General features: G+C 33.4%; 2 protein-coding genes across 2 annotated transcripts in view; one reads left to right on the top strand and one right to left on the bottom strand.

Annotated features, from left to right (window-relative positions):
- LOC127154104 (leucine-rich repeat and immunoglobulin-like domain-containing nogo receptor-interacting protein 3) overlaps positions 1–15392 on the top strand; it is a 61486-nt gene extending 46094 nt beyond the window's left edge. The window contains exons 2-4 of the mRNA XM_051095511.1: positions 9404–9905; positions 11658–12073; positions 13978–15392. Coding sequence (XP_050951468.1) covers positions 9432–9905; positions 11658–12073; positions 13978–14905 — 1818 coding nt within the window. The 5' untranslated portion in view covers positions 9404–9431 and the 3' untranslated portion in view covers positions 14906–15392. The remainder of the gene's footprint in view (positions 1–9403; positions 9906–11657; positions 12074–13977) is intronic.
- An 18557-nt stretch (positions 15393–33949) lies between these two features.
- Positions 33950–61653, bottom strand: onecut3b (one cut homeobox 3b). The gene is made up of 2 exons (XM_051092211.1): positions 60457–61653; positions 33950–34242 (listed from the first exon to the last, which is right to left on the bottom strand). Exons 1-2 carry the CDS (start codon positions 61487–61489, stop codon positions 33950–33952), a joined length of 1326 nt encoding a protein of 441 aa, XP_050948168.1. The 5' UTR covers positions 61490–61653.
- Positions 61654–72089: the final 10436 nt, after the last annotated feature.

Below are 72089 nucleotides of genomic sequence, written 5' to 3'. Positions count from 1 at the left end.
TTTGCATTTATGGTTTTATTATTATGTGTGTATATTAATCTTTTTACTTTCATTGTATTTTTATTCTAATATTTATTTAGTATAATATTTTTAATAATTTTATTATTTTAATTTAATTTTTAATTTAATATTTAATTTATTATTAACTTATTTTAATATTATTTTTATTTGTTTTTCATTTTATATTTTCTTTTTGTTATTATTTATTGTATTTTTAAAGAATCTTTGCAGCATCATTGACTCCAGTCTCTTTTTTCAATATTTGTATTTTATTTTATTTTATTTATGGCTGTAAACTTTATCCTTGGCCTTCACTCACTTTTTTAATAATTTTTTTTTTTGAAGTGTATATTATTTTTATTTTTAATTAAAATTATTTTTATTTTTATTATTGTTTTATTTTATTTTATTTTTAAAGAATCTTTGCAATCTTGGACTCACTTTTTCAAAAATTGTTTTCCAAAGTGTACATTATTTTTATTTTTTATCGAAATGAATTGAATTTTATTTATATTTTGTTTTATTTTTTATTTTAAATTATTATTATTTTATTTATGTTTGTAAACTTTATCCTTGGCCTTCACTCACTTTTTCAATATTAATATTAAATAAAATGCAAATTATTTTTATTTTATTTTATTTTATTTTATTTTATTTTATTTTATTTTATTTTATTTTATTTATTTTTGTTTGTAAGCTTTATCCCTGGCCTTCACTCACTTTTTTGATATTTTTTAAAAATGCATATTATTTTTTATTCTTTTATTTTATTTTAATTTATCATATTTTTAAAGAATCTTTGCAATCTTTATCTTTGGACTCAACTCATTTTTTCAATATTTTTTTACAAAGTGTTTATTATTTTAATTAAATTAATAAATTATTTTATTTTATTTTATTTTATTTTATTTTATTTTATTTTATTTTTGAAGAATCATTGCAGTCTTTATCCTTGGACCACCATTCACTTTTCAATTTTTTTTTTTTTTATATATTTTATTCTTATTTTTAATTTAATTTAATTTTTATTTTATTTATATTATTTTATATTTTTATTTTATTTTTGAATAATCTTTGCAGGCTTTTACTCTTGGACTCCGCTCCACTTTTTTTTTTTTTTTTTAGGTTAAACTTTGTCTGAATGTAGAAACAAAATTGTTTCAGGTTTTCACCATTTTGCATTTAAAATAGTCCTGTGGTGTGATAGTTATTCATAATATTTAAAAATACGCATGTGACAAATATTTACAAATGCACAAATAATCCATATGTAAAGTCAAGAAAATAATAGATGTATTATTTTCAATGAATATGCATGTAAAATAATTCTGGAACTTGCTATGTGTTTGCTGATGATGACATGTTGCTATGGAGTTGCTAGGAAGTTCTGGTTGGCTGTCAGGGTGTTTCCATGCAGTTGCTAAAGATGTTCTGTATAAATGCTAGTCTATTTTTCACCCGTTTTATTGTCCGCTAAGTGAAAGGCATCAGATGGATTGGTAGTTTAGCATGTCACTTCCATCATGTGATCTGTGTGTTTTAAAAGCCCAGACTGTAGCCGTGTTTCATGTTCAGTACTGCAGTGTAATGTTCTCCAGGCCTGCTGAGTCGGCTCTAGTCCAGGCTTTTAGAAGAAAGGTCATAAATTACAAGACGGACAGATAGAAACGCCCCGTGCTGAATGTCAGTGAAATAAATCCTTGCTTTCTCTGTCTGACATGTTTGTGTTTGGCCATTTTTATTTCTGAATGTTAAAACATGATGGCATTAGCATTACACACACAGTTTGATGCTCTTTCTATAAATCAGACCGCTGATACACAATAAATCAGAAGGCTGCGTTTGCTGCCGGCGCTTCACGTCCTCCCACACGCGTGTCTGACATCACGCGTGAGATCTGCATATGTGTCATTGATAAAAGCACCATCAGCTGCTCCGCGTGTGTGCGTGCATTTGTTTGAAAGACATTTCTTTATAACCCTGCATTGATTTTGTGCATAATTCTTGTGGAAAGCATAAAATCAAGCGCACTGCAGTATTGCATCCCACAATGCAGCCAGTCTGACCTTCTGTTCCAGTGTGACAAATGAACTGTGAGTAATGACAGCAGTGCTTTTTAACATTTTCACTCTGGTAAATTTATTTGATCAGGATGCTGACGTTCAAAATAACCTAAATGATTTCTCAAATATTAGCTGGATTGAATTATACATGCATCAGTGGTTACTGTTTATATATGCATGATGCTTAATGTTTCACATCCTTCTGTCAGTTATTGAATGTAAACAAAGCTGATGTTACATAACAAAAAAGGTGGTACAGAAGCGCTTCTGAAGTGGCATTTATGTGTCTTTACACAGACTGTTTAAGGTAGTCTGTTCAGAGGTAGTATAAATGCAACAATTTAGTCTGGCTTTTACACTAATTTTGCATGCTTTTACATGTCTTTATGTTGAATTTTGAGCAGGCGCATCACAATAAATTAGAATGTCGTGGAAAAGTTTAAGTCTTTGGTTCCTTTAATCGTGATGATTTTGGCTCACATTTAAAGGGGTCATCGGATGCTAAGTTCACTTTTTCATGTTGTTTGAACATGAATGTGTGTTGTCAGTGTATGTACAAATCTACCCTATAATGATAAAAATCCATGCAGTGGTTTTTAATTAATCTGTAAAAATAATATCCCCTTTTTCAAATCGAGCCGTTCTCAGATGCCTGTCGTTGTTGAGTCACACCCACAGAGGACACTCCCACCATAGTTGACTGACATGTGCGTCTTACCTAAGATCAGCTGTAACAGTCCGATCTCTTTTGTTTTGATGCCGAAGCAGGGATGTAAGTTAGACAAGAATATCTCTGATTGAGCGACTGAGGTGTTGTGTTGCTGGATGTAATAATGAACATAGTGGTCGTCATTTACTCCAGACATCTGAGCTGCTGAAGATGCAGTAGATTACGTTTGTTTGTGAAGTGAATGCGCCTCCCGATCTACATATATCCGTCTATATTTGCGCAAATCGTTCATGATCCAGCTTCACTTACAGCAGAAGTGAGTATAAGGTTTTTTTTATGAATCTTTGTGATCACCTTTCCTAATAAAGTGCCAGTTAGCAAGTTTAGCAGCTAAAAGAGGCTAAATGCGACTAAAGGCGGCTAAAGTAAACAGGCTCGTCACTCCACAGAGAGAAGAGAGGGGCGGGGCGAACAGAGCTCATTTGCATTTAAAGCAGCCTCGACCAGAGTGAGATGATTTTTGCAGAGCTGATTTTGGGTGTTGTTTTACACAACCATTGAGAATTTTTAACCAAAGTATATTATAGTCTTTTCATTAAGACCCTAAAGAATCATATCAACTTGTGGAAAATGGGCATCTGATGACCCCTTTAACAAAAACCCACCAATTCACTATGTCAACAAATTAGAATACTTCATAAGACCAATAACAAAAACATTTTTAGTGAATTGTTGGCCTTCTGGAAAGTATGTTCATTTACTGTATATGTACTCAATACTTGGTTAGGGGCTCCTTTTGCTTTAATTACTGCTTCAATTCGGCTTGACATGGAGGTGATCAGTCTGTGGCACTGCTGAGGTGGTTTGGAAGCCCAAGGTTTCTTTGACATTGGCCTTCAGCTCATCTGCATTTTTTGGTCTCTTGTTTCTCATTTTCCTCTTGATGATACCCTATAGATTCTCTATGGGGTTCAGGTCTGGTGAGTTTACTGGCCAGTCAAGCACACCAACACCATGGTCATTTAACCAACTTTTGGTGCTTTTGGCAGTGTGGGCAGGTGCCAAATCCTGCTGGAAAATGAAATCAGCATCTTTAAAAAGCTGGTCAGCAGAAGGAAGCATGAAGTGCTCTAAAATGTCTTGGTAAACGGGTGCAGTGACTTTGGTTTTCAAAAAACACAGTGGACCAACACCAGCAGATGACATTGTACCACAAATCATCACAGACTGTGGAAACTTAACACTGGACTTCAAGCAACTTGGGCTATGAGCTTCTCTACCCTTCCTCCAGACTCTAGGACCTTGGTTTCCAAATGAAATACAAAACTTGTTCTCATCTGAAAAGAGGACTTTGGACCACTGGGCAACAGTCCATTTCTTCTTCACCTTAGCCCAGGTAAGATGCCTCTGACATTGTCTGTGATTCAGGAGTGGCTTAACACGAGGGATACGACAACTGTAGCCAAATTCCTTGACTCGTCTGTGTGCGGTGACTCTTGATGCCTTGACCCCAGCCTCAGTCCATTCCTTATGAAATTCCCCCAAATTCTTGAATCAATTTTGCTCGACAAGCCTCTCAAGGCTGCGGTTCTCTTGGTTGGTTGTGCATCTTTTTCTTCCACTCAACTTTCTGTTAACATGCTTGGATGCAGCACTCTGTGAACAGCCAGCTTCTTTGGTAATGAATGTTTGTGTCTTACCCTCCTTGTGAAGGGTGTCGATGATTGTCTTCTGGACAACTGTCAGATCAGCAGTCTTCACCATGATTGTGTAGCCTAGTGAACCAAACTGAGAGACCATTTTGAAGGCTCAGGAAACCTTTGCAGGTGTTTTGAGTTGATCAGCTGATTGGCATGTCACCATATTCTAATTTGTTGAGATTTGGTGGGTTTTGTTAAATGTGAGGCAAAATCATCACAATTAAAAGAACCAAAGACTTAAACTACTTCGGTCTGTGTGCATTGAATTTATTTAATACATGAGGTTCACAATTTGAGTAGAATTACTGAAATAAATTAACTTTTCCACAGCATTCTAATTTATTGAGATGCACCTGTAGAGCAGCCGTAACTCAGCTGTGTAAAGATGCAAAGGCAAATTTATTGAACTTGGATCCATGAGTAAAAAAGAAATATTAGTATTATGTTCACTGAAAGCACAGATTTGAATTAAGTTCATACAACAGTATTTGCATAAAAAGTCCCATTTTTGAGTTTTCTCAATTCATTTTTAGTGTACATTTTACACTATATACTCTGTAGTATTCTGTAAGTTCTAAGACGGTATTTCATTCCAAACAGCCAATCACTCAAAATACTGTTTTTCTTTTTCTTTTTTATTGTTTGATTTATGATTTTGTTAGCATACATCTATTATGTCATCACAGGAATATCCTGCTCCGCCCTGTAACCTCTACAAGTGCATCAGATGGAGGTTTAATGCGATTCAAAGACCTGCTGTGCTCCTTCCAGACCCACACACTGTTTGACTTTGGCCGGCGTGAAGATGAGACGCTCTTGGCTGAAATCCTCACTCCGATATCCAAGCGCAGTGGCTCGACGCCCGGTGACTCAACCTTTAACTGCTCGCCAGTGCAGGAAAAAACAGAAAAACAAACAGCAGCCGTGTAATTTATTAGCACCCACTCCTGCTGATACCAAATAACCTGATTAAATCTGCCCGTTACAGCCAGACGATATATTTACCTTGTTCAGTCTGGAATTTATCTCACTTACAGCAAAATCAATCACTTCACTAGAGTATTAATACAAGTGCTTTAGGAGTAACGGGTTAAATAAACCAACGATAATTACTGAGCTGTGCATCAAGTCAACATGACAACATAACAGTGTCACACTGCAAAAAAATACTTTTCTTACCTAGATTTTTTGTCTTGTTTCGAGCCAAAATATCTAAAAATTCAAAAAATCAAGAAGGACAAATAAAGTCAAAATTAAGTTTTGAAACAAGCAAAATAATTTGCCAACGGGGTAAACTAAATAATCTTGTTTTCTGCTTGAAATAAGATTATTTTGCTTACCCCATTGGCAGATTATTTAGCTTGTTCTAAGCAAAAACTCACTAAATTTATAATTTATAAATAATAATTTTACTTGTCTAGATTTATTTTGTTGTTTTTATATATTTTGACTGGAAACAAGACTAAAAATCTAAATAAGAAAAGCATTTTTTTTTTTGCATTTTTGAGATACTGTTATAGTTTTTATTAATATTTTGAATAAATAATAATATTTTTTACAAGTTTTATTTCAACATTTTCTGTTTTGATTTTAATTATAGTTGTTTGTTTTTGTCAATTTAAGTAGTTAATGCAGATGTGTGTGGGGCCCCCATTCATTTTTATTTCATAAAATTATACAATTAAAATGATAAATGTTGAAAAAAAACTAACTGAAATAAAACTTTTTTATTATATTTTATTTTTAAATTAACATTTATTTCATATAACAAATGTTTTTCTATGGTTTTAGTTAACTATAATAACTGCGCAACAAAATCCATTTTACTTATATAAAACAGTGACATTTTTAATATGCAACATGATTTTCAACAAGAAAAAGAAATAGGATGAGACTTGATTTTATAAATTGTTTTGTCTTGTTTTTCATTACAAATAATCATTTAATTAAGAAGCAAAATAAATTAAAATATTAAGGCTTGCTTAGTTAAAAAATATACACAGATTAAATAAGTTCATGATTAAAACGAGGGAAAAAATGTTCAAATTAAGCTTATTTTTCGAACCCCATTGATATATATATTTATTTCTTATATATATATATATATATATATATATATTTTAAGCATGAACTCACTTTTTTGTGACTCAAATTTTGATACATTTTTTGAAATATTTAATGTCATTTTGCTGTCAATTTTTATGTAAAGTGAGTTTATTTTTCTGACCCCATTGATGTTTTTTTCCCCCTTTTTTTAAGTATAAACTCACTTAGTTATGATCAGTTTTTGGTAAATAAGATATCAGATATAATACTTAAAATCATTTTGCTCAAGTAAAAATTTTAGGAATTTTCTGTATTGGAAAACAAGACAAAAATTATCATTATTATTATTTTTTGCACTGTAGATGCAATCATGAAAAAAGGTCTTTTTATTCTAGAATTGCTAGTAGAGTCTTATTTTTGAAAACTAAAAGGTTTTGATGATTTCAGCTGAAAAGGAAGGTTATTTTAGAGATGAACTATGAAAACAAACATATGAGTGAATCATCGTGAATAAGAGCAGAAAGTAAATGGTAAAATGATTTTAAGGCCTGTGAGTGAAATGCTGAAACTCAGACACTGTGTGACCTAGAAAATACACACTCAAGAAATATGTTGCAGACTGTGTTGTTTATGTGTTGTATTGGATTCTGAGTGACTCAGTTAATACTAGTCTGTGACTCAGTCGTTGCAGTTAATTCACCACCTACATGATGTGTCATGTCTCCTGTTCTGTTGTGATGGAGATCGGTCTGATGTGGCGATAAGCGGCGCGGAGTCTTCACTTACTTCTTGTGGCGTTTTTCAGCCCGGCATTGGTGTTATATAACTAGCCGAGTGCAATTCATCAGCAGTCTGTCCTATTATCAGAACATGTGAGGATGATAAACACTGTATTAGTATGCGCTGTTGGCTTTTCCAGTCAGTGGCGTCGGTTCTTCTCTTACGTGGAGATGAAAAACTGCTGGCACGCCAGATATTAACCCCTTTTATGTAATAGAGGTTATGCATAATCATCCACTTACATTCGGCCGGCGCTCGGCCTCACGGACGCTCAGAGTTTTTACGAGCATTTCAGGGACGGTTTTCCAGGCACATCCTCCGGCCTGCTGCGATTACGTGATCAGATTAGCGAACGAGTGCAGCGAGCCGAGAAATTAGCATGTCATATGCAGAACACAACATGAGGCTAACAACGTTTCTGTGTTTTTAGGTTACCATCACTGGAAATAATTCAGACACTTCAGGCCTACTTTTTAAAAATGTCTGAATGTCATTGCATTAGACAGTACTATGCAACTAGAGGAGTAAATTTTATGAACAAAACTTTGTGAACAAACATGTTGCTAGTGTGTTACATGTTGTTAGCATTATTAACATAATGTTGGCATGTTGTTAATGTGTTTTTTACATGATTAGCATGTTGCTAGCACGTTTTTAACATAATTAGCGTGTTGTTAGGATGTTGTTAACATGATTGGAATGTTGATAGCATCTTTCTAACATGATTAGAATGTTGTTAGTGTGTTTTAGCATGATTAGCATGTGACTAAAACATGTTTTTAGCATGATTACCATATTGTTAGCATTTTTCTATCATGATTAGCATCTTATTAGCATGTTGGTAGCATCTTTCTAACACGATTAAATTGTTGTTAGCATGTTTTAACATGATTAGCATATTGTTAGCATTTTTCTATCATGATTAGCATCTTTTTAGCATGTTTTAGCATGTTTCTAACATGATTTGAATGTTGCTGGCATGTTTTAACATGATTGGCACATTGTTAGCATGTTTTTATCACGATTAGCATGTTAACATGTTTTAAGCATGATTAAGCCTGTGTCTAGCTTGTTTTTAGCATGTTGTTAGCATGATTATCATGTTGGTAGCATATTTTTAACATCATGTTAGCATGTTGCTAACATGTTTTTATCATGATTAGCATATTGTTAACACTTTTTATCATGATAAGCACCTGTTAGCATGTTTTGCATGTTTTTTTTTTTACATTTTTAACATGATTAGCATGTTGTTAGCATGATTAGCATGTTGGTAGCATATTTCTAATATGACTAAAACATTGTTAACGTATTTTACCATGCTATTAACATGTTTTTAGCATGATTGGCATGATTAACATGTTTCTAACATGATTAGAATGTTAGCATGTTTTAAGCATGATTGCCATGTTGCTAGCTTTTTTACAATGTTATTAGCATGTTGGTAGCATCTTTCTAACATCATTAAAATGTTGTTAGCATGTTTTAACATGATTAGCACGTTAGCACATTTCTATCATGAGTGGCATATTAGCATTTATTAGCATGATTTCATTATTCCTAGCATGTTTTACCATGATTGGCATGTTGTTAGCATGATTAACATATTGTTAGCATCTTAGCATGTTTATAACATGTTTTAGCATGTTGTTAGCATGTAGCTAATATGATTAACATGTTGCTAACATCTTTCTAACATCATTAGAATGTTGGCATGTTTTTGATTGACATGTTAACATGTTGCTAGCATGTTTCTAAACATGATTAGCATGTTGCTAACATGATTAGAATATTGCTAACAATATTGTTAGCATGTTTTAACATGATTAGCACATTGTTAACATGTTTCTATCATGATTAGCATGTTGCTAACATGTTTTAACATAATTGGCATGTTGTTAGTATGTTTTAACATGGTTAACATGTTGCTAACATGTTTTAGCATAATTAGCACATTGTTAAATCAGTGCAGCCTTGGTGGGCAGAAGAGACATCAAAAAATTCAAAAAGGCGTCAAAAATTTCGATAATTTCAAACCTTAGTTTTGAGGTCAATATCATGTATATTAGAAATTGCACCTATGTAAAGATGTATTTGTGCATATGATATATAGTAATCTCTCTCTCTCTCTCTGTGGTTGTCAGGTGTGTAGAGTGAAGTGGAGGGAGGCTCATGGCTTCATTATGGGGCCTGGGCCGGCTGGGGTGGCTGGGACTGGTTCTGGCCCTGACGGCCGTGCGGTGCGCGGGCTGCCCTCCTCGCTGTGACTGCGCGGCGCAGCTCCGCTCCGTGTCCTGCCAGCGAAAGCGCCTGTCCGGCGTACCGGAGGGCATCCCGACAGAGACCAGGCTGCTGGACCTCAGCCGGAACCGCTTGCGCTGGGTGGCTCCGGGAGATCTGGCTCCGTACCCGCGTCTGGAGGAACTGGATCTGAGCGAGAACCTCATCAGCACGCTGGAGCCCAACGCCTTCGCCAGCCTGCAGGCCCTGCGGACGCTGAGACTCAGAGGAAACCAGCTGAAGCTCGTGCCCATGGGAGCCTTCGCACGACTGGCCAACCTCACCACGCTGGACCTGAGTGAGAACAAGATCGTCATCCTGCTCGACTACACCTTCCAGGATCTGCGCAGTCTCAAAAACTTGGAGGTCAGTCCCTTTAAGTCACTTGGAAGACAACTTTTCTTCTTTCTAGGACAGTGTTCCCCAAAAACTAAAAGCATGCTCATTCATTTTCAGTATTTAACTGAAATAAAATAAAGCTTAAAAAACTATTTTCCATTTATTTTTATTTCAGCTATTTTCCAGGGAAAGATTTTTCATTTTCTATTTTCATATAGTTATAACTTGTGTACTAAATTAACTAAAACTAAAATTGAAAGTGTTATTTCTGAAAGTAGTCATTTTTCTTTTTTTTTTTTTGTTTGTTTTTATTTAAATTTTTCTTAAAGTTTTTGAAGGGTTTTTTTCGTTCTTTTGTCATTTTTATTATTCTTTTTATTTGTCGTTTTTTTTTTTTGTTGTTGTTTGTTTTGTAATTGTTTTTATATTATTTTAATTGTTAAAATGAGAAATGTTCTCTTGGCAACTGTTTGAATTAAAATAGGTTTAAGTTTTTTATGGTTTATTATATTTCACTTATTTATTTTATTTCAAATAACAAAAAAAAAATGTTTTATTTATTAATTTTTGTTTTAATTTTAGTTAACTAAATAATAACCCTGAGCTGAAATAAAAATATATAAAAACAGAAACTACTAAAAATGACAAAAACACAAAATAAAATTAATTTATATTTTCTGATTTATTTATTTTCTGAACTTATCTATTTAAGTTCTCTAAGGTTTGTTTTGTGCTTTTGTCATTTTTATTAGTTTTTTGTCTATATATATACACATTGTTAAAATGAGAAATATTGTTTTGGCAACTGTTTTTTTAAATATTTATTTATTCATTTATTATTATTTTGGTTTTAATTTTAGTTCATAATTATAATAACCCTGAGCTGAAATAAAAATGAATAAAAACCATATAAGAATAAATAAACAAATAAATTGGATAAATCGGAAACTACTAAAAATGACAAAAACACAAATTAAAATTAGTTTATATTTTTTGTTTTTATTTAAATTTTTTGTCTATTTTATATATATATATATATATATATATATATATATATATATAATTTCCGTTTTAGTTATTTTAGTACATTCTAAACATGAGAAATGTTCTTTTGGCAACTATCTCAATTAAAATAGATTTAATTGATTGATTGAATTTTGTACTTCATTATATTTCGCATTTATTGAAGTAACAAAAAAAAAAGTTTTTTTTTTAATGTTTTTAATTTTAGTTAACTGTAATAACCCTGAGCTGAAATAAAAATGAATAAAAACCATATAAGAATAAATAAATAAATAAATAAATAAATAAATAAATAAATCAGAAACTACTAAAAATGACAAAAACACAAAATTAAATTAGTAAAACTTTAACTGAAATTAAACTGAAAACAGAAAATATACAAATAAACACTAATTCAAAATAGTAATAAAAACTATAATAGTATCTCTGAAATGCTAATAATTAAATTTTAATGTAAAATGTAAAAAATAAAAGAATTAACATGAAGAATTGAGGACGTAAATATTTATTTTTTTAGTATTTATTTTTTTATTTTACAGTGCAATTCTACATTATTACACATTTTAGATAAATATATATTTTTTGTTAATATATACTCACACCAGCTCGTGATATTTTTATTACCAGCTCATGCTCTATTTTTACAGTATAGAGCAACAACAAATATAGACATTGCAAAACATGATGCAATAAAAATCTATGTATATAAATAGCATTAAATGCCGTTATAATAACGATACTGTCCTTATTTTCCAGGTGGGTGACAATGACCTGGTCTACATCTCTCACAAGGCTTTCTCAGGATTGATCGGTCTGGAAGATTTGACCATCGAGAGGTGCAACCTGACGTCCATATCCGGCCAGACTCTGTCTTACCTGCGTAACCTCGTCACCTTGCGACTGCGACACCTCAGCATCTCCGCCCTCGAGGACCAGAACTTCCGCAAACTGTCTGCGCTGAGAGGCCTGGAGATCGACAGCTGGCCGTACCTGGAGTACATCTCGCCGCTGAGCTTCCAGGGCCTCAATCTGTCCTGGCTCTTCATCACCAACACCAACATCAGCTCCGTCCCCTCGGCCTCCTTCAGGAACCTGGCCTACCTGACGGCCCTGAACCTCTCCTACAACCCCATCTCCACGCTCGAGTCCTGGGCCTTTCGAGACCTCATCAGGTCGGTTTACATGTAGTTTATGTGTTTACTTGCATGTCATGTGAATGTGTGAATCTAATGGGTTGAGCTGTAAATTAGTTGTGAATCATGCAAGTATTCAAGCTTCATCTGCTTAAATGGGAAATGAGTTTGCAAAGATTACATAACTTCAATGTGTCAGATTCACAATAAATAAGGTTTCTTAAGATGTTATGCTAACAAACTGTATTTACATTTAGGCATTTAGCAGATGCTTGTATCCAAAGTGACTTACAAAAGAAAAACAAGCAAATAATCAAAAAGCCAACAATACTTCTAATATACAATGCCGGGTTTATTAGGCAACTAGATTAGGAAACCAAGAGGAAAAATGCAGGTAAGAAAAGGTTGCTCTGTTTTTGTCAGTTTTACTGTTTTTGTATTTAATTTTTAACTTAAGATTTTTTTAATTAATTAATTAATTAATTAATTAAAAATATTTATTTTTTATTACACACACACACACACACACACAGTATTTTTCATTTTATTTTAAGTTTAATTTTGTAATATTACTGATTTTCTTGTTTTTAATTTTTTTTTAAATTTTTAGTTTTATTTTTATATTTATTTTATTTTATATTATTTTAAATGTCTGTTTAGTTTTTTTTTTTCAATAATATATATAATTATTATATATATTGATTTTTATTTTTCATTTAATTTTATAGTTTTTGTCAGGGTTTTTTATATTGTTTTATTAGTATTATAATATTTATAAATATTGAACTGAAAAATTGAATAAAATAGTTTTATATTTGTTTTATTTATTTTTTTCTCTGATTTTAATTCTTTTCAGTATGCGTCTTTAAATTTTAAAGTTTAGTTATTTTCAGTCATTTTCAGTTTTAACAGTTATATGTCAGGCTTATAGTTTTTGTCAGGGTTTTTTTTTTTATATTGGTTTTATTACTATTATAATATTTATATGTTGAATTTTTGTCAGTTTATTTATTTACTAGTTGGTTTTATATAGTAATAAAGAGAGAGTAGTTTCATTTTTATTTTAATTTTAGTTAGTAATTTTTTTTTAGGTTTTTGTCAGTTTTATTTATTTATTTCTGAATGTGTATCTATTTTTTCCTTTTTTAAATCTGTATATTTAAATTATTTTTTTAAAGTTTTAGTAGTTGAAGTATTTAATCTAAATACTTAATACTAATCTAATCTATTTGCTTTTTATTTTTGATTTAATTTTTATATTTTCTGCTTTTATTTCAATTTTAGTAATATAAATTTTGTTGTAGGTTTTTGTCAGTTTTATTAATTTGTTTACTAGTTGGTTTTATATTAGTAATAGAGTAGTTGTTTATATGTTTCCATTTTTATTTTAATTTCAGTTAGTGTTTTATTTATTTATTTATTTTTATTTTATTTTCCTTTTTTAAATCTGTATATTTAATTTATTTAGTTTATTGTCAGTTTTAGTAGTTTAAGCGTTTCAGCTGAACAAGAAGTTTTATATTCTGTTTTTATATTGGTTTTATTACTATTATAATATTTATACATGTTGAATTTAAATATTATATTTAAAGACCTTTTATAATATTTTTTTAAATAATTTTATTTTTTATTTTTTTTCCTCAGATTTAAATTTTTTAAGTATGCGTTTTTAATTTTTCATTTTTTTTAGTTATAGTTTAGTTATTTTCACTTTTAACAATTATATGTCAGGCTAGTCAAATGCATGCAACTGATGCTAAAAACAGTATTTTGTGCATCTGTACAGAAAAACAAAAGCAATGGCTCTGTGAAAAAGGCAATTGGTTCTTCCACCTTTCAGTCCTTAGTCAACATATTATGTGTTTATAAACTTGGTCTGTCCCTGTGCTGTGCTTCACCACATTAATTGCACTGACAATAGTGATTCTGTCGATGTTTTGCAGACTGAAGGAGCTACACATGGTCAGCACCAACCTGCTCACCGTGGAGCCTCACGCTCTTGGAGGTTTGCGTCAAATCCGAGTCCTGAATTTGTCCAACAACGATCTGGTGACGCTGGAGGAGAGCTCCTTCCACTCGGTCAACAGTCTGGAGACGCTCCGGGTGGACGGGAACCCGCTGTCCTGCGACTGCCGTCTGCTGTGGATCCTGCAGCGCAGACGCACCTTAAACTTCGACGGGAAGATGCCGGTGTGCGCCGGACCGCCGGAGGTTCAGGGTTACCTGTTGAGCATGTTCACCGATTCGGCATTGTTCGACTACTTCACCTGCCAGAAGCCGAAGATCCGCAACCGGAAGCTGCAGCAGGTGACGGCGCACGAAGGCCAGCCGGTGTCGTTCCTGTGCCGCGCCGAAGGAGAACCGACTCCGGCCATCATCTGGATTTCGCCGCAGAGGAGAAGGATCACTTCCAAAAGCAACGGCAGGATTACGGTTCTCCCCGGCGGGACGCTGGAGATCCGTTACGCGCAGGTCACGGACAGCGGCACGTACATCTGCATCGCCAGCAACGCGGGCGGCAACGACACCTACTTCGCCACGCTGACCGTCAAAGGGCAGCCGGTGGATTCGGCGCTCTTCGTCAACCGCTCGTTGTACGCGGTGGACTTCAACGACACCGGGCTCAACAGCACGCGCGTTTTCCTCAAGTTCACGCTGGATTTAACCACCATCCTCGTGTCCACGGCCATGGGCTGCATCACCTTCCTGGGCGTGGTGCTCTTCTGCTTCCTGCTGCTGTTCGTGTGGAGCCGCGGGCGCGGACAGCGCAAGAACAACTTCACGGTGGAGTACTCGTTCAGGAAGACTGAAGGACCCACCACCACCGGCGGATCCGGAGGAACGCGCAAGTTCAACATGAAGATGATATGAAACAACGCAGCCAGGGGCCCCCTGGGAGAAGCATAAACGCCCAACGCTAACACACACGCGGTGCTGAATCGCAGAAATACACACGCCCCATGATCTGACAAACGTGACCACCTTGCAGTGTTATTACAGTATATAGGTTATATTTATATTCATGATTTTTTTGCTATTTTTTATATTCTTTTTGCTTTTTATTTTTGATTTCATTTTTACATTTTCTGCTTTTTTTATTTATTTCTTAGTCTCAAGTTTATATTAGAGATTTTTGTTTAATTTTTACATTTTTCCAATTTTATTTTAATTTTAGTTAGTTTTTGTAATTTTGTTGTAGGTTTTTGTTATTTTTTTTATTTATGAATGTTTTTTTTTTCTTTTTAAATTTTTCCCCCTTATTTTTTCTTATATTTAATTAGTTTAGTTATTTTCAGTTTTTTCAGTAGTTTGAGTATTTCAACTAAACAGATGTTTTAATTTTGTTTTTAATTTTTTTAAATATATTTTTGGTTTTTATTTTAATTTAAGTTATAGAAATTTTGTTGTATGTTTTTGACAGTTTTATTAATTAATTTATTTATTAGGTCTTATATTAGTAATAAAGAGAGTAGTTTTTAAAATATTTTTCATATTTATTGTAATTTAAGTAATTGTTTGTATGTTTTTGTCAGTTTTATTTGTTTTTTCTTTTTATAAAAAAAGTCTGTACATTTAATTAATTTATTTTTTTTAGTTTTAGTTCAGTTATTTTAACTGAAAAACAAATGTTTTATATTTTGTTTTCATTTTGCTTTTAATTTTGGATTTTATTTTTATATTTTTTGCTTTTTAATTTCAGTTTTAGTAACTTTTTGTAGGTTTTTGTCAATTTTATTTATTTCTTAGCCGGTTTTATATTAGAGAATTGTGTAATGTCTATATTTTTCCTTTTTTTTATTTTAATTTTAGTTAGTTTTTGTCATTTTTGTTGTAGGTTTTTGACAATTTTATTTATTTATATTTTAGTTGGTTTTATAATAAAGAGAGAGTAGGTTTTTTTCATAGTTTTCATTTTTATTTTAATTTTAGTTAGCAATTTTTGTAATTTATGATTTTTTAAAATCTTTTTTCCCCCTTTTTTAAAATCAGTTTTTTGCTTTTATTTTAATTTTACATTAGTAATTTTGTAGTAGATTTTTGTCAGTTTTATTTATTTATTTCTCAATCAGGTTTATATTAGAGAATTGGTTTTAAATTTTTATATTTTTCCTTTTTTATTTAAATTTTAGTTTTTGTAATTTTGTTATAGGCTTTATTTATTTATTTATTATTTGGTTTTATGCTAGTAATAAAGAGATTTTTACACATATATATATATATAAGTTGAAATGCTTAAACTACTAAAACCGAATAGTTTTTTATTTGAAATTCTGTTTTCAGTTTGACTTTAGTTTATTTTTGCTTTGTGTTTCTGTTAGTTTATAAGTATTATTATTATTATGTAGAGAGTACATTTTAGTAATTTTGTATGTTTTATGATAATAACACTGCAACCTTGTCCTCACACCCTTTCTACTGCAGCTGGTGCTTAAACAACACAGTAACAAATAGTGGCTTTTTTGCACTTTTTGTCAATTTAAAGACCTCAGATCTGCATTTAATGAGTTTCCTTTCAACCCTTGTTTAATGCATTGTTAACTGGTAAAGCGCTTTCCCCTTTACAGAGAAAATTACAATTCGAGAAGCAGCCACAGTGTCATCCTCGTGCAGCGATTGGAATGACTTATGAAAAGTAATGGCATGTAAATTAGCTCTTTAGTATTAATTAGCATAGTAATTTAAACACAAATAAGCTGAGGCGATTTCCATAATGCGCTCTAATGCAACGCCCACTTTCGCCAAACCACAGCTGAGACGAGACAAGAAAATAAATTAGACCTGAATTCATAAATTGTAATGGTATGTTTGGTTTGCATTGAACAGACAAACATGCAAACCACCCAAAAAAGTCATTCCACCTTCATTTTGGCGTTCTGCGATGAGCACCTGTGTGAGTTGGGACAAACGCACCGGCCGCGTCCAGCGACCGTCAGCCAGAAACGCTGCGTTTACGAAGCCCAGCTTTGTGTTCTGGCTGCACGGCGCTCGCTCTTAACGAGCCTAGACCGGGCTGACGAGGGGTCGCGTGAGGTCAGGGCTGCCGCTTACCCACAATCCCCCTCGATCAGCCTCGGTCCACGCACACGCCGACAACCCGCTGGCCTTCATGGGGGGAGGCAGCATCGGTGTCGGATCCGCTAGACGTCAGGAACTCAGAAACACACACACACACACACACACACACACAAAAACACTAGAGCCATATATTTACAAGAGGTTTACAGCAATAGTGCACATCTTCTGTTTGCAATAACTGCATATTTTATTTTTCTACTCAGCCTCTGTGGAGTCATTTATGCATTTATGAGTAATAAGTGCATTTATGCACAGTTATTGTTTATTCATTGGCTTCACTGTGAATTCATTTTCAGTTTCACAAGCACTAATTTGCTATACAGTGGAATTGCACAGGATATAGATTTGCATGCATACACAGATACGACGCACGGTTTTCTCTGGTCCTGACGCTCTTTGCATTTTCGGCCGGTGCGTGAACGTCTCTGCTTCTCCTGCCCAGTCCGAACCCCCATGTCATTTCCCATCATCCCCCCCGACTGGGTCTCAATGAGGGAGGGTTCCTGGCTGGTGACCACGGATGTACATGAAATCATGTCACCCATCTAGTCCATGTGTCTTTGACTGTAGAGGGTATTCTGTGTTTATTATATTCAGATCATTTGTTTATAATGTGTTTTTGTACTACTTTCTATTGTTTCTTTTTTTTGTTTTGGTGTTTTCAAAAAAGTCAACTGAAATTGCAACAAAATCTGTTCTCAACACCGCAGCCTTTTGAAAAAAAAAATGCATTGTGTAAATTGAACAATAATAATCAGTTCATTTATTAACCAGTCAAATGAACCGGCAGCTGGTGTTGAAATCAGATTAGTTAACCAATAAGCTATAAGAGCCATAAACGAAGAATGTTCTAACTTAAACTCACCTGTGCTGGAGTGTGTGCAATATGACAAATACAGTCAAACCTGCTGGATATCACCTTCATAAGGACATTAACTAGCAGATTTATACTGTTAAAAAACATTTTTGTTACTTGAAATAAAATGTTTAAGAACTAAAGCATTTTTAACTAGTGGCCAAGGCAACATTTTTCATTTCGATTTAGTCTAAATTGATAAGTAAAACAAAAACTGAAATAAAAATGAATAAAACTACAGATGTTCAAAAAAAGCTAACAAAAAAAACTATAAAAATTACAACAAAATTGCCAAAACTTTTGCTAAAATTAAAATGAAAATATAAAAACTAATTCAAAAAATATTAAAGAATACAATTAGTGTCTCAATGGAAAAAAAAAATACAGGTAAAACACCTGTTAAAAAATCAATAGGAAGAATTACTTCATATTAATACAGTAAATTGCTTTAGTTTTATTTTGTTTTTATATATATATTAATACATATATGTATATACACTACCGCTCAATAGTTTGGGATCAGTAAGACTTCTAATGTTTTTAAAAGAAGTCTCTTATGCTTATCAGGACTGCATTTATTTGATCAAAAATACAGAAAAAAACAATAAAACTGCAAAATGTTATTACAATATAAAATAATGATTTTTATTTTAATCTACTTTAAAATATAATTTATTCCTGTGATGCAATCTGAATTTTCATCAGCTGTTACTCCAGTCTTAAGTGTCACATGATCCTTCAGAAATCACTCCAAAGCTGTGATTCTTTTTTAGAATGATTTCTGAAGGATCATGTGACAAAATTCAGATTTGCATCACAGGAATAAATTATATTTTAAATTACGTTAAAGTAAAAAACATTATTTTATATTGTAATAACATTCTGCAGTACTATTGTTTTTTTTTTTTTGTTTTTTTTATCAAATAAATGCAATCTTGATAAGCATGAGACTTCTTTAAAAACAGCAATGCAGTAGCACATTAAATTAAACCTGTCATTTCTTTCTAATTATTTGTGAAATTTATTAGCAATTTCTGAGTGAAAATTGCACTGTAAAAAAATAAAATAAAATAACATAAAATAAATAAAATAAAAAACGTGCTGAAATTAAAATAAAATATAATAAATGTAAAAAATAATAAAACTATGGCAATTACTGCAAATACTGTATATGAAGTTATGTGTTTTATATACAATTGCAGAAAATTATTTTTACACTATAATCCTCCTAACTACATTTGTAAATGTTACATTTCTTATTATCAGTCAGATATTATGTTCAGGTTGCATTGTTGTGTTCTACTGAAGCACTGTTAGTAATGAAGGTTTATCAGACAGTCAGAGGCTTTGGGCAAAAAGCTGAATGTTTGATGCTCCATTGAGCTTGACTTACATAATAGACTGAGAGCAGAGACTCACACACAGCCCTGGAGTGATGCTTGTTATGCTTTACTAACAGTAGACATAGACTATGCTCTCTTTAACAATCAAGTGAATTAAATAGGCACCTATACTCTTAGACAGCACCTTTCAAAGAATCAGTTTTAAGCAGAAGGTAGTGATTCTGCATTCTAGATTACTTGTTTTGGTCTACTTCCAAAAGTGGACCTCTAAAATAAATAAATAAATATATAAAAAATATATATTTAATTGGACCCATCACAATGTACTATGGTATTGCTTTATAGACAAAAAAATACATATTAATCATGTTATTTTAGTATCATTGTTATACTATTCTGAAACACTTTTAAAAAAATATATTTTCCATTTTCAGTTTTAAAGTTTTACTAATTTTTGTTACATTTTGTGTGTTTTTAAATGTTTATATACACTGTAAAAAATAATTAGTTGAGTCAACTTAAAATTATTTGTAACCCAGCTGCCTTAAAATTTTAAGTTCAGTCAAGTCAAAAGTTTAGTCAACTTGAAATGTTAAGTTGTACTAAGTGACAACTTAGATATTTGAGTTCATTCAACTTAAAATTTTAAGGTAGCTGGGTAACAAGCCCAGCTTTTAAGTTTAACAAACCAATTTTTTGTTCAGTCAACTCAAATATCTAAGTTATCACTAAAGTTGTTTGAGTTGACTGAACTTAAAATTTCAAGGCAGCTAGGCAACAAATTATTTTAAGTTGGCTCAACAAATTGTGATTTTTACAGTGTAGTTTTCATCCATTTTTATTTCAGTTTTAGTTTAACGTAAACAAAGCATAAATTAAAAATGTTGCCTTGGCAAATTAAATATTGTTTTATTATAAATAAGACTTTTTTTATGGGTTTAATTCAGTTAACAAGAATAACCCTCACGATTTCATTCATGTATTGTTCTCTTTGGAGTGCATCGATATTTTGATTTCAATAAAGCATTTCAAATCATCACATGAGGTTCCACATCAGTTGTTCCCTAAGAAGGGAGCTGCCTCTGTAGACAGCAATTTGGCTCACTAGGGTTTGTAACAGAGCTCATCACTTGTTAATTATTTGTGTAATCTGTGAATGACAGTAAGTGGTTAATTTCATCTTGTAAGGACTCGGCATTATGATATTATCTAATTAGTTAAGATACACACTTGTGTTCCCGCACACGTGATAAATGGAGACATCCAGCTGGTTTGACTGCAGTTCATCTTCTGAATCGGGGACAAACGAGAGTCTAATCTCGTCTGGATGAGGTGAAGTAAACATATCAGGTTTTGTGACCCTTCGCTGTTTCGTTCACTGGTTTGAAGCGTAGCTCATTGTTCTCAGACCTCACCGACATCATCCACAGTCCGTAGGCTGGAGTCGTGGTCGTGTGAGTACAGTAGATGTTGTCCATGTGGCCTGTGATTCGATGTTGTTGATGGGTTGAACTGTTTTAGTTTAGCTCTTTCTGTTAGCGTTAGCCTCTAGCTGTGCAGTCAGTCACTGTGTTTAGGTGTGGTGATGATAGAACGAGAGATCGGAGGCTCAGCCGGGATCCATCCCGCGACCGCCCGGCTTCCTCTCAACCCTCAACCCTTCCTTTCCTCCTCACGTCACATTCCTCCCGACGCATTCACCAACCGGACGATGTACTGAAATGACCTGCCGACACTGTTCATGATCTGGATTTTTCTCTGCTGTTTAAATCAGAAAGGATTTGTAAAGTATCCTGGAGCTTATTCAATGTATTTCTTCCCTTTTCTGAATTTAATCAACATTGTTTGCAAAACGCCTGATGCGAGGTGAGCAAAATTCAGAACTTGAAAATTGGGTGTGAATTGCACAACAGGAAAAAAAAAAAAAAAAATAAAAACTAATTAAAATGACAATTTTACACCACAAAATTGCCAATCTTTAAATTTGAAATATAAAATTAAAAATGTTAATAAAAACTATAATAAGTATCTCATTAATACCAAAAACCCCTCTGAAATTTCCATTAACCCAATGCGTTGCAATATGGAAAATTCCTTCTTATTAATAAATTAACAAATAAAAAAAATTCTGGACTTAAGAATTGAGTGTGAATTGCACAACAGGGTGTTGAATTGCAATTTATTTGCTATTTTAATTGCATTTCAAAGAAATTCACCAGTTTTGACTAATTAGGTCTTCTTAATTAGAAATTGTAGGAAAAATGTACAAATTTTTCAACCAAAATGAGAAAATTCTCAAAACAGTTAGCACACATCTAAACCAGTTTAAATCTATTATTTATTTAGTATATAATAGCATCATGTGTTATTTTGAATTAGATTTTTATGTTATAATTTTTGTAATTTTGTTGTGTTTTTGACATTTTAGCATTTTTTAATATGTATTTTTATTATATTTTAGATTTTAATACTCATTTTTAGTTTTGGCAACTAGCTGAAATTAAGTACGTTATATATGTGACCCTGGACCACAAAACCAGTCATAACAGTATTTTTTTTTTATTGATATTGAATTTAAAAAAGCTATGGTTTGTTTTTTGGCTGAGATACAACTATTTGAAAATATGGAATTTGAGGGTGCAAAAAAATCTACATATTGAGAAAATCATTTCCAAATGAAGTTCTTAGCGATGCATATTACTAATCAAATATTTATGGTAGGAAATTTACAAAATATCTTCATGGAACATGATCTTTACTTAATGTCCCAATGATTTTTGGCATATAATTTTGATGCTACTTACCACTTTTTGTGGTCCAGAGTCAAATATTTAAGTATTTTATTTTATTTAAAGTAATGTTTTTAGTTTTTATTTTTAGTTAACAATAACACCCTGTAGTATAATTATTGTAAATTAAGAGAAAAAATTGTTCTATAGGTGGCATTTGAAACTTTAATTATGAAATGTTTTGACAAATGTACCATATGTTATTTATATGATTCTTATGGCAAATACTCAAATACTGAAATTGTTAAAAACATTAAATTCCACATTACAATTTTGCATCCTGTTTGCTACTGCACTTCAAATTGCATGAATTGAATTTGATATTAAAAGCATCTCAATTCAGTTCAGAATGATGCTCAACCCTCCAGGCATTTACATAAGAATCTATGAATGTGTGTGATCATGTTTGAAATGTGCCAGTTCTCTGCACTGAGTCTTTCATGTGCTCTTAATCAGTCTGATGATTCTCAAGCAGTGAGAACAGCAATACGCCAATCACGTTCACCTCTAATAGATTGAGCCGCTGCTCATCAGCGCCCTCTATCGAGCGAGCCGCTGGCTCCTGACCTCCATCCAGTCCTCGCTGTCTGTCTCTCTTCCATCTTGCCTCCCAGAGCTGCATTACAAGCATCAACATCTGCCAACATTCAAGCACCAAGATTAATGAAGACGCTGCAAATGTTTAATGGTCTTCTCAATTACACTGGCTGTGTTCAGAATGGAGTACTAGCATACTGCACTGTATATACTGCATATATTTTTTTAAATAGTATGTGAAAATGTATGCAGTGTGCAATGCTAAATGTTTTAAATGGTGCTACGTTGTCAGTGCATTGCATTGTGGGATGCATTTTTCCACTGTGTGCTTGTTGTGTACTGTACATTTGAGTAAATGCGAGTTTCTTTGCATATGAGAAATAGTGTGAGTAGTATGTTATTCTGAACACAGCCACCCTCAAACGTCCTCTGAGCATCATGTCGTTTCTTCATATCAAAGATAGCATGTCCAATAAAAGCTCTGCTGTCTCATCAGAGGATCTTCTTTGTGATTTCATACATGTTCTGGTGTTCAGCGTGAGAGTCTGTTCTCTCATTAGCCCAGGCGGCAGAGCAGATGCCCCCTCTTCTCCAGAAACTAGGTCTTGCGGTCCCCGGGCCCCTCATCAGTCTGGTCTCCTCCACCGTCTCCTATTGATTCGCTTATCGCCGTACTTTATTTTACAGAAAATCCTCATTCACAACCACCGGACCCCATTATGCTCTAATTTAGAGTGTCTCTTGTGGAAAACGGTCCTTTTAATAAAACATCTGAAGTTCACAAAATGTTTCATGCTCTCATTACAGCAATGGTTCTGACCCACATACATGTTTTCGAATGTGTGTGGATCATTAGTGCATCTGTTACATGACACTCTTGTATTATTTTTTGTAGTTATTTGTACTGTTTGTCATGTAACTACTTGATTAACACTTAAATATTAACGTAAACAACCAACCGGAAACACATAGAACGTCTTAGCATTAGCTAAACATTATAAATTGTCAGCTACTGGTGAAATGATCTGTGTTATGCTAAAGAGAGTTAAAGATATGTTCGTCTGGAATGGAGGTCAGTTCAGTCTTAACATAATTCTCAATCACTTTCCACATGTGAAATGAAAGAACTCCCATAAAACGTGCATGAGAGAGATGTATTGTAATTTTAGGTGATCTATAATGTTACTGGGTATTCTGATTTTGGAAAATATGAAGTTGATGTGCTCAGAGGTGATTTTGTCATGTAACTTTACTGCCATCTAGTTGTGAACCGCCAAACCAGTGAGAATCTCCATCTGCGATTCTCAGGTTCTCAGTTTTGAAGCTCTTCACCTGCCATATGCTCAAGAATAATTTTATGCAGATATATGACTGTTAGTCCCATAATACATGGCAGAAAGTGTCACTGTTGAAAGCAGAAACTGTGTTTTTCTACCTTTCTGGTCATGATATTTATTTCGGTGGCTCTGTTCTCAGATCAGGTTTATCAAAGATATTTGTTGGTACACTGTTGGACGAAACAAAATTAGTGTTAGTGCTGTAGGATGCAGCTTTTTTAGAGTTAAATAGGATAAGATTTGAAAATTTGTGTGAAAAGAAAAAGGGGGTTCCTGTCTTAAACTCAACAATTGTTAATATTTCTACTTGTAATTAGGTTCAGGAATGCTATTCTTCAGAAAGTATCCATTTGGGATCTCTGCATGCCTTGGATTTCTTTACATTTGATGACATTTTGATCCCTAAACGTGCCGAACGCATCTCTGTACTTGTGTGTCTTTATTGCTCGCTGTGAGATTGGATGAAAGCATCGTTTGACTCATGTGAACTCGCTGTCTGAATATGAGCCATAATCTAGTGAGATGTTTCACAGCATTCAGACTGAGTTTGTGAATATTTCAGGTATTACATGGAACGCGTAGAAGCCTAATCGTGCAATGTTTCTTAACGTAAAGCAATATATTCTTGTCTTTTGCTTACTTTTAAGCAAAGCCTATCCATTTATCTATCTATAATTCAGAAAGAGATGTCAGTGGCAGACGAATGTTTGTGCTGAAGATTTGTGGGCATTCAGTGGCATTAATAAAGAGTTATTGAGCTCAGTCCTAGATATCATTGCCATGCCGTTGATATTTCAGGGCAGTGTGCCATTTTCAAGCACATCGCTTTCATTTGCTCATCATATGTTTAACCTTTGCTAAATCATCCAGGAGGGTTTACAGCATACATGATGAACGAAAGTCATCTGAAAACGCAGTTTTTAACTTGATTTGTTTTTCCATCCAATCTCACAGCAGCCTGGTCTCGTCCATTATAATGTGTATGAATGTTGTTTCAAGTGTTTATCTGTTATTTTCTATGCATATGTTTGTTTTATACTGTTTGTCTTGTAAAAAAGAGAAAAGACCTTTTATTCATAAAAGCATGTTGTACCCTGTTCACTGTCTTGGCTGTTTCTTGTCTGTTTGCGTATGTTCCTGCTCATATATCTGTTCAACAGCACTGAAATCATGTGTCAAAGAGGCCAGTTATTCATCTTTAGCCTTCTCTGGTAAGATTTGGCCATATAGCATAGTTTTTTTTTCACTTTTATCTCACTATATTCTAAAATGCATGGATTTTAAAACAGATTTTAAACAAGCCATAATGTGTTTTAAAGCAGCATTACATTTAGATATTCCCCTTCAGAATATTTTTGGTATCAGTCCTACAAAAACGGCACTGACGTACTCAAATGTTTGTGCATTTCTGTTACATTGAATTTTTGATGAGTTAAATATATTAATTTTGTATCACAATGGAATTGAAGTAACGCATTTCATCATTGGAAATGTTCATATCATTGCATGTATTTATTTTGAAGTGTTTATAGTAATACAATTGCATTTATAGTCACACTAAACGTAATCCTGAAAAATAAAATAATTCAGTTTATAAGAGTCATAAACATTGATTTAATTAAAAGATAATTTTAAAAGGCCTTGTTTTTAATTGTGGTACATTGTTCCCCCTTTTCACACTTATTTTTATTTTTTATTTTTTAATAAAAACATACCATATCTAGAACACGACGTTGAGTCCCACACAATATTAGTGTGGTGGTTCCACCGCCAGGTGTCGCTGTAGCATTGAAGTGTTTCTGTTGATTCACTCAAAAGATGAAACAAAGTGGTTTCCCCCAATTTTTTATTTACTTAATTATTCAAAACACACAATTGTATTTACCCATACTGGTCTTTTTAGTTCATTGATGTTCTGTAACAGTTATCACTCAGGTTTAGCCATCTTTAAAAGACTCGACATATGAACATACTGTAAGTAACTGTACAGGCGTTCATAACCATTGAGATCAAGACTGGGAAAGGAAACGCTCAGGGAATGGCGGGAGCAAAGCGCGCCAAAAGCAGTTGCGGTATATGAAACGGCTTCAATGCCACCATTTGAAATTAGGCCTATTTTTGACTAAATCCCTAATGTGGAATATTATTACTTTCGGTTTCCAAGTTGGAATTTGAATGTATTGGAATGACTGGATTTAGCGCGCGAAATGTGACCGCGCCTTTTTCTCACAGCCGAACGTTAGACCTTCCCTCAGTAATAATAAAGTGAAACTCTGGATTGAATTTTCTCTAGATATCAGGATAGAATCAGGATTAACAGGAACAAAAACCAGGGCAGAAGAACACACGTGTGTACTGGTGAGTTGAGCGTAGGCACTTTTTTTGGAGAATATTATATTTGATATGGGATTGGCGTGTGCTGTGTCTCCTCATCAGGCATTCAATCACAATACCCTGAGTCACGTGAGGATGGCGTCGTTTGAAGGGAAGTTGGCGGGAGTATGAGAAGGAAATGGCGGGTTTTGGGAAGGTTCTTGCATAGCTTTCAGTGCAGCGCTCGTCACCAAACGTCTGTCCAGATGGATCTGATTCTTGCAGAAACGACAGGTAAATAACGGCTCATTGTTTCAAAATGGTTTGCCATGTATATATCTAAATACATATCTTAATATAGAATTATATTTTAGAAGAAAAGTTCACCCAAACGGAAGCATTTACCAAGCTAACAAAATATGGTCTAAAACGTTCTCCCTTATGAAAATTAACCATGGTTTTATTATAGTAAAAGCATAGCAACCATGTTTTTGGCACATTGATTACGATTTGTATAACCATAGTTTTACTACAAAATACCATGGTTAAACGGTTAATTTTGGTAAGGGCTGAATCCTTACAGAAAACCCAAATGAATTTCCTGTGTTTTCAACATGTGAAATCAGATGGAAATTTGCATTTTACACCATTAAAAAGTTTCCGAAATTCCAAACTTAATGTTTTACATTTGTTCCACATATTTCACAAGTGATTTTAACATGAGAAATTCATGTGTTTTTTCTGTAAGGGAAAATATTATATCTAAATGTGACCCTGGACAACAAATCCAGTCTTAAGTAGCACGGATATATTTGTAGCAATAGCCAACAATACATCGTATGGGTCAAAATCATTGATTTGTCTTTTATGCCAAAAATCAATTGGATATTAAGTAAAGACCATGTTCCATTAAGATATTTTGTAAATTTCCTACTGTAAATATATCACTTAGTAATTTTTGATTAGTAATATGCATTGCTAAGCACTTTGTTTGGACAACTTTAAAGGCAGGTTTTTCAATATTTAGATTTTTTTGCACCCTATATTGTTTTATCCTAACAAACCATACATCAGTGGAAAGCTTATTTATTCAGTTTCAGATGATGTATAAATCTCAGTTTCAAAAAATTGACCCTTGTGACTGGTGTTGTGGTCCAGGGTCACAAATGTTTTTTGGAATGTTTTAAAAATGTATTTTTTTTCTTGGCTATAAGAATGTTATGGAAACGTTTTTGCAAACACTACTTTTAAATGTAAACATTCTGAAAAAAGAAACTAAAACGTTTCATAAAAAGTTTCATGAACAATGTGCTAATGTTTGGAGAAAATCATAACGTTGAATGAACATTCTGTTAATGTTACCAAAGGAACATTTGTTTATAAATTGCCAGAAAGTTCTGAAAACGTTCCCTGTCAACTGAATACTCATTCTCAAGTCAGTCCACACCTGTTTTGACCTTCTTTCTCTCATGAAACAAGCAAAATGTTCTTTTTCATACAATGAAAGGGATCGTATGCATTTGGAGGGACACAAGGGAGAGTAAATGATGACATTTTGTGGTGAATTAGCCGTTTAAAGCACCTGAAAATGGCCAACATAGGATCTAAATGTTTCGGCCTGAAAGCCTCTCTGGAAAATGACTAAAATCAGAGCTGCTCTGAAATACAGTTACCATGGCAATCTGCTAAAAAATCTATATTATGCCTTCTTGACGGGTGGACGGTTTAAACGCGCAGCTGCACTCATCGCTCACAGCGTTTCTTTCCCAGTCTCGAGTCTTTACAGTGACTAGCTCTCAAGCGTTCTTTCTCGTCTTTTGTTCTTCTCCTTATTGGAAATTGATTGTCTTCTACCATCACAAAGACACATGGTTCTGATTGATTCTCTGGTACCAGAGGAAGGAGGAGGATTCGCCCGCAGGAGGCTCGGATCTGAACGCACGCAAACGCAGAACACACAGACTGGAAACAATGGCTGTTGTTGACGACATGTTGATCAACCACACATGTTAAATCATAGAGGAGCGGATGGATAAAACAGTGCATCTCACAAAAACCTGACAAGAACATGCCCAGCTCATATTTCACTTAAAATCAAAGAAAAGGCAAAATTATTGCATTATGTTAAAATATAAATATTATTAGGCTAAACAAATTATAATGCATAATGTTTTGTTATTCTAATGTACTTGGTAAATAATTGCATATAGCTATATATGCACCCAAGTAATTATTAATTATTAATCATTTAATGTCTAAATGCAAAAAAGGTACATAAAAACATAAAAACTCTTTTCTTAATGCAAAATATAATTTCTTTTTTCCTTGTGATTTTGTTTGAAATATGACCCAGACTTTTCTTTGTGATATTCACCTAATAATTATGCACATACAGAAACAGACAGTCCAGTTAGTCCCCAAAACCTTGATTTAACTTCATTGAAATTTCATTTATAGAAGTAGGACAGAAGGAGAAGACAATATTGTCAAAGCAAATAAATAAATAAACAACACACTTGTAAAATTGAATTGTTCCCCTCCGTTCACCCCGTCGGGCAAATCCACATTCCTCCTGCCTCTCCCTGACCGTGACGTACGAGTCGTCCTGTCTCTGAACAGTTAGATTAATAGCCATGCATAAAAGAATCACCAGCGGTTCCCTAACGACAGAAGAGCTGGTTTTCATTATCTTTTTTTTTTTTCTTTTTTCTTTTTAAATATCAGGATCACTTGAACACGCACAACAAACACTAATTCAACTGAAATGCATTTTCCTATGGACAAAAACATGGGTCAATAAATTAAATAAGAGAGAGAAAAGAAATGAAACATTAAAATGAGAAAAAAAAAGTATACAGCAATTTGCCTCATGATATTACTTTGGTCTCTAAAGCTCATTTCGGTGTTTCTCATAATTCAAAAGAACTAACTACTACACAAGCTTTGGATAATTTCAGGCAATCTTGAATCTCGTGGTCAAAGGTTTCATATGGTGACACCAGAATGTTTTCTAGTTAGCATTGAGCCCAACTTAAAAACAAACAAAACAAAAGTGGTTGATTTTGAGGGAGCATGCCAAATGAACAGGAGAATTACTCAACTCAACAAGACAGTACAGAACAGTAAAAAGCTTCAAGTCACAATATTTCCAAAACTATTATTTAGCAGTATTATCTTCTACTATCATCGTTATTGTTTCATCAGATTACCTTTACATTACAAGTGTTTGAGGTATATCAGAATTCTCATTGTCAACACGTGCCTGCCAGCGTGAAATGACATGATTGGTTGGATTCGATTGGTCTAATGTCTGTGAATATGACCGATGGAGGCATATGATTGGACGACCACTGACAGTGCAGGTATACCTCAGTTTTACACGATTATCACAAGCACACACTTCCAGAATACTGTAAATTACACAAAAATAGCTCTGTCGGAAGTGTGTGCGCATGTGAGTCCAGAGGCGTCGGCGCACGTTTACAGTAACGTCACATGTTAAGCATCACTAACTGCTCGTCTGTGACTCCTGCACACTTCATAGAGAAATAAATACACATAAATAAATGCAGCAAATAGAAAAACAACTACTTTCATAAAAAAATCAAAGTGCTTCTTTATCAGAATGGAAACAGAGTCCCTCGTTTTTATGCAAGATATGCAGCTATGCAAAAAATATGTTTTTAAAAATGTGTGTGTGTGCATGCGTGTGTGTGTGTGTGTTTGCGAGTGTGTCCAGAGCAATTCCACCCGTGGTTGAAGGAAAAAGGCACTCAACTTGTCCTGCATAGTTGCCACTTCCTTCACCGTGGCATAATGCAGTCAGACTACTCTGTGTGTGTGTGTGTGTGTATGTGTCTGTGTTTAGTTTAGTTTGGAGACAAAATTGTGAGTTTGAGTTTTAATTAAAGCATTAGTTCAACCATGTCCAGCTCATATTTCATATAAAATCAACAAAAGACAAAATTATATTATTGCATTGTTAAAATATTATATTATTATGTTTTGAAGGAAAATAGGCAAAACAGATTATAATGCATTATCTAAACTGTTTTGTTATTATTCTAATGTACTTAATTAATTGCAAATAATTGTAAATAATTGCATATACATGTACATTGTACACATATATATATATACATTGTATGTGTGTGTATATATATATATATATATATATATATATATGCACACAAATGCAACTGTCTAAATGCAAAAAAGGTACATAAAAACATAAAAAGTCTCTTTTTTGTAATGCAAATATAATTTCTTTTTTTCTTGCAATTTTGTTTGAAATATGAATCAGACAAAACATTTTCAAAAATGAAAATCTGCTAATAATGTATGCCATCCAAGATTAGGATGAGTTTGTTTCTTTATCATGTTTGTAGAACTGTGTCATTCCATCTCTTGCCCAGCAACGGATGCTTTGCAGTGAATGGGTGCCGTCAGAATGAGAGTCCAAACAGCTGATAAAAACATCACAATAATCCACAAGTAATCCAAACCACTCCAGTCCATCAGTTAATGTCTTATGAAGCCACAAGATGTGTGTATGCAAGAAACAAATCCATCATTAAGACGATTTAACTAAAATACAAGTCCATAATCCATAAAAACACTTTCTCCAGTATAAAAGTCCATTTCATGTACATCAAAATCCACCCTGTTTTTGGACTGTTTTGGCTTGTAAACGATGCTTGATCTGTGCAGATTTCTCTCCCGATTCAGACTTTCCACTTTTTTTACTGGAGGAAGTGTTATTATGGATTATGGACTTGTAATTTAGTTTAAAATGTGAACGTCTTCATGATGGATTTGCTTCTTTTGTCTTCTCAAGATGTTAACTGATGGACTGGAGTGGTGTGGATTACTTGTAGATTATTGTGATGTTTTTATCAGCTGTTTGGACTCTCATTCTGACGGCACCCATTCACATCCATTGGTGAGCAAGTGATGGAATTACACATTTTTTCCAAACCTGATGAGGAAACAAACTAAGGGTGAGCACACTTTCAGTAAATGTTCATTTTTGGGTGAACTATTCCTGTATGTCCCCATTTGGATAGCTACGCAAATGTGTTTGTGTGTTTGAGAGGAAAACGTGTCGCTACACTAAATCACATTGGTGTACGTGTGTGTTTGTGAGCAACAGGCGGGTGATGATGAGGATGAAGAAGATGATGATGGTTAAACTGGCAGGCTGAAGAAGAATCTTTGGTATCAGTGGCTGTATCACACACACCACTGTGTTTCTGTGAGGTAGCCACATTGATTCTCACTACAAACGAGGTGTGTGTTCGCTTTTTTCACATTTTTGCTTCACATCAGAGTTTGCAATGACACCGTTTAAGAAAAAAACTCGCCGTTCGCCTGGTCACGGCTCTGAAATGGTCAATGCTTTCTTTGAAAATGCTACAGACATCTGCTGTCTTACCTGTCTGAGACAGGAAGTAAGCAAAGGATGACCGCCACCTGGCGAACTCGTCGAGAAGGGCCTTTTTTCACCAGCAGGAACCTTTTAGATTGATAGACAAAGAAACAATATCCATCTCTACAGCTCCGAGAGTTCAGAGTTCAGGAGTCCGTTTCTCCGCAAGTGTTCGTTGCACACAACAATCCTTTTTTTCTTTGTTTCTCGTCGTCACAAGGTGCTTCTTTACACTTAGTTTATGCACAACAGAGCACAAAGAGTCCAGACGTTTAATACAAACTTTGTGTCTATGTAACTATTTTTACCCGCATCGTTATTATAGAGGAACAGAGAGAGAGAAAAACAAAGAGGAAAGACAGAGCATAATATTTACAGTTTCATTTCCAGTACGTTTTGGGAAATGGAGCGATTTGGTTTCCAAAACAACGGATGAGTGTTTTTTTCAGCCCCTGTGGGAACGATTTTGCATGATTTGTCGGATTCTCCCGCACAGACTCGTGGGAAAGGAAGGGAGTCTTTGGATTGGGCGGCTCGCAGCCGCTGAACATCCTCTATGATTATCGTTAAGGCATCTGTCGTTGGCACTCAATTATCATACAGTGACATTTTACCTTTAGGTTTGGCCACTAGAAGCTGCAGGTCTCCACAAACAGGAGAAAAATAATCGAACAGCTTTTACTCTCCGCTTGGTTACTGATTGTTTCATCTTTGGTAACGGAAAATACCTTTGGATATAAGACATGAATGCATGGAAAAAAGCTCATGGATGATAAAAATCTTGACATCTGACGACCTGCGCAGGACAGATTCATGATGCCTTCAAGTCCATTTGGGAAATTGCAATCAAAATAAAGGGAAATGCTAAATTCTTATTTGACGTGATGCAGCATTGAAATTGAAAATGACAAAAATACAACAAAATTAAAACTAAAATTAAAGTAAAAAATATAAATATAAATAAAAACTCTAACTGTATGTCGGTGATACTAAAACAACTAAAGCTAAAACTAAATTGACATTGAACAAAACAAAAAATGACGAAAACAGCAACAAAATTTAAACTAAAATTAAAATTTTTAAAAAATTAAATGATAAATGATGCTAAAATAACTAAAGCTAACTAAATTGACATTGAAAAAAAAAAACTACAAATGAAAAAAAAAATACTAAAAGTTTTTTTTAAATTCTAAATATAAATAAAAACTAATTGTATATCAATGATACTACAATAACTAAAGCTAAAGCTAAAATAAAATTAATAAAACACTATATAGACAAAAAAAGACAAAAATGCAACAGAATTTTTTAAAATGAACTAAATTTAACTAAATTTGAAATAAAAACAGGAATAATAAACTAATTCAAAATGTAAATAAAAATTATAATAGTATATCAATGTTACTAAAATAAACTGAAATAACATTAATACAAAAAACTATCTAGACATTTTAAAAAATATAATAAATTACAAATAAATGGAAAATATTAAAATAAAAACTAATAATAAAAATAACTATATAATAGCATATCAGTGATACTAAACAGCTCTGGCTTGAAGGCAGCATGTCCTGCAGCAAACAAAGTGTGAGTTTCTAGAGTTTTCCAGGAGGTGGCGCCGTTGCTCTGTGCAGATGAAGCGCTCTGTAAAACCCCTACGGTAAAATGATTCTTTAGGGGCGAATACAGAGGACTGATTGATTCTTTGCATCCCTTTATCATTGTGCTGAAGCAAGAACAAGGCGCCACACTGGCAGTGAAAGTACTGAGACGGCGAGACACCTGAAATATCTGACGTGATTAGACTGAAACTAAAGCCATATGAATATCTAGATATGTTTTTGAATATCCTGATGTGTCAAAGGTCAAGGAGTTGAGAACCAAGGGTTGTGTGCTAAAATACGTATTGCCTTCTTTTCCTTCTTTCTGCTGCTCTATGAGAGAGAGAAAATTCTGCTTGGCTAATCCAGAGACTGAGATGAGAGATGTTTTAGCTCAAATATCAAGCACAGGTGGGGGAATGACCGAAATATCCACGATGAGAAAAGAAACACACATACTAATAAATTAAAATAATACGTTTGATTTGACAAATGAGATCATCCACATCCGTGTCCGGAAGAGGTTTGTGAGGTTTGATGGGCGCCGTAGATCATCATCAGCTGTTGCCCAGGCGTTTGAGCTGGTACATCCGGCACGGGTCTCTGAGCGCCGGTGCCGTCCGCGTCCGGGACGCTCAAGCCTTGGAGAAAGTGGTCGCCGAGGTGCCGGGCTGCCCGGGACTGGCCGCGTGCTCGTCCTGCCAGCGGTCCACGCAGCGGCGGCGCGCGTTCATGAAGAAGTTGCTGACGGTGGAGAGCTCCAGGCCCAGCTGCTGCGAGATGGTGATCTGCATCTCTTTGCTGGGCCGCTTGTTCTCCTTGAAGATGGCGATGAGCGTTCGACGCTGCAGGTCGGTGAAGACCAGACGCTGCTTCTTGGGCACCATGTTTCTGTCTTTGTGCTGTTCCTGTTCCTTTCTCTTGCAGGCTGCCAGGAGGAGACACAGACAAAGGGACGAGTGAAAATACATGAATTAAACATCCATAAAATCATGCAACCAGTACAAAGCTGATAAAGGAAACCGTGAAACCAGGAGTCATTCAATAGTCTGCTAGTGTTCAAAATTGATTGCAAACTTAGTGAATGAAAAAACTATTTTAAAGCAATATATGCATATAGCTACTCAGAAATAGTATTTAAAAAATCTAACACTCTAACAGCTTCTTTTCACACTATATCAATTTATACCCAGGTAACAAGAATATGTTGTAAAAACGATCACATCTTTTTTTTTTTAATGTTCTCGTTTAAACGTCCAGTATTTAAAGTTTCAAAACCTTTTTTTTTTTTATGCAAACATTTCATTTTATAAACAATATGGGATATATAAACAATGTTGCAAACAATATAGGAATGTTACTTTTGAAAGGACATTTTGAAACAAGCAGTAACATTTAAAAACCTACAAATGATGTATAAATTCTGCGCTTATGTTTTGAGAACATCTTTAAAGATGGAGAACTATGAGCAAACATTCTGTTAATTTAAGGGAATGTTCTGTTTTATAATTTTTGACCTTGGAACACAAAACCAGCCTTAATGAGCATAGGTATATTTGTTGCAATAGCCAAAAAAAAACACTGTATGTGTCAAAATTATACTTTTTTTTATGCCAAAAATCATTAGGATATTAAGTAAAGATCATGTTCCATGAAGATATTTTGTACATTTCCTACCGTAAATATATAAAATCTTAATTTCTGATTAGTAATATGCATTGCTAAGAACATAATTTGGACAACTTTAAAGGCAGTTTTCTCAATATTTTGATTTTTTGCACCCTCAGATTCCAGATTTTCAAACAGTTTTATCTTGGCCAAATATTGTCCTATCCTAACAAACCATACATCAATGATTTCAAATGATGTATAAATCTCAGTCTCCAAAAATTGACCCTTATGAATGGTTTTGTGGTCCATAGCCACATTTTGCAAACATAATGGGAACATTACTTTTGAATGTTACTTACTACTATTATTATTTATGTTATTACTTTTTCTGAACATTCTAAAAAAAGCAAGTATAACAAAACATGTTAGACAACGGTTTAAAAAAATGTTCCAAGAATGATGTGTAAATAATGTTTTCATGTTAACATTTTAAAGACCAGAGAACTTGAACAAACATTATTTTAACGTTACTGGAAGAACATTGTTCATAACATTTGGGTAGTTAATTGGGTATAAATGTTTATATATATTTTTTAAAAAATCACTTTTTTTTCTCTGAACAGTTTATGTCTCTGAGCTAATAAATCCTGAAACAATAAACCTGCCATTTTAGATGACATTACGAAGAGGAAGAGACATAATTTGAGTCTTTCTACTATTTATAGAATACTCATTTGTTCAGAATTGCATGCTAACGTACTACTCTTATCATTTTTTTTTAAGTATATGCATGTAAACTGTCCCCAGATATGTCAAAATGTGCAAACACTGCATGCTACACTCTTAAAAATAAAGCTTCCAAACTATTTTGGTACCTCAAATAACCTTTCAAGTGATCAGTTATAAAAGTAACATTTGTTCATTAGTGTGTTTTTTTTTTTCTTGTTTTTTCTTCAACGGGACAGTGGAGATATGTCAGGAAGTGAATAGGAGAGAGAGAGAGGGTAGGATCGGGAAAGGTCTACGAGGCGGGATTCGAACTCGGGACACCCCAGGTGCAGTTGCACCATATGTCGGCTATCGGCGCCGACATTAGTGTGAATTTTAATAATCTAAAGAACCTTTTCCACCATAAAGAACATTTAGAGTTTCCATAAATGTTAAAAGTTCTTCATGGAACCATTAATGTCAATAAAGATGTTGTATTTTCAAGAGTGCACGCATTTTGCAGGCCTATGAATTTAATGTGCATTTGACATATATTTGACCAATATTTAGTAGTGAAGCACAAACCAATATATTCAACGACTGTGTATGTGTGTGTGTGTGTTTTTTAGTGTGCATCCTGTGGGACTCATGTTTGAGAACCCTCAGGCAAAATCCACTCTGCCTCTGCGAGCTGTTTGGAGCCATCCAGAGGATTTACATTCATGTGTTCGCGCTCACAGCTGACTCTATAAAACACTACCCGACAATACGCCAAAGCCCAAGCACTTTCCGCTTTTAGCAACAACCACCGCGGAGAGCGAGGACAATCTGTCTGTGCAACAAAATCATTATGTCAGCGTTTAACAGTCCTGCCTGTTATCATTCATTAAAACAAACCTAATCGTCCGCTAATGCACAGAACATCCCTCTCTGTTTCATACTGTATAATTCTACGATTCCTTCTCTTGCATACGTCCGTATTTCTCAAAAACGCACACACACACTTGCGGCGAGGGTTCCCCCAGTGAGATTGTGCTGAGGAGGCTGATGCCAGGCCGAGCGCTGTATGTCTAATTACAGAGAGCCATGAGCCAATCGATCTACCCTACACAGTCAAATCTGTTTACTGCTGCCGTCTAAAGCTGCAGCTCACTCATCCATCATATTCATATACCACCGCACACACACGAACATGCAGAATCACTCAAATACTGACTGTACAGCAGTTCATGCATGCATCCATCTATCAATCTAGTTCTATCTAGTCCTATCAAAATATAAAAATAAAGCAGCTGTATTTTAATTCTTAAAAACATCACAGTTGTCTTTGCTGGACATATGTGAGGACAAAACAGATTTGGTTCAACAGCTCCTGGAAAGGTGACTAACGCTCAAATGAATGGAAAATACGATAACGCAGCGTTTGATGAGGACTCTCCCTCCTCTCTGACCCATATTTAGAGCTCTTTTGTCCGATTGTCTCCTGTTTCTGTATCGAGCATCATTTCGGCTCTTTCCCACCATCCGCCTCCCGATGTCACGCGCTCTCGCGCCTCCCCGCAAGTGGGCGCACACTGGGCTCGAGGGATCAATACGGATCGATCGCCCGGGAAGGGGCCCTGATTACTGGACCACGTGCGCAAGAGAAAACAGAGGAAAATCGATCATTGCAGCTTTTAGGGCAACAGCAGAGCGCAGACAGAAAGAAGAAAGACGCACATTCTGCCTGGCGCATTAGACGCACTTTAAGAGAGCGATATTCTAAAACATTCAACCAGCAGATATGTTCAGAACACGGAGTACATTTACTATACAGTCCAGTGGAGAGTAGAATTTCATGCTTGCTTTATTTATTTATGTTAAGACATTCATAATAACGGCCTCACATGTGATTATCCGGATGCACTCAAATGTTGGTCTTAAAGATGAGAAATACAATTTCTAGCCTATTATACTGAACCTGAGTGATTTCAGAATCAGAGATAGTAAACATATCAAAATGCATAATGTAAATGCATAGATATGGTCATAAAAAAATACAAGAAGCATTGCCAGAGCAAGTGTGCGTGCAAAATAATAGGCAAATGATTCTGCGTCGCTTGCGTTTAGATTGCGTCGCCACATGATGCGTAAGGAAAGATGCACGAACCAATAATATTTGATGTTATTGGCGTGTCTAAAGCCGCCATTTTGAATAGCACAGGTGGGATTTCAAGGGGTAAATGTGAAGACTTTCTCTCATATCATCTGGATTCAGGAGGCTTTGGATATTGCGCATAAACCATGCGGATTATTTATAGTGCCTCTCTATGGAAAACAGGAGACTGCAGTGGGCGAGTAGACACAACTTTCCTTTACTTATGTGTAAACACAATGCATATACCTATAACACTGGGAAAACGGCCAACACTCGCTCTGTATAATTTCACGCACAGTTTATTCAGATCTCAAGGGTGAAACATTAGCGAATGAATGCAATGCAATGCATGAATGTGGGCAAATCATAATTACCAGAAACCAGGTTCTACTGATCTATAAGTCTCGAAAAGAGAAATGCGTATTGTACAAGAGTGTTTTAATGTTTACCTGTTAAGGCCGAAGGTAAATTAGCTGTAGCCGACTGAGAAAATTCTTTATTTTAGACATTTATTGGAGAACGATGCATTTCATCTTTCAGGCCAACAGACGAACCAAATAACGTTTCTCTAGTCTAAGTGTACACAATTAACCGAATCTGCTTGCATAAATAATATCTATAAATGCAAAGGAAACTCCTCCCAGCCCTCCTCCAGGTCCGAGTGAGTTACAATATAAACGCTTTTAGACCGTATACAAAGCCTTTTATTGTCACTTATTATGACAACCGCATCTAGTTGCTTCATTTTTAATCCTTTTTTAGACAAATTAATAGTCCAGGAATCGATTGACCTTTGCTTGAAAACCTTTTCATGAAGCATGTATTTAATATATAGGTCACACAGCAGCGCTTGTGCCAGGCTTCATAACGCCGCATCTACAGCTCAATAATAATAATAATAATATACAGTGCAGTGTGTGGGAGTCGCCCTCATACAGACATAATTTGCAAAATATTTTGGGGTTTTAACCAATGCTAGATGCAATAAATCAGATTCTTATTTTAGTCTCAGTTGCATCAGAATTAAGAGCCATTTTTCAAATAATTTCATGTCAGACAGCACATGCACATTGAGGTTTGTCTGTGACATTAATATAAACTCGCATTGATAAAACAAGTGAAATTATTCACATTGACTGTAGCTCATGTGAAAGAAGCCGCATAATCAGAGAAAAGACATTCAATACGGGAAGTGTGTGTGTGATGTTTGCAGATGACATTTTAATGGGCAGCGTCTGTTTAGTTTTGTAATCCAATGGTAAGCGCTGATATTGATATCTTATCACTCAGATGGATGAATATAAACTGCTGCAGTTTAGCTCATTTTATTTCTATTTGCTCTGTTCTGAGTTCATATGGCAGTTTTTATACGAATATGAGAGTTGCCATAATCAATATTCATCAGGGAGAGTCTAATCTATTCATCACAATCTCGTATTCTGTTGCTTAACTATTTAATTTTAAAACACTACAAGCTTTCTAGTGAGTGTAATGACAGGTTCTTGCTTTTTGCGTTTAGACGTGTAAAACTGTGAGGATGCTGGTGTTCAAAAGAATAATGCAAAAAGGTGGTTTGCTTTTTAATGAAACTGGATTGGATTATAATGGATTGGAAAATTATATTAGGCTACATTATACATTTTAATGCATGTGGGCTAAAATTGCCAAAATGCAAAATAGCCTGATAAGAAATGCATCCTTAAATTTCCGTAAAAACCTCGAATAGTTAATTAAATGAACATTGCAGTTATTGTGCATAATGTGAACATGCTGTCTGCTGAGGTGGGTGTGGTCTGTGTGTGCGTGTGGGCGTGGCGGAGAGAGCGGGGGGCGGGATCGATAACTAACCGCACCAGGCCGCTAACAGCTCGGCTCGGGATCGATGGCTTGAGCGGGGCGGTTCTGTTTTTGGGTGCGGTGAAACGAACCCTCTCCCGCGCGGGCCGGGCTACTGCTGGCGAGAAACAGTCATGTCAATCAAAGCCCAGTCAACACAAACCAGATCAACAATACACACCCATTACATGATGCTGCTGCTGCGAGTTTATAGATTAACAATATTCAATCAATGCGGCTCATTTCTGCGTAAAATATCACCGAAACAGTTTTTTTCTCTCCTTGAGCAAAAATGCCTTTTTTTAAAAAAAAAAAAAAAAAAAAAAAAAAAAAAAAAAAAAAAAAACCTAATGGAACCAAGATTCCTCACCACTTAATCAATTTTGAATTAAATTCTAAATTGTAGCCTATGTACAGTATGTACTTCATCTTCACTTATTTGATTTGGTTGCAATTTCTAACAAAATAGGCTAAATAAAATATTAAAATCCTGTAGAATCCCTTGACAAATGTTTTTTTAAGCTAAGGGTTTTTAGTGTGAGCGAAGGTAAAATGAAGCTGTGCTGGTTTGGTGTGAATGTCAATGTTCATCATCGATACACTCAGCGTTTGACAACAATAAAGGTTAAAGCGGATCCTTTAATTCGATTTTTATTTAAGTGTGTGTGTGTGTGTGTGTGTGTGTGTGTGTGTGTGTGTGTGTGTGCGCGAGAGACATCACGTCGTGATACACACGCGCCACAGAAATCTGTTCTTATTTCTGCCAGCAGCACAAATTAAAATATAATTTTTACATTTTTCGTTGTCAAAAAATATTTATAATTATTTTTCATAGTCGTATTAAAACGCTATTTTTTTATACTTATAACTATACATTTGTGAATTGTCCGTTTATTATTAAAGATCTATAATATCAGCACGTACAATGAGCAAATAAGTGTAATTAAATTAAAGCAACAGTTAAAAAACAGGTCTCAGTAAATAAATAAATAAATAAATAAATAAATAAATAAGCGGTTTTCTCTGAAATTCATTTAAGAGTTATCTGACAGCCAGGTGGGCCTATTACAGAAATTACATTCATGTTTAAAAATAGAGTAGGCTATACTATAATATTTTATGTCAACCAGGTAATAAAAAAATATTATATTGTGCAGTTATTAGTTTGATATGCATATTGAGCATCGATTTCTTTTAAATGCGGAATGCCTTAATTAGTCTTAAACATCTCAGAGGAAGTAATATTTGTAATGCTTGTTTTCGATATATTAAATATCACTTTGACCAATGCAGACAGTAGTCAGTATTTGCCTTATGTTTATGTTACTTGCACAATGTTGATTCGTGTCATATTTCTGGCTACATTTATAAAAATCGAGCATCGCTTTTCCCTAATAATATATTCACGGATCTGCTCGAATAATTCAAAGCAACGTATGTCTAGTATTTATTTCTGTGCAGGCATCTCATATGCGACTGAAACGGAGTTTTAACCTCAGTAACTCATCTGTGTGTGTGTGTGTAAGTGTGTGTTTGAGCGACTTTCTTTCTAAATGCGTGTTATTAAAAAAAAAAAAAGTATTTTTTTTTTCAATAACATGTAGAGGCATACTTAAATGCTTCTAATATGGGAAACCTCTGTTAAGTAAATGCATTAGGGCCTATTCCAAAAAGTCTAAAGATATAATGTGATAAATTACATTGACTTAATTAGACTGAGATTTTTCTTAATATTTAGATTTTCTTAATGTTTGCTCTGGGTGACAGGGTGGCAGATTCTTGTTTTATTTTAGCCTTAATGTACTGAAAACAATGTAAAAGTGCACCATGCGTCAGTATAATCACATTCATATTAAAATACATCATTTTCATTACATTAAGACCTCTTTATAAAATCTCACACAGACTAGAAGGCCCTTCATAGCCATTCTGATTATAATCAGATCAGATATACTGAAAAAAATGAACTATGGTAAGATAAGAGCGAGAGAGTTTGGCTTTTCATGCAGGTGTAGCCTAATGTAAGTGAGGTTTTCCCTTCGTCCAGGTCAGGATGAGTTCGTCTTTGTCTTGCGGCTTTCCTAACTGGTCTCCAAAATCAATTTCTCAGTGGACAAACATCTGACAGACCAGATCCATCCCCAGCAGCTCAATTAAACGCCATTCATAGACAGTTTGATTGATCTGAAAGCCAAGAAGTCATTGCAAGAGCAAACCATCACTTGCACATCTTAAATTAACCCTGTGTTTTATGTGCGTGTGTTGTTCTGGAGTGTGTTCTCTGCTTGTTTGTGTTTTGGTGGCTATTTCACACACACATCTAAATGAGCAAACTAAACTTGCATTTTTAGAGTATAAAACATTATTTATAGACTGCTTTTGTAAATGCATATCTGAATGCCCTTGAAGAGACATTTGTCAGATTTATCTTGCATTTGGGGTCACCTTTATTTCCAAACTGTGGAAACACGTATTAAAGGTTTGCATTGTTACTTTGTAATGCATATTTTTATATCTGTTCTGATCCTTGATTTTATGGTTTTAGAAGAATAAATATGAGACAGATACCTGTGAATTTAAAGCGGCATAATTTGTGTCTAGAGTCACTACCTCAAGTCTGTCATTGTACTTTGATGCCTAAAGAGTGAAACACAGATTCTTTCATAACATTGATCCGTTTGTTTGAGTTCCTGTCAATCAGATTTTGGGGGCGGGACTATCTGATTGTCAAGCCAATGGCAGAGCAGTGTTTGTAAAGCCTGTTTTCTTCATTATTCATCTTGATAAATGTGTTTGAGAGCAGGTGACATGAGGAGTATATTCCAGTATTTGCGTGTTTACAATTGATTTCTTTTACAGGATGTGTTATGAAACAGTAAATGTATGCTACGTCACAGTACACACATTTTGGCAGATGCAGTAGGCCATACAGATATTACATTTTAATTTAAAGTATATTATTAGCATAATTATGTTTACATACACTTTCAGAAATGGACACCTTTTAATACCTTATTTTCCCCTAAAGGGTGCATATTAGTACCTTAAAGGTACATTTTAATACTTTAAAAGTGCATGTCAGTATCTAAATGGTACATATTAGTATGTTTTAAAACGGTACAGACCCAGTGAGAAAATTTGTGCTTTTTTTCTGAGAGTGTACAATATTGTCAAAGCATTATACACAAAAATATCTATATACAATGTAACTATCTGATAGACAATATGTGACCCTGGACCACAAAAGCGGTCATAAGTAGCACAGTTATATTTGTAGCAATAGCCAACAATACATTGTATGGGTCAAAAATATCAATTTTCCTTCTATCATTAGGATATTAAGTAAAAATCATGTTCCATGAAGATATGTTGTAAATTTCCTACCGTAAATATATCAAAACTTAATTTTTGATTAGTAATATGCATTACTAAGAACTTCGTTTGGACAAATTTAACAGTGATTTTCTCAATATTTATTTATTTATTTAGCACCCTCAGATTCCAGATTGATGTTGTAAGGTCCAGATGATGTATAAATCTTAATTTAAAAAAAAAAAAAAAAGATCCTTATGGCTGGTTTTGTGTGCCAGGGTCACATATAACAAAATAAAAAAAAAAATAAAACAAAAGCTACAATATAAGCTTATTAATTAAAATAATATATGTAAACCTCACTTATTAATTAAAAAAGCTACTTTGCTTAGCATTAATTTGCAGTTTTGACAGCTTACTATTTTTAAAATATATAGTATATACTAGTATGCAAATGTTACAACAGCAAACTAAATATCACACAAAATATAATACTGTATCATAAAAAGCAATGCAACTCAACCTTTCTTTCAACAGTTTGATGAGTAAACCAGAATTAGTATGTACTGTGCATATATAAATGTAGCATGAATTATACACTAAAACTGTGAAACAGTTGTTCATTTTATGTAAACATTACTAAAACTTCATTGTACTTAAAAGAAATAAAGAATAAGAAATATGCAATATGAGAATAACATAAAAACTATTACAATATGATGCTACATTATTAATTATTAAAAAAAAATACATGTAAAAAATATAAAATATATAATGTGAGTAAAAATAAGATTTTTTTTTTAAATGTATGCATTCATATAATAATTTATATACAAATTTATATTTAATATGAACAGTTAAATTATATACATATGTAAGATTCACATATTCGCATGCTTATTTTGTACTGCGGAAATGTTATACTATTCTGAATGCACTTGTGTTAGTATGTTCTTCATCTCACACAGACTTATGCGCATGTGTTTGTGTACGTTTGTGCACGTTTGTGTGCATGTTTGTGTGTTTGTGCATGTGTTTGTGTGCATTTCAGAGACAGATCTGTTGATGGGAAAGCTGGTGGTGTTGCAGGGAGGGGGCTCTGCATGACCGTGTGTGTGTGTGTGTGTTTGTTGCACGGCTGGCTGCGGCTGCTGCTGCTGGCGAGAGCCCCAGAGATGCAGGAGCGAGCAGGGGAAAGGAAATCAATACAGATTCAGCGCAAGTCAGATAAGCCTTAACAATGTGTAGCGCAGACGCACTCTATAACCCAATCTCACACGTACACTCCACAGTTTTTCTGCATATGCACAGGTAGACGCGTTTAAACATGCGACCAGACGCCGTATGTTCATGTACGCATTCACATCTGCGTGTTTTCACCTTGCACACACACACACACATGTGGACAACAGGACCACATTTCTGTGAACAGTGGAAATGCATCTGAATGCATGTGAGAATGTGTTCATATTTGGTGTTTATCTTGTATGTTTTGCTTTAATGGCAGCGGCAAACAAGGCCTGATGATCATGTTCTCTAGTATGATTTGCTATGATCACAAGAGTATCTTGTGCTTCAATGGGAAATTGGACTATTTGTATAAAGAATCACGTGATCAGTGACACTGTTTAGTGGTTTACAGTGTTTCACAATCCCAAAACTATTTCTAGGTTTAAATTAGGTTTTGATTCCTGGATCTGCACTTTGTACGCTTTTAACACACTAATTGTTATATGCTCCTATGAGGACATTTTGTTTATTTATTTTTTTATTTTTTTTGAGTAGTTTTACTAATCAAAATTATTTTAACATGAATATTTTTGGGTGTTTTTGTGAATCAAATGCTCATATGTAGACATTTTATTTAATTCTATTTAATAAAGCCGCCACAGATCTGTTCACATATGACTTACAAACTTATTTTAATGATATGTGAATGTGTTTTGGGTGCTTTTATTAATCAAATGCTCCCATAAGGACATTTTATTTAATTTATTTTAATAAAATCACCCCACATATATTCATATTCAATTTATCGAATTTATTTAATGATATTTGAATATATTAGCGGTGTTTTTATTAATCAGATGCTCTTATTGGGACATTTTATTAATGATTTCGGAATGTATTTGGGGTGTTTTTGATGATTAGATGCACTTTTGTGGACTGTTTATTTAATATTATTTAATGCTATGTGAATATTTTGTGGTGGTTTTGATCAAATTAATCAAATGTATTTAATAATATAAAATAATATGATTTAATGACATTAATTTAGTTGGAGTATTGTGATTAATCAAATTATGTTTTTTTTTTTAATTTAATTTTATTTAATAAAACCACCCAAATATTTTCACATATGATTTATCAAATGTATTAAAGATGTGAATATTTTCAGAGTCTTTTTTTAGTAATAAAAAGCTCTTATGAGGACATTTTATTTAATTTTATTTAATAAACCTACCCCAAATATATTCACATGATTTATCAAATTTATTTAATGATATATATAAGTGGTGTTTTTATTAATCAGATGCTTTTATTGGGACATTTTATTGAATGATTTCTGAACATATTTTTATTGATTAGGTGCACTTATGTCGACCGTTTATTTAATTTTATTTAATGCTGTGTGAATATTTTTGGGGCCTTTTTATTAATCAAACTTATATAATAATATGATTATATTTGGGGTGTTTGTAATAATAAAATGCTCTTATGAGGACATTTTATTTAATTTTATTTAATAAACCTACACCAAATATATTCACATATAATTAATCAGATTTATTTTCCAACATTTTAATATATTTGGGGTGTTTTTATAAATCAAGAGCTCTTGTTGAGGACTATTTTATTTTATTTTATTTTATTTTATTTTATTTTATTTTATTTTATTTTATTTTATTTTATTTTATTTTATTTTATTTTATTTTATTTTATTTTATTTTATTTTATTTTATTATTTTAATAAACAAATGCTCTTACATGGACATATATTTTTTATCTAATTATACTGTAATTATACTGTACTGCCAGAATTAGTTTTAATTATTATTTAATAATTTAAATATTTTTTTTAATCAGATGCTTTTATGAGGACAGTTAATTTTAGTTAAACATTTTTTTTGTTCATTTAAAATTTTTACTTTTTAAATTTTATTTAATAAAACCACCCCAAATCTATTTATTCAATGCATTTAATAATATTTATTTAATGGTATGTGAATATATTTGAAGTGATTTTCTTTTTTTATTGCATCATATGTAAATATATATTTGGGTGTTTTTTGAATCAGATTTACTGAATCATATGTAACTATACATGAGGTGGTTTTATTAATCAGATGCATGCAGGATAAATAGTGAGTCGTGTTATTTTGTGTGAGAACAAAGCAAGCGCATCTTCAACCTTCAGATCTCGCTTGTATTTGCTGACAGGCACAAATGATAATCAGCGGAGCATGTAAACGAGCCGCTGGTCTCCTGGTGTCTCGCAGGAGCATCGTCGAGATTCTCGCTCCAGTTTTCCTCTTCCTTTCTCTTCTGGAATCCATTGTGCCGTTCGTCACCCCAGTGTTAATGTCTGCGTGAGTATTCATGGCACGTTTTACTTTGCTTACCAAGAACTGAGTCTGTTACGCAGCTCCACGTCTCCCTCCCCTCCCGCTTATCAATTATTAAAGCCCCGATCGATCATTTCAGCAACTTGCCTCCATCCTCCGCTTCTCACAAAGTCAAAGCTCTCCCACCCTCAATCAATGGCCGGATCACCTCCGCGTCTGCTTTTATGTCAGATATCATCTGCTTCATATTTGAACATCTCATGTTTTCCAGCTTTGTGCTCCTCTAAAACACGCTAACCATCATTTCCACACTTTTGAGGAGTGATGTGAAAAGAAAAATACTATTTTGTTTCAGATTCTTTTGAAGTGTGTGTGTGTGAGCTTCAGTCGGCGTGATGTGAATATATAACAGTCTTTGGCCGTTACTCAAAACCGGTTTGTAAGTTGCTGATCAAATACTGATAAAATGACAGTTTTGAGAGTTTATTTCATAATTTGTTGCATCACAAGCAAGGGTTTTATATATAAAATGCTCTCATCAAGACATTTTATTTCATTTTATTTAATAAAACCACCCCAAATATTTTCACATATAATTAATCAGATTTATTTACCAATATTTTAATATATTTGGGGTGTTTTTATAAATCAAGGGCTCTTGTTGAGGACTATTTTATTTTATTTTATTTTAATAATCAAATGCTCTTACACGGACATTTTATTTTTTTATTTAATTATACTTTACTGTAAGATAAGTATTATTGTTATATAAGATTTTTAATGAAGTGTAACCAGATTTAGTTTTAATTATTAATTTAAATATATATATATATATATATATATGTGTGTGTGTGTGTGTGTGTGTGTATATATATATATATATATTTAATTTTTATTAGCAATGTGAAATACTTTTAAAATATTTTTTAAAAAATGTATATTTTTTTACTATTATTATTATTATTATTATTATTATATGTTGAGTTCAGTATCTCTAAAGCATGTTTTGATGGACTAAACTTTAAAATCTTTTATTTGAACTCCTCAAATGACATTTTTGAACTCTTTTCATTTTTATTTGATTCTCATAAAAAGATTTTTATTAAAGTGAGACCAGCTTTAGTTTGAAATATTTATTTATTGAAATGACCTTTAAAACCTTTTATTTGTGTAAAATATTTTTTTCAGATATTTGTATTTATTATTTTTTTAATTATATATATATATATATATATATTTTTTGTTTTTTACAGTTTTTGTTACCAATAAACTTTAAAACTTATATTTTAATTATAATTTTATTTTCTATATATATATATATATTTATCTATTTATTTATATATTTAATTTTTCTATTTTTCACTTGCTTTTCTCCATAAAAGTAGACGTGGTAGCTTGTATGGTGCTGATTTATAAACAAATAACAAATAAATTATATTATTTATTTAATTGAGTGAGCTGTTGATGATTAGGAAGCCAAAAATAAGATATTTCCATTTGTTTGGACTCAAGTTCACAATACTCAAATATTACTGTACAAAGTAAATAGCAAATTAAAGAGTATTATGTAAAAAGTTGATGATTAGGAGTTATTTCCACATGCTCATTTAATTTATTTTTAATAATCCATTTAATACTAAGAAATATTATCATTTGTGTGCTCAAATAGAATAGGCTCAGTCCTCATAAATATTACTGTATTGTAAGAAAAAAAAATTATGTTAAATGTCTGTTTGAATGCCTTTTCCACATGCACATTTACTTTTTATTTTAGTTTTTATATAACCTAGAGAAAATTCACTAAGTTTATTATTTTTATCTTTGAAAAACAGTAAGTCAGTATCTCACTGGCATTAATGTGAGGCGTGAACAGTGTGGTAAAGGTGAAAGTCAACAGTTCTTCACCATGGCTGTGATTTACTGTTTACTGTTGTTGTTGTTGTTGTGATAATGTTTGCAAACAGTTTTAAAAAATAGCATAATATAAAATACACTAGTACTGGTATTATGTGTTTAATTAGAACCACAACATGAATTTAAAATTGACTAAAAGATGCATTTTTTGCATCACTTTAGAAGCACAGCCCAGAGGCACAACGAGGTTTGTGAAGCTCAGAGATGAAACTTTGGAAACATTTAGATGGCACATATCAGCCAGACGAGGTTTGTGTCTCGGTTTCAGTTCGTCGGCCATCTTGCATTCGGCGCGCGTCGCTGCGTCGTCCGTCGGCGGTGAATTTCTGCTGTTGTGAATGTTCTAATCCAATAGCGGCGTGGCAGTCGTAATGGATGGAGGGTAATTTTTTTGTGATGTGTTGCAGAGAAAGAGAGAAAGGACGGAGAGAAGAAGAGGGGGATGGTGGGCCGCGTTATTGATCTCTCATACGTGCCGCGGCAGACTAACATACGTGAATCACAGAGACTGAAGCAGCCGCTGTAACGCTCACAGCACTTCTCCACATCTGCACACTTTTACTTCAGTGTTTGAGATGAATTCAGACTCATGAGAGACACTGAGATGAGATGTTTCAGATTTGGAAAATCAAGCAATTTTCACAATAGCGCTGAATTTTTATTGGCTGGCTAATGTGTTGCTATGTAAAATTCACCAACCATTGGTTTGGGATCAGAATTGAATACTAATAGATTTTTCATTGACTCATAAGCTCAGAATAGACATTATTTTGCCATACTTCTACTATTTTTGCAATATATAGTATGAATACTAGTATGTTGCCAAAATGTGCATTATGCAACAGCACACTAAACAGAGTACTGTATCCCAAAATGCAACACGCTATTAGAATAGTTTTTGTTAATATTTTCAAATTAGATTTTATTTTTATATTTTCTGTTTTCACTTTAAATTTAGTTAAAGTTTCAGTAATTTTACTGTATTTTTTTTTAATGGGTCTAAATAGTTTTTTTTAATTATTATTATTATTATTAGTTTCAGGATTATAGTTAACTAAAACTAAAATTAAAACCATTAAAAATTATTAATTTAATTCAAATAAACGTTAACTGAAATAAAATGGAAGAAAATAGTCATTTTAGTTGATGTTAAAAAAAAAAAAACCCTACTAAAAATTATAAAAATGCACAACAAAATCATCTTTTTTTCTTCCACTAAAAATGGAAAATATAAAAATAATAGATAATGGATAGAATACAATAGAATAAAATAATAGATAAATAATAAAATTTCAAAGATACTATTTTTTTTATTATTTATTTTAGTACTTTAAGTTAAAATGAACAAAAGACAATCAATCAAAAGTGTATCATAATGTCTTCTTTTTTAATGGGTCTAAATAGGTTTAGTTTTTTAGTTTCTGGGTTATGGTTAACTAAAACTAAAATTAAAACCATTAAAAATCATTAATTTAAATAAAATAAACATTAACTGAAATAAAATAGAAGAAAAACCTAGTACCTTTAGTTTAACTTCATGTACTATAATAACTAAAAGTGAAAAAAAACTATAAGACATAAAAAAAACCTACTAAAAATGACAAAAATGCACAACAGAATTTTCTTTTTTTTTCCATCCAAAATATAAAAATAATGAATAGATATCATAGATAATAGATAGAATTAAAGTGACAAATAATAAAAACTATATGCACATAAAAAAACCCAAAACTACTAAAAATGACAAAAATGCACAACAAAATCTTTTTTTTTCTTCCATTGAAAATGGAAAATATAAAAATAATAGATAGAACACAATTGATAATATATAATTGATAGAACACAACAGAATAAAATAACAGATAATCATATATATATATATATATATATATTATTTTGTTTTATTTTGTTTCAGGTAACTTTTTTTAAATGGTTTTAAATGGCCTGGCTCAACTTCCTTTTCTAATCTGATAAATAAACCATAAGTTTTATATGTATTTTTCATGTAAATGTCACATGACCTGTGGTTGTTAACATCATCTTGGCCCATGATCCTCTTTGATTTTACTCATTTATAAATGATTATAAATGACGCCAGTAAATTCAACATTCAACGCATTTGATTTAATTGTTTTATGATTAGTTTCAGGGTTATACTTAAACTAAAATGAAAACCATTAAAAAAAATTATTAATTTAAATAAAATAAACGTTAACTGAAATAAAATAGAAGAAAATAATCATTTTAGCTATTTAGTTTAACTTCATGTACTATAATAACTAAAAGTGAAAAAAAAAAAAAATATATATATATATATATATATATATATATATATATATATAGACATAAAAAACCCCAAAAACTACTAAAAATGACAAAAATGCCCAACAAAATCTTATTTTTTTCTTTCATTGAAAATTGAAAATATATAAATAATAGATAGAATACAATAGAGTAAAATAATAGATAATAATAGGTAAATAATAATTTTTATTTGTTTTAGTAATTTAGCTAAAATAAACACTTTTTATTTTATTTCACTTTTTTTAAAATGGTTTCAGTTAATAAGCCTGGCTCAACTTGTCCTTCCTTTTCTAGTTATATATGATTTTGCATTTGAATATCATATGACCTGTGTTTTTAACATCATCTTGGCACATGATCCTCTGATTTTACTCATTTATAACTGATTCAATGTAGAGCGACGATGTGATAATATATTGCATTCAACCATTTGAAGTGTTTGCAGCTGCGTACTGTGTTGGATCCCAGTGTGCAGTAAAGTGTGTAATATACTAGCAACGTTTACGATCGGCTTCAAATACCGCAGACGAGCTGCTTTTGCCTTATAAGTGCCAGTAGAATAATGACATTAATGCTTCTACATTTATAGCTGCTTTATGAGAGACTGCTGTCATTGTTCGCTGTTGTACTGCTGTTAATGTTCTGTCATTTATATGGAGTGTTTCTTGCACTGTAGAAATCAGCACTTGGAGAAACATTTGTAATGTAGAAAGGCTTGTGTTTGTACTGTTGCTAATGGTGTTGGCAAGATCCGAAAATGACGAATCAAATACTGTACTAAATGTCAAATGATGCAGACAGCTAATGTAAAGTGCAAGATTCTAATGCAAATACAGGCTTCTTATTTACATAATAAAGAGACAATCAATATATACTGTATACATAATTAGTTGTACGTTTTTCTAAATCCACAAAAAAATATTTGCTCATTCAGGGACAGTACATTAAGCTATTTAATTTCTATTGAAAATATACAGAATAATTTATTGTTTAATATACTGAATACGCAAGAAATTGCCACTTTTCATATACTGAAAAATATTTGACTATATATTTGCCTATATACTGTTAATATATACCATTTTATATTCAATAATACACTTAATAATATAGATGTATGCATGATAAAGTAGAATATATTTAAGCAAAAATGTTTAAATAAAATGTATTTAAACAAATATGTACTGTATATATTTATATATGTGCAATATATGTATATAAATGTTGATATATGTAAAATATGCACGATGGTATGTATATGTATACCTTCACATCATACAATAAACACTTTTATATTAGATTTTTTTGTTAATATTTTCAATTAGGTTTTATTTTTAGATTTTCTGTTTTCACTTTAAATTTTGTTTAATTTAATTTAATCAAATTTTAGTAATTTTATTGTATTTTATTTTTGTTTTGTTTTTAAAGTGGTCTGCATAGTATTTATTTATTAGTTTCATTATAGTAAACTAATACTGAAAGTAAAATTAAAATCATAAATCAATACTTGAAATAAATGTGAACTGAAACAAAACAAAATGTAAAAACTATTTTTAGTTTTTAGTTTTAATGTAATATATTAAAATACCTAAAAGTGAAATTTTAAAAATTATTAAAACTATATAGACAATAGCTATGTATATATGTATACACTCACATCATGCATATTTACATACATGAATATTAATGCTTACTACATGAATATTAATGCATATTAATTGAGTGTTTCAATAAATCTGTAAAAATGTAAAACATGTAAAAATGATCCATGCACATACTGCAGTATATTGAAAAACATAAGCACTAGTTTCCCATTTGTGACCGTGGACCGCAAAACCAGTCATAAGTAGCACAGGAATATTTGTAGCAATAGCCAAAAATACATTGTATGGGTCAAAATTATTGAGGTTTCTTTTATGCCAAAAATCATTAGGATATTAAGTAAAGATCATGTTCCATGAAGATATTTTGTACATTTCCTACCATAAATATATAAAAACTTAATTTTCGATTAGTAATATGCATTGCTAAAAACTTAATTTGGACAACTTTAAAGGCGATTTTGTTTTGGCCGTGCCATTTTCACGTTTGATTGACTTTCAGTTCATTATGTGACAAAGCATTGCATTTGAAGTAGATTGTTGGTAAACTATCAACTTTATGTTCTTATATGACTGCTGGTGTTTGTATGTCACTGACTCATGTACTAGATTTAATGCAATCATTTTAGTTTTACGATATTTAGTGTCTCAACTCACACTGTGCACATGAGCTTTAGTGAAAGCTTTGCAAATTTGAGAGAGAAACTGAGCGCACCAACCCGCTGACATTAGCAAAAGACTTACTCTGGTAAAACCACTCGGATCTCAGTGTCTCAAACATGACTCAGGGAAAGAGGAAAACCCTCGCATTCACTCTTACACACACACTTGAGAACAAGTGTCTTTGTCAATACAATGTGAAGCTGCTAGTGTGTTTTAGTGTCATATTCACAGACTGTCTGAAGTAGATACCACAGTGTCAGGATGAGATAATCACCAGATTTAACAAAGGTTGCCAGGTTTGCACCATCAAACCATTGAGTTTAGTTTGATAATGACTCTTAAAAACATCAGTTTGTCTGGTTTGGGATGCACAGCTTTAATCACATTCAGATGTATATGTTTGTGATGTGAATTAGTTATATTTTTACCATCTAAAGGCAAAAAGTCTTGCCACTGTTCTTTTTTCCTATGCATAGCATTTTTATTGTGCGCTTTGCTTATGATGTCCATAATTTAACTGTAATTTTATTTCAGTGTCTGACTGCAGTCCTTTGGGAGTCACCGAAATGATTCTGATGCTGATCTCTTTGCGCTCTAAACTATAAGAAATGACTAGAAAATGCATTACTTTATCCAATTTTATAATATATGCTTCCATAGTTTGTTAATTTGATTTTCTGCATATAAAGAGTGAAATATTCGTTCCCATATCAATCTGTGTACAATACACATATAGATTTAATGAAATCATTAGTGAATACTTTCTATGATATGTGCATGATGCATTATAAATGTATTCATAATGACTTGAAGTATAGTAAAACATTTGTAAAATGCATTAAAATATTAAGTGCATTAAGTGTGTAATGCATTAAAATATGGTTTAAAACCTAGTTTTATGTAATATTGTTCATGCATTACACTGTAAAAAAAAAAATCTTTCACAGCTGTAAATAAAACAAAGATAATACAGTAATCATACATTATTCAATGCATATTAATCATGCATTATTTCAATGCATTTCCAATGATTTGTGAAATGGTTTGTAAAAGGAATCTCAGTGCAGTTGTTTGCTTAATGAATTGTTTCTATCTGCTCTTTCACTGGTGTAATATGGTCATATGCAGTATTTTCACACTTGCTGTGTGATGTGTGATTCTCCTGTGGATTTCACTCGAGTGTCCTTCACTTGCTTTGGTCTCCTGCCGTGTCTGTGATTCAAAGCGTAACACGACCGTCCTCACGTTTCACGTTCGTGTTATTAAACAGCCTCTTATTGGGCTGAAAATCCCCCTTGGTGTCTGTGAAAAAGCCCTATTAGAGGCTTATTCTCAATTGATGTTTTCACAGCACAAGATGGATTTACCAAAGCCTCTAGAGCATCAATATCTCTGCACTTGTAAAGTGTTTGCAGAACATAAAACGCTTAAACCGACCTCAGCCGTTTATGGTTTCATTTATGCATGCATAAAATGCTTATAAGGCAGAGAATTCATTTTTGGCCACTATATTCTCAGTTTTAAGTTTTATGAAGCAAAGAACACTGTAAAAATGATTTTTGGGGTAGGTTTTACAGTAAAAGGCTATCTATTTCAAAATTTCATATTTAACTCAATGTGTTACTTGCACTTCTTTGTAATTTTTTTCAGAAATTTACTAGCAATTTCTTAGTAAAAATTGTTTATACATCAAATTCATGGTCTGAGGATATACTCTACAAACCGTAAAACATTTTCACATTTATTAAGGATATTTGTGCATTAAATGTTAATCGAGTTAAACCTGTTAAATGTCAGGATTAAGTGTTAATCCTGTTAAATGTTAAACCTGTTACCATCTTTTCATATTAGTTTTGAAACATACAGGCTATATCACATAAATATATATATATATTTTTCAGAGTTGCAAATAAAACAAAGATTATTGGAGTATGTTTTACAGTAAAATACTACTTTAGGCTTTCAACCTTTAAAATTTCACATTTCATTCATTGTGTTACTTGCTGTTTCTTCATACAGTAATTGTTTGTGAAATGTACTACCAATTTCTAATTGAAAATGGTTTCTGTGTCAGGTTTATGTTCTGAGCATATTCTGTTTAAACCATAAAACATTTTCACATTTTTTAAGGATCTTTGTGCATTAAATGTTAATCCAGTGCAAATACGTGAAACCATTTTTTGGTTACCTATTCATTTCTGAACAGACTACATTACAGTAAAAAAAAAAAAAAAAAAATCACACTTAATTCATAGTGTTACTTGGCGTTTTTTGTAATAACTTGTGAAATTTATTAGCAATTTCTGAGTGAAAATAATTATGCATCACATTTATGGTCTGAGGATATTCTCTACAAAACGTAAAACATTTTCACATTTATTAAGGATGTCTGTGCATTGTTAATTGAGGTAAACCTGTTACCATCTCTTCATATTAATTTTGAAACATACAGACTGTATCACATAAAAAAAGATTTTTCAAAGTTGTAAATAAAACAAAGATTATGGGAGTATGTTTTACAATAAAATACTTTTTTAGGCTTTCTACTTCAAACTTTCACATTTAATTCAGTGTGTTACTTGTTTCTTCATACAGTAATTGTTTGTGAAATTTACTACCAATTTCTAATTTAAAATGGTTTATATGTCAGATTTATGTTCTGAGAATATCCTGTTCAAACCGTAAAACATGTTCAAATTTTTTAAGGATCTTCGTGCATTAAATATTAATTCAGTGCAAGTACGTGAAACCATCATCTTTTGATTACCTATTAATTTTTGAACAGACTATATTACAGTAAAAAAAAACAACACAATTCAGTGTTCCTTGCCATTTTTCTAATAATTTGTGAAATTTACTAGCAATTTCTGAGTAAAAAATTGATTATGCACCAAATTTGTGGTCTGAGGATATTCTCTACAAACAGTAAAACATTTTCACATTTATTAAGGATATTCGTGCATTACGTGTTAATCGAGTTAAAACTGTTAAATGTCAGTGCTAAGTGTTAAATGTTAAATGTTAGTCCAGTGCAAATACGTGAAACCATCATCTTTTGGTTACCAAGTACATTTTAAACAAACTATATTACAGTAAAAAAATGTTTTTGCACAAAACTTCTAGTCTGAGGATATTCTGTACATATTTTCACATTTATTAAGGATATTTGTGCAAATAATTATTAATTTATAAACAACTTATTAATTGTTAAACAACAGTGACTTTAAAAATGATTTAGAATTTTTTGAAGTTGTAAATAAAACAAAGATTTTACAAGAAAATACTATTTCAGTCTTTCTACTTCCAAACTGCTTGCTGTTATTTATTATTATTATTATTATTATTTGTAATTGACTAGCATTTTCTAAGAGACAATTGAAAATGACACTTTTTTCAGTATAGGTCAGGTAGATGCCATAAATGAGATTTAGTGCTGTTTAGAAATTAAATGTGCATTAATGACTAATGAGGATGTGTGTGAGTAAGTGTCTGGTCACAGCAGCCCGTATCAAAATGGCTGACGACTCGCTTTTGTCTCTGGCAGTTTCAGACCACAGACCTCAACAGACTGACACACTGAACATAATACAGCAGACAAACACACAGATATCTGACCTGAAACCACACCAAAGCCTTTCACCATACCAGCTGCTCATTTCAAAGCATGAATAACTCACTCTCGATTAATAGTAATCAGTTCTTACTCAGCCCTCGTGAGGAAAATGTTATTGCTGCTTTATACCTGAAATTCAATTATGTTTTCAGTTAGGCTTCGACTAGAATTCGTTAAACAGACACAAATAGTCACTAGTTGTCATCCAGCTATAAAATGCATGAGAAATGTTTGAGTTTATATTGAGATCTGACTTTTGATTGATTGCGCTCTCTTCTCAAACAAAATAATTGTAATTTAGACGGCAAAAGATTGTTAATTGGTTAATGGTAAGTTCCTTTATACAATAAAAAAATGAAATAGATGTAATGGGACATTTCGTGTAATTTTACAGTAAAATGCAGTTTTGAAAGTGAAAAGGTACATCTTATAATTTACAGTAAAAACTCTTAAATTGATGGGTTTTTTGATGGTTTTTACTGAAACAATTACATTTCTTCTTATCAGTTACATGTTTGTAGGGTTTTATCTTGTGAAACAAATGTTTATTGCATTATTTTATTGTTTTGTTTTTGTGTATGACATTGTGCACCTGTTTATTTCAGCTTGTGGTTCATCAACTTTCTTTGCCATTCTTTACCATTTGTGTTTTTAAGGTGGTTTTCATTGTACTATATAGGTAAAAACAAACAAACAAACAGAATTTAGGTACTTTATATGCATGCATAATGCAGTATGAGTCTGATTATGAAAAAATATAATGAAGTACAATGTGTATCATAGTAATATTTACAATAAGGTCTCATTTGTTAAAATTAGCCAATGCATTAACTAACAATAACAAATGAGCAATATATTTATTTGTGCAATATTGAGTATTAATATAGTTCACATTTGTTCACAGTGCATTAACTAATGTTAACAAATACCATTTTTAATTTAACTTGATTTTTCTATTATTTAGTAATTTTAATATATATTTAATGTAATTTATATATATATTTTTTAAAGATTTTAAGTGCAAATATAAATTTATTTTATCTGGAAAAATTAAAATGTTACTGCATTTCTTTATGGATCTTGCAACCAAACCTTTTGTTTTGGTTGTTTGTTTACATTGCGAGAAGAAACGTGACATTACTAGGGCATTTTCTATAACTGAGATATTAAAGAAAGCTTGTGTGGTGTTTATTTCTTTCATGCATGTAGGTGTTCAGGACGTTTAATTTTGTAAAACGATGAGTAAGAGATGACTAACATTCCTCTGATGCTGATCTGAGCGCTGTGTTAGTCAGAATAATCTCAGAGAGAAAGTGAAGGAGAGAGAGGGTAAGAATGAGAGAGGAAGGATGTCTTAGTTGTGCTGAGCAGCAATTAATCACAGTTGCCAAGTGATCCATTAGACATTCAAATGCACACAGATTGGACATGTGTCCACGCGCGGGTCACTAATGCTGCCCTCTCTAACCACACGCGTCTCATGGGCCTCAGTCCACACAACCCCCAAAAGATGAACGGAGAATATCTATTGATTAGGATACTAATAAATTTGGAATATCAATATGATGAATAGATGTGGTGCAGTATTTCACAGCTCTAATGCTACCACACTTTTGCTTTTATTAGGCTCTTTACTACAACAAACTTGTTCTTTTTTGCAAGTAATGAAAGTGTGTGTGTGTGTGTGTGTCTTTATTGCTGAGATCTCTGCATGTAAATACACTTTTTTTTTCATGCAACTTAAATTTATATGCACGCACAGTTGCACTAGTTGTTTCACTACGATTTTTTTTTTGTATTATTTTATGTCAGCAACTACTATACTTTCATGCATTTTTAATATAATCTTGCAGAGATCACAGTGTCAACTTTCAAAGTTGGCCTAAAAATGTAAATAAATTAAATGAAAATATTATATATCAAATATTTTTAGATGCATTATATTTTTTATTTATAGTATATTATTAAATTTTTAAATATAATATTTTTTAAAATAAAAAAAGTTCAAAGTAAGTTTAATATATTGTGTATATATTGTTTAAAAAATAGGTTTAACTATATATAAAACAGGTTATGCAATCGGTTAAGTAAGGTAGAAACAACTTTTTAAAGTAATAATTGCATGCTACCACTAAATGTGCAATGCACATTTTCAGTAAACGTTGAAAATATTCTGCTACCATATGTTTGCACGTTATAATTTGTTTGGAGCGTCTAATCAACGCTTCTCTTTAATCAATGAGGCCATTTGCCTACTCAATGAGTGCGTAAAATCCAATGTCCCCATCAGACGCATGCAAATGCAGGCGCGTCACGCGTGCGTGGAAACAGACGCATAATCAGGGTGTTAAAACAAAGCGAGGTAAATTAAACGTCAGCGTGCTTAGCCGCCTCTCAGGTCCGAATCGACCATTGATCTGCGCTCCATTTCAAAGGGACGCTGGGAAACTGCGCTATCGATCAGGTGGAGGTCACGCTCCCTAACGCACGTGCGCGCGCGCGCTCCGCTTATTTGCACCGCGGCTTTTCCGAGCCCCGTTGAGAGTCGAGGGGTATCAAATGGACCCCGAGGACGAGGGGACACCCAGCGGAAAACACAAATGTGACCATTTACGAGAATCCCGCGAGCTGCGTTCTCCATCTGTCGTCGCTCCATCCCCTTATCAGCCTCTGACAGCAAATCGTTCTGTAATGTTTGATGGTCATCCAGTCCGGAACACTCTTTAAAACCAAGGCGTCTCTCTAGAAAAATGGCCCTCAATCGCACCAGACAAGGGTTCTTTGGCTTGTATTAAAATCAGAAGCCTTTTTACTGTCAAATGCCTTTTTAGGTTCCGTTTCGAAAGGTGTAAAGAACCTTTAACATCAAAAACAGAAATTGGAAGATGGGCCTAATGTATGATCATCAATTCTGCTGTAAATATAATTTAAAAAGCATTAATATACTGCATCTTTAAATGGCTAGAAGCACATTTGCTTGTGTATTTTTCCTCAAAGATGCGATGTGAATGTGTATTTGTGTCTCAAAAGGTTTTACACAGTCACTTTTACGTAAAAGCCTGTTCTAAATATCACCAGATGAGATCAGATGTGCTAAATTATATGTTTAGGTGTCATAAAAGTCCCTGTTTGTAAAACAGAGCTTCTAGATTGAACTAAAGAAACTTTAGCTTTGTTTTAAAAAGGTGTTTTGCCAAATATTAATAGTAATATGGTACAAACCCGCCATTTAATTCTCCTAATTCTTCAATGCTTTTTTTCTGGTCAATTTATAACTTCAGACTATACAGCTGAATCTTTTTTGTTATGCACACGATGTTTCCGCGAAAAACCTTCAATATCCACTGGACCGTTCCATTGCACAAAAGGTTCTTTATAGTAGAATAGTTCTTAAAATATGGTTCTTTTAAGAACTGTTTACTGAAAGGATCTTTGAGGAACCAAAATTGGTTCTTCACTCTTAAAAATAAAGGTTCCAAAAGGGTGTTTTTGCCATAGAAGAACCATTTTTGGTTCCCCAAGGAGACTTTCAGTGAACGGTTCTTAAAAGAACCAATTTTAGGGACATTTTAAAAACCTAAAGAACCTTTTCCGACTATAAAGAACCATTTCTGCATTTTTTGCAAAGGTTCCATGGATGTTCAATGGAACCATCGATGCCAATAAAGAACCTTTTTATGGCATATCTGAGAAAAAAAACCTTTTGAAACCTTTATTTTTTAGAGTGAATGTTCTTTAAGCTATAAGAGAAAGATTATTTTCAGAAAGGTTTTTAAAAGGTTCTCTTTTGGAACCTTTATTTTTAAGAGCGTAAAATGTGTGTTTTGTCTGAGTAAATTTCCTCAATCCTGGCCATGTGCAAGTGTTGATGACTTACCTGCAAGCCTCAACGCGGACATCCTCTGAAACTCAGGTTCTTGTAACCATTTCCACATCCGTCTGAAAGTCTCTCGGCCGGACTTGAGTTTACTCCAGGGCTTCGGGTTGCGCAGCAGGTCCGACAGTGTTCCCTGGGACCGACACAAGATCCTCTGGGCGAAAATGGCTTGAGGTATGCTGTATCGCTTGAGCTCGGCCGTGATTCTCTGCGCCACCTCCTTGGTGTTGATCTCCTCCACCTGCCCCGAGCCGCCGCTCTGCGCTCCCCCGCCGCCGTGCCGTTCTCTGTCGGCCAGCATGGATCCGTTCGCTTGCGAGTGCAGGTGGCTGTGCGGGTGCATGCCGTTGAGATTGGAGATCATGCCGTGCCCGTGGCCGCCTAAACTCCGCGCGAGGTGCTCCTCGCTCCGGGAAAGCATAGCCGCGTGAGACTCAAAGCCGCTCGGCGAGAGCATCTTGTCGTTGGGGAGGTGCGCACCGGGCCCGTAGGCTGACAGCGCTTGCTGGGAGTTGTGCAGAGAACCGAGGCCGTTGGAGAGCGGGGATAACGGCTGGCCCATGCCGGACATCTCCTTGGGATAGTGGCCGTACAAGTTGCCCATGGACGCCAGGCCGCGGTCGTCGCGCATGAGGGTGAAACTCCCGCTGACGTTGCCGGTGGCGAGGCGCTGGTGCGCGGCGTGGTGATGCGGGTGCGGGTGCGCATGGTGGAACTTATCTGAGACCGTAGAGATAGGCGGCAGGTGCTGAAGCGGCGTGAGCGTGGTGTACGTGTTGGACAAACTCATGCCCGATTCGCACATGGTCATAGCCGGATGCAGGTGGCCCGACAGCGCGGGGTCGCTCCGGTACTCACCGGCGCCCTCCAGTATCGAAGCCATGCTGGACACCATCGCCGAGCGCCCGTGGGAAACCAAGTTCCGGTGGGAAGCCGTCGACGGTCTGCCGTGCGAGGAATTCATCAAGTCCCCCGCTTGCGAGTGCGACGCAACGCCGTGCATGTTTCCAATGTTTTCCATCGTGAGTTCCATCGTGAGACCGCTGTCAGAAAAGACCTTATTTTCCCCCGAAACGATTTCAAAACCAATCCATCGATTTCAAAGCCAGTCAGTCCAACATGACGCGCCGAAGCTTTTGTCCTGGTTAAATCGCCGTTCACTCTCGCACGCGGAGCGTTCGGTGCGCGTGTGTCTCGTTCGCTGCACAACAGCGCTTCTACCGAGAGGCGGGAGGCGAGTCTGTCTTTGAACTAGAGAACGTATCTGTGAGAGTGTGAGTGTGCGCGCATGACGTGCGCTGGCCGCGGTGCTGAATGCGTGAGTTCGCTTTCTCCTAGTCTAGAAAGATAGAAAGAAAACCGCTAAATATTTGCCCATTGTATAGCATATTCATTATTTTAGTATAGGTTCTGCTTATGTATTATATAGACTTATATATAATAAAATAACAGCATGCATTTCGGATTGATCATTTATTATATATATGAATATGTCTAGGGATGTAAGGATATGAAAATATCTTATCACGATTATAGTGACCAAAATTATCACGGTTATCAGTATTATCACGGTATTGTTAAAATGTGCTGGAAATGTTCAAAAAGGACTGACACATAAATCATTTCACCAAGTTTTATATTTAAAATCAACAAACAACAAATAAAATTATTTTTTGTTTGCGTAAACACTAAAACAATAACATTATGACGTCCGGATTTTAAATGACAACAGTATAACCTGTATGAAATTTTCAAATAAAGCTTTGAAAAGCTTTCATAAAATGGCAAACCTTACATTTCAGCATTTAAATAAAGAAAAAGGTTAAGTCAAAATTAATAAGTGATCCTGGACCACAAACCAGTCATAAGTGTCAATTTTTCAAAATTTAGGTTTATACATAATCTGAAAGCTGAATAAATAAGCTTTTTATTGATGTATGGTTTGTTGGGACATGGTAATATTTGGCCGAGACACAACTGTGGAAAAAAAAATCAAAATATTGAGAAAATCGCCTTTAAAGTTGTCCAAATTAAGTTCTTGGCAATGCACATTTCTATTAAAAAATTAAGTTTTTACATATTTACGGTAGGAAGTTTACTAAATATCTTTTTAGTATTTTGACTTAATATCTTAATGATTTTTGGCATAAAAGAAAAATCAATACATTTCACCCATACAATGCATGTTTGGCTATTGCTACAAATATACCCTTGCAACTTGATCCAGGGTCACATATGTATTTTATCTGCTCCATAAATAATTGTAGATACCTTATCCGAATTGTTAAAATGTGTAGAATCCACATAAGCTTGTTTTTCATCAACATGTCCAAATTTACAGCAGGGCATGCAAATGTGTAAATGTACGTCTCTGTAAATCCACTCTCTGACACTAGGTGGCGCTTATGGAACAGCAAAAATACAGCTGTTTTCCGTAACCTTCGTGGACAAAACAGCATTGCGATTAAGAACACTATTTTATTAGGTATTACATTGAGTTAATGTAACAAAATTCGAATCAAAACCTTTACATTCATTTAATTAGTTCATGTATTTTTTTGTATAATTCCCTGAGCACGCTTTTAAAACTTCCAAGCTTTCTGCCATGCTTTTACACAAAACGTGCTGTGCATACATGAGGCTGTTAAACTTTGCTTTTATGCTGGATAGTATTTATTTATCATCACTTGTTCAAACCGCGGTAATCGAATACGGTTTTAATGATAATTAAAATAAGAAACGGCAATGCAATAGTAACCGTGGGGAATTTTATCATGATTTATCGTCAAACCGGTTATCGTTTCATATGTATATAGTATATGTATGTATGTATGTATGTATGTGTGTGTGTGTGTGTGTGTGTGTGTGTGTGTGTTATTTTTATTATTAACTACATTAAAAGGCATATATATGACCAGGTTAATATCCAAACAAAAAAGTATGGCCTCTTTCATAATATAGTATTTATACAACAACAAATATGTGGCATGCTAACCTGTAGTCATATGTTTATAATTGTACAGTAATTGCCAACCTCTCTAACATGAACTGTTTTTTTTTAGTATTATTCAAAAAAAAAAAAAATAATAATAATTTTGATGCTTGATCATTTCAATAAGACTGTATTTAAAAGACTCACATGTGGGACCATAAAAAATATAATAAATCAAGTTATGATGTTTTAAAAATATTATATGATTCTAGTTTTCTATCATAATTTTCCATGCAACCATTTTTTAGATTTAAAAGCTCTCTTGTAAGTGGTGATGCTCATGTCGGGTAACTGTTCAGCTCTCCTGCGCTGGCACGAAATGCATGTAGTTCCTTTTGGGTGGTCATTGATAAATCTGATCAATATATCGACTGACACTGATTAATTATGTTTTTTGACCCGGGGTGAGGGGGGCCGCATAGGTCAGAAAGTTTTGGTGCAGAGAAGAATCAACGCAAAGCGAGGAGGAGAAGGTTCGGCGAGCCGCAGTCGACGACCTCCTTAAAACCACAGGTATATTCTGTAATAATAATAATATCATATAAAAGATAGCATTTATGTAATAATATTGTTTAATGTAAACTTGCTTGCGAGATATTGCAACAGATGCAGAATCCACTTCGGTTTGTATGTGAGCACAAATCGATAAGTATTAATGTTTTTATTTTTTATTTATTTTGAATAAAGCTGTATTTTGTTTCATTTTTATTTTTCATAACATTTTAGATCACTATAATTCTTTGATTATACTACAGATTTTCTACTAATTTATCATGCTGTAAAAAGTGCTATTAATTTTAAAGAGTTATTTAAGCTTGCCTTTTAGAATTGTGCAACATCATTTAATCAGGTTAATTAACAAAATTGTTCAATATGATTGGATTTAAATGTACACGAACTAAGTGCATTTTTAGCTCGCATTAAAAACATTTTACAACAATGCTGCTAGTAATATTAAATGTACTACTTGAATCATGGCTCGTTTGTGAAAGTTGGGTCTGCCAGGTACATTATTAATTATTATAATTCTTTGTTGTTTTGTTTAGGGTGTTTTTAAGATCTTGCAACACGTATCTCCAAGAGGCCTGTAGGCCTGCAGAAGTAATGGCCTCACTTTAGAGCTGTCTTAGTCAACGTTACACAAATGAGCTCTGTGTCTTCTCGCTTTAATGTCCCTCTATTGATGAGCACTTCTATCGGAAATAAATTACGCTTCTCGAGCCAGCAGTGAATCGGTTACTGTGCGCGGCGCAGCGGCTCTGGAGCTTCAGTATCGGCTGCCTGACCACCGGCGTGATGGATGTGCGCGGCCGCTCGCCGTTAATTCACCCACCGGCTCGGTGCGCGCTTTAAGACTTTAACAGGACACCGATGTGTGAGTCTTTATGAGTGGGGCTTACTTTATGCACTGCAGTTCTGTATAAATTTATGTGTGTATTAAAATGTATAAAATGTTAAATGCAAACGCACATTTGACTAATCTTTAAATGTATTTGCCAAAACAGAAAGGTGTCTTGATGTGCACGAGTGTGTGAAACTTTACTAGTTTTTGCAGTTATTTAAATGCATTAAAAAAATGGCAAAATGTTCTAATGAAGATTTATTTGATATGACGGCAATTATTATTGCAATCATTCCAATATATAATGTTGAAATCATCAGCATTAATCTGCAACCTGTTTAGGCCGGCTGTGCTCAGTTCCTAGTAGTTTATTAATTAACTTACAGTATGCTTTTTCAGCCTAGCTTTTTTATTTTGTAGAAACATAATGGAAAGCATATTTCGGGTATTCTTTTTGCAGCTGAATTTTACAAATTACTCAATTTATTAATGGTCATTAATACCCAGTTTTGTTTTCTTTAATATTCGTTTCTAAATTTAAAGAGATGCGGCTTCAAATTATGTCGACACAATATTTGCTCATTTTAGCCTATTTGTGTATTTTTAATTTTAATATCTTATTGATTTTTGTTAAATAAGTAAAACGTTTCAGTTAGGCTAACTAAAAAAAAAAAGTTATGTTGGACCCGAATTTCATGCAGTTTTTTTTTTTCTCTATTTGATCTTTGCTTTGCAAATGTTGTTTGATGGGAACTTTTGTCTATTTTTATACGATAAAAGACAGTTTATCCCGGTCATTGATGATATTGATCAGGCCTGAGGTGTGGACATCAGCGGGAGACACACAACCAGAGAAAGTCAAAGAAGGACTTTCACAATCTTTTACAATCGTTATGATTTTTTTTTTTATTTGTTTTGTTTTGTCTTTCACGTGCTATCTCTACTATGAAAAATATTTGATATTTTAGCAATGTTAGCTTGTTAATTTTAGTGGTTTAATTATTGTAAATAATTTTATATATTAATCTAGTAAATTATTAAACATCATTATTATTATTATAATTATTAATACTGAATATATAATTATAAAATAACAATGCTAAATTGTTAGTTTCATTTTTAATAAGAAATAACACATTTTCCAAGAGGGCCTGTCCGATGTCGGTTAAATATGATTAGGCCCTATTTCATTTAAAACATTTTTTAAAGATTTATATTTTAAAAACATGCAAAAAGTTTTTGACATTGAATTAATATATTTTGAGTTTAAACACATAAAATTGTTACATTAAAGCTTTAAAATACTACGGGAAAAGAATATACGGTGAGTTATTGCCTGTTCAAACGCTGATGTTTATCACAAAATTTGATTAATGCCTATTTCAGGTTCTGTTTAATTAATTTACATTTCTTTTCAAATAACCAACGTTTTACTCTCTCTTTTTTTAAAAGTAATATTTCGGACTATATGTTTTTATAAAGTTTTTATTTTTCATGTGCTCTCACTTAACTTTTTCTCCCTGTCAGAACAGGGTCGGAATCGCGTTCAGCAGATGTCCGTGTTTTCAGATCTTCTCTGTGATGTTGAGGAAAGACGGACGATCTGCGCCCTCCTGTATCGATGCGATCGGAAATCAATAGCCTTTAGGTCAATGGAAATACACAGATTTTGGGTCTTACGCAGCAAATTAACCTCTTGAAACACGAAATAAGACGAAACCTGATCGACAAGAGCGCCTGTAAATTCCGCCGTGCCGCCGCGTATCAGACGCGCGCACGGAGTTCGGCTTCTCTCTGAAACACAGAAGATAAAGGACATTTATCACTCTCCTGTAACTCATTAACATTGATGTTTGAACGCTAATCTAAACAGATGCCATCTGTAATTTAGTTTTTCATGAAGAACGGTTTAAAATCGTCCTTGCGTGTAAAACAAATTTGCAAAACAAAAAATATTATCGGATAATCATGGAAAATTAACAGGCATAATTCATTTAGAATAGGCTATTTTATTTATTATTAAATATCTACCTATAAAAACTAGTTATATGTACTGCACGTTCGGAAGACTTATTTGCTCATGTGAAGTTCACATTCTTCATTTAAAAAGATTCCTGAACTTTTTAAAATGAGATAAAATTGCCATCGAAATATTTATAGTACAACTCTCAAATTCTGTAATAAACATTAAAATTAGCAGTTAGTTTTAGAATTAACTAGATAGAATTTGGAAATATTTATTATTATTATTATTGCTATTAATAAAAATCCAGTATCCCATATAAACAATTTTTTTTATTGACAAGATATTATGTTTGTAGGCTGTATAAATTCGTTTTATTTACTTACGCGCGTTCCTTGCGTTTGAGAATTTTATTCTATTTTATGTTAAGCCATGCTTACTTTTTATTTAATATTAAAATGCAGTTTTGTTTTTATTATTTTTTTTTAATTATTTTATACGTATTTTCTGCTTAATGTCTGTGTGGGAAACGGCTGACAGAAAAAAGAAAGGTTTTCATAATGAAAACAGCATCATGTGGCTTCAGGCCTTAAGACGATTGTGCATGTGGATAAATTCATAATTCAAACATGACTGTGGCAGCAATCGATGAGACAAATGCCTTCAACTCTCACAGGCGCTGTTCCTGCAGGGTATATGCATATGACATGCGTCAAAATACTTCATTATAAGTGTATGAGCTTAGAAATGATTTCGCCGCAGAAAGTGTATCGCTGCATTTGAATGAAGATCATATTATATGCATATGAATATAGGCCTTTTATATGCATATAAATATGCGTTTTTTGTTATTGTCACATGTTGCAATGCAAACGCAGCGTACAGTTGTTACACATTTTGAGGTCGTTTTAGATCATGATGCTCTTCAATAGTGTGACATTTGGCGAACAGGTGCTGATAAAGAATGACATCCGATTGATCCGATAGCTTTTCCTCTGCAGATTATGAAATATGTATGCTGATCAATGACTTTTGCCCCGAACGGCACCTAAAGCTGCTCTTTAGCAGTCCAAACATGCTCCTTTTATAATTATTACCAGATCAACTCTAACACATGCAGGAAGCATCTTTTACAAAAAATATATAAATAAATGAAATAATAAAACATCTCAGGCCTTAAATTCATTGGAGCACCGGTTGCTAAGAAACAGACAGAGAGATGGATTGAGAAGGAATAGTCGATCAATTCTACAGAGGGAGAGAGAAAGAGAGGGAGAGAGAAAATGGTCCATTTTGCATTTTTCCCTTTTCGTTCTTTCTCTTTCTTTCTTATTTTTTGCCCAGAGAAATAAAACCAAGCTATATTAAAAATACATGTTTGCATACACATCAATTACTATCCACCTTTTATTTCGCAATTCAAAAGTAAGCTGCGAGAATTCCAATTCATTAACCGCTATAGAAGAATAACAGTGCAGTAAACTGTACAACTATTTGCGCTACAAACTAGTACGCAACCACACTTTTTCATTATGCATCTGTTAATTAAACATTTTTATGCGCGGTGTATTTCAACACACATACACACCATCACAATGTTTTAATTAAAATTTAATTATATATAGGCCTACACAATATCACCCCCAAAAAGTTAAAGAAATGGGCTGCTCATCAGCATCTGAAAGAGCTTGCCAAGTGTTTTTATACACACGAGGAGTTGGTAACAGGAATGTCCAGTGCAGAACAAGGACATGCATAAAAATCAAGGCAAATATAACAGAATAATACAAATTAAATGTCATATTTTTTGTGCAAAATAGTAGCCTAGTTATGTGGGTACATGAGTGGTAGTGGGTCAAATTCATCAGGTTAATGATTTGAATCATGAATCGTAAATTTGAACAGTGGTGCCCACATAACTACAACCCAGCACATGAAAATGCCCACACATGTACATGCACACATGTTGTGTTATGGCTGTGCAGAGCATATTGAGAATGGATATTGATCTTCTCGTGCAGTCAGCTCTGTCTCATCTCTATTCTGCACACAACAATCTGTGCTGGACTCTACTGTAGCGCTGAATGCCAAACTCTGTTTTTCTCGTCCTCCAGCACAGGAGCTGCGTTTCTATCATTGACAGGGGAGAGAGTGAATTTATTAGGACAAAAATATTTGAAATCTCTATGGAAACGCAGTGAAATCAGAGGCTCTGGCCCAGTTTCAAACGGAGCAGCGTCTTTCTGCACACACAGGTTTTATGATGTAATGTACCAGAACAACACTGTATAAAATACTATTCAACAATGCAATCCACTTGACTTGACCTTACCTTTATTTTGGAGTACACAGTAAGATATTTTCTGAGAATGTGAGACTTACCATTCATTACCCTGTAAGTGCACAACTTAAATGGAGCATTCTGACACAAAGTGTTCTGACAAGGTTAAGTTATGAATACACATTCTTACAGTCATATTAATAGCATGCTTGTTTAAAGTTCTCTTTAATAAAGTTCTCAAAAAAAAAAAAACATTATTTATACATCACTCATGGGATTTTCTTCTAAAATGTTTTAGTTGGATGTTTGTCTAATATTTTTTACTTATTTGTACTTGTTTCAGAATGTTCAGAGAACATTCAAATGTAACATTTCTGTAATGTTTGTAAAATGGTAAAATGGAATGTTCCTGTAACATTTGTAACACTGCAACTTGCCAGAAACATGTTGACAACTTATTCATGCTAGCAACTTCAAGATTTTTTTTTACTTTTGGATTTTTTTAGGCCTTTATTTGGACAGAGCAGTGTAGATCAGACAGGAAAGCATTGGCTGAAGAGAGAGGGGAGTGGGACCGGCAAAAGACCACGGGCCGGGTTCGATGGAGCGATGAATGGAGCGCAATTGCATTGTATGTCGGCGCACTAACCGCCAACCTATTGACGCTGATGGCAACTTCTAGTCATGCTAGAACCATGCTAACAATTTGCTAATAATGCTAGAAACATGTTAGCAACTTCTAATCATCCTAGAAACATGTTAATAACTTGTTAATCATGCTAGAAACATGCTAGCAACATGCTAAAACATGCTAGTAACTTGTTAGTCATGCTAGAAACATGTTAGCAATTTGATAATAATGCTAGAAACATGTTAGCAACTTCTAATCATGTTAGAAACATGTTAACAACTTGTTAATCATGTTAGAAACATGCTAGCAACTTCTAATCATGCTAGCAACATACTAGCAACTTGCTAATCATGTTGGCAACATGCTAGAAACATGCCAGCAACTTGCTAACAACTTGCCAATCATGCAAGAAACATGTTAGCAACAATCTAACAACTTGTTAATCATGCTAGCAACTTGCTAACAACTTGTTAATTATGTTAGAAACATGCTAGCAACTTGCAAATCATGTTAAAACATGCATGTAACTTGCTAGTCATGCTAGAAACATGCTAGCAATGTGCTAATCATGCTAGAAACATGCTAACAACTTGTTAATCATACTAGAAACATGCTAGCAACTTGTTAGTCATGCTAGAAACATGCTAGTAACTTGCTAATCATGTTAGCAACATACTAGCAACTTACTAATCATGCTGGCAACATGCTAGAAACATGCTAGCAACTTTTTAACAACTTGTCAATCGTGCTATAAATATGCTAGCAACTTACTAACGACCTGCCAATAATGTTAGAAACATGTTAGCAACATGCTAATCATGCTAGAAGCATGTTAGTAATTTGCGAGTCATGCCAGAAACATGCTAACAACATGTTAAGCATGCTAGGCTTTCTCAAGCCAACCTAAAGTTTGTCTAGACAAACTTTTTTTTTTTTATCTAGTTTCAAAATTTTCAGAGAACATTCAAATGTAACGTTTCCATAATGTTTGTACAATGGTAAAATGGAATGTTCCTGTAGCATTTGTAACATTTGAAATTGTAACATTGTAACATTTTTAAAACATAATGTTAACAGAATGTTTGTTCAAAGTTATCTGGTCTTTATTAAGGTTCTCAAAAGTGTGTTTTATTTATGTTTGTGATATCAAGCAGCATAAGGAGCTGTTTTTGTACAGGTAAAATAACTGGAAGCGAATGACACCGGAAGTCTCACACATTTAAATAACAAATGACAACTCTGCTTTTACATTTAAAAATAAGGTAAATATTTTCAGGTTTATAAATGCCAATAAATAAAATGTAAAGTGATTTTAGCTTTCTCAAACAGGAACTATTTATAAAAACTCTAGCTTTCATCTTTTTTTTTCCCAAGGAGCTTTTCCCAGAAGTTGCAGGTGAATGTTAAACTCCGCTCCACTCGCGGGTCACCAGTGTCCACTGCAGGCCCACGGCTGATTTGATCGGGTCGGCTCTGTCCAGTCAGTGAGGGATGATACGGCGCTCTTATCTCATGTTGACAGAGCCATACGTAATCAGAGCCCATTTACTGCAGGGATTAATTGATCACCTAATATCAGCTGATAAACCATGAATGTGAACCAATGAGAAGCTCTCATCAAACACCGCCGGCCAATGGGAGCAGAGAACAGAGGAACGTGACAGTCAATCAGAATGACATTAGTCAAGGAATCAGAGTTCAGTAACTGCTTTATTAGCTCTTAAAAATGCTTTCTTTTCAGTTCAAATGCTTAGATGCAGTTTTGCATGTACCCATGCACCCATTCTACTATTTCTGTCATATGAGAATTTTGCTGGGAATTCATTTATTACAAAGTTTGCAGTGCACAGTGCTCTGGGTGTCATATCCCACTTTCCAAAATCTAAACTTGACCTTTCATATCTAAAATGTGACAAGTAAATCAGTAAAAAATATTAAATTATCCTTTAAACATAACTGGACACACTGCACATGACTCAATGAGCACATGGTGTTCCATGCATCTATTTAAAACATTAAATATATTAAATAAATTACTATAATATATATTCTTTAAAGTGTTTCAGTATTATTATTAATATATTTTATTTTTAAATATTTTTCTTGGTTATTAGTAGCATTTATTTTTAAATAAATGTTTTACATTTATTAGAAAATATTTTATATTATACATATTTTATATATATATATATATATATATATATATGTAATCAGTAAAATAGCACCCCAGCATGTGCAATATTATTAATTATTAGGTATTAGGTCTCAATATCATGACATAAGAACTATGGTTAATTGTTGTTACAAGTCATATATTGCATAAAATATATTAAAAATGCAAGTGAATATTAAAGCATTTCTCTATTTAGTTTTAAGTGTTGTTTAACTGCAGCTAAAAACATTCTCCTTTATCAAATTAAAATG

Source organism: Labeo rohita, chromosome 2 (genome assembly GCF_022985175.1).
Source record: "Labeo rohita strain BAU-BD-2019 chromosome 2, IGBB_LRoh.1.0, whole genome shotgun sequence".
Lineage (NCBI taxonomy): Eukaryota > Metazoa > Chordata > Actinopteri > Cypriniformes > Cyprinidae > Labeo > Labeo rohita.
Note: the sequence above shows the minus strand (reverse complement) of the source record. Positions and strands in the feature narration are given on the sequence as shown.

What these genes read in the sequence shown, in the direction of transcription:
- onecut3b (XM_051092211.1), bottom strand. Translation starts at nt 61,489, where the DNA reads ATGGAACTCACGATGGAAAACATTGGAAACATGCACGGCGTTGCGTCG. An exon ending in GTCCGCGTTGAGGCTTGCAG is followed by an intron (nt 34,243 to 60,456) that starts GTAAGTCATCAA and finishes TCCTCCTGGCAG; the next exon opens with CCTGCAAGAGAAAGGAACAG.